The sequence below is a fragment of the Scyliorhinus canicula genome, chromosome 13, assembly GCF_902713615.1.
Source record: "Scyliorhinus canicula chromosome 13, sScyCan1.1, whole genome shotgun sequence".
In the NCBI taxonomy this organism is placed as follows: domain Eukaryota; kingdom Metazoa; phylum Chordata; class Chondrichthyes; order Carcharhiniformes; family Scyliorhinidae; genus Scyliorhinus; species Scyliorhinus canicula.
In genome coordinates, this window is record NC_052158.1 from 6,038,548 (window position 1) to 6,110,300 (window position 71,753).

The window sequence follows — 71,753 nt, forward strand, 5'->3', positions numbered from 1 at the left end:
ATCCCTCTGAGACATCACCAACCAACATGTCCCTCTCCTTTGTGACTCCCGATGCAAAATATTCATTAAGGATCTCACCTACTTCCTCTGGTTCTGCACCTAATTTCTCTCCTTTGTCCTTGAGTGGGCCAACTCTTTCTCTAGCTACCCTCTTGTTTCTAATATACGTATCTTGGGAATATCCTTAATCCTGTCTGCCAAGGACATTTCATGACCCCTTTTTGCCCTCCTAACTCCCTGCTTGAGCTCTTTTCTACTTTCCTTGTATTCCTCATGTGCTTCGTCTGATTTTAGTTGCCTGTACCTCACATGTGCATCTTTTTTCTTTTTGATAAGATTCTCAATATCCCTGGTGATCCATGGTTCCCGAATCCTGCCTTTCCTGTCCTTCCTTTTTACCAGCACTTGCCTATCCTGCACTCCCATCAGCTGCTCCTTAAAGACTCCCACATGCCAAATGTGGATTTACCCTCAAACAGCCTCTCCCAAACAACAGCCTCCAATTCCTGCCTAATCTGGTTGTAGTTAGTCTTCCCCCAATTTAGAACCTTAACCCTAGGACCCTTTCCCATGAGTATCCGGAAGCTTACGGAATTGTGGTCACGGTTCTCCAAAAATTCTCCCACTGCAACTTTGATGACCTGGCCGGGCTTGTTCCAGAGTACTAGGTCCAATATCGCTCCCTCTCTAGTCGGACTATCCGCATACTGTTCCAAAAAACCTTATTGGACACATTTAACAAATTCCTCACCATCCAGACCACTAGCCCCAGGGATTTCCAGTCAATATGAGGAAAATGAAAGTCTCCCACTATAACAATCCTATTATTTCTACATCTATCCAGAATCTGCTGACCTATTTGTTCCTCAACTTCCCGTGGGCTGTTGGGAGGCCTGTAGTACACCCCCATCATAGTGACTGCCCCCTTCCTGTTTGTGTTCTACCCATAGTGCCTTGTTACTTGATTCTTCCATGGTGTCCTCCCTCTGTACAGCTGTAGTATGTTTCCTGACCAATAATTCAATTCCCCCACCTTTTACCTTCCTCCCTGTCTCACCTAAAACACCTATATCCTGGAATATTTAGCTGCCAGTCCTGTCCCTTTTTTAACATAGTCTCTGTTACAGCAACCATATCCAAGTTCCGCGTGTGAATCGAGGCTCTAAGTTCATCTGTCGTACCTATTATACTCCGTGCATTGAAGCAGATACACTCCAGGCCCACTGAGTTTGACCCCCCCCAGCCAACCCTTTCTCTTAGCCAGCTTGGCCCTGGTCCCATGCTCATCCCCAGTTTCTACACTTGCTGGCTAACTGTCCTGATTCCCACCCACCCTGCCAAATTAGTTGAAACCCACCCGAACCATACTAGCAAACCTCCCAGCCAGGATATTGGTGCCCCTCCAGTTCAGGTGTAACCCGTCCTTCTTGTACAGGGCCCACCTTCCCTGGAAGACACCCTAATGATCCAAAACTCTGAAGCCCTCCCTCCTGCACCAGTTCTTTAGCCATGTGTCCAACTGCACTATATCCTTGTTGCTAGCACATGGCACGGGGAGTAATCCTCAGGTCCTGCTTTTTAACCTTCTACCAAGCTCCCTAAATTGCCGTTGCAAATTCACTATCACTTTAGTACCCTATAATGAGAAGTTGAGTGAATTGGACCTATACCTTCTGGAGTTTACATGGATGAGAGGTGATCGCATTGAAACCCCTAGATTCTCAAGGGTTGTTGGAGATTCTGAAGGGGATTGACAGTGTGGAGGCTCAGAGATCTTGGGCAGGATTCTGAAGGGGATTGACAACGTGGAGGCTCAGAGATATTGGGCAGGATTCTGAAGGGGATTGACAGTGTGGAGGCTCAGAGATATTGGGCAGGATTCTGAAGGGGATTGACAGTGTGGAGGCTCAGAGATCTTGGGCAGGATTCTGAAGGGGATTGACAGCGCGGGGGCTCAGAGATCTTGGGCAGGATTCTGAAGGGGATTGACAGTGTGGAGGCTCAGAGATCTTGGGCAGGATTCTGAAGGGGATTGACAGTGTGGAGGCTCAGAGATCTTGGGCAGGATTCTGAAGGGGATTGACAGCGTGGGGGCTCAGAGATCTTGGGCAGGATTCTGAAGGGGATTGACAGTGGGGGCTCAGAGATCTTGGGCAGGATTCTGAAGGGGATTGACAGCGCGGGGGCTCAGAGATCTTGGGCAGGATTCTGAAGGGGATTGACAGTGTGGAGGCTCAGAGATCTTGGGCAGGATTCTGAAGGGGATTGACAGCGTGGGGGCTCAGAGATCTTGGGCAGGATTCTGAAGGGGATTGACAGTGGGGGCTCAGAGATCTTGGGCAGGATTCTGAAGGGGATTGACAGCGCGGGGGCTCAGAGATCTTGGGCAGGATTCTGAAGGGGATTGACAGCGTGGAGGCTCAGAGATCTTGGGCAGGATTCTGAAGGGGATTGACAGCGCGGGGGCTCAGAGATCTTGGGCAGGATTCTGAAGGGGATTGACAGCGTGGGGACTCAGAGATCTTGGGCAGGATTCTTCAGAAACCGGCAGGCGGGCTGGAAGAAGTGGCGTGAGCCACTCCGGCGTTGGGCCTCCCCGGAAGGGTGTTGGTGCCATCTCCGCACCGGTCATCGCAGACCGGTACACCAGCCGGCATGGAGGAATAGAGTGCCCCCACGGCCCTGATCGCAGGACAGGCCACCATGGGTGCCAACCCCCCCCCCCCCCCCCCCTCCCCCGAGGACCCCTGCGGCCGCCTCCGGAGCCAGGTCCCGCCGGTAAGTACTTGTCATAACATAACCGGCGGGATCGTCGAAAACGGGCGGCCACTCGGCCCATCGCGGGCCGGAGAATTGCCGGGGGGGGGGGGGGGGCGTTGCCAATGGCCCCAGACTGGCGCGGTCTGATTCCCGCCCCGCCAAATTCCCAGTGCCGGAGAATTCGGCAGCCGGCGGGGGCAGGATTCACGCTGCCCCCCGGCGATTCTCCGACCTGGCACTGACCCTTCCAACGCAGTACTGGACTGCCCGGAGGCCCCATTTGCCCTCGCTGGTGGCTACGCAAGATCCCTACAGCCACGATTACAAACATTTGTCCCTGAAGCCGCATCACTGGAAACAGATTAATCTGATCCTGCACGTTACTGATATTTGTGGGATCTTGCTGTGCACAAATTGGCCATTTAAAACATTATTTCTTGGGATGAGGGCATTGCTGGCAAGACCCACATTTGCTGCCCACCCATAATTGCCCTTGCGCCATATGCTAGGTTGTGTCAGAGGGCAGTTAAGGCAGACGGCAGGTAACCACATTGCCATGGGGCCTGCAGTCACAGATAGGCCAGACCCAGTAAGGACAGCAGATTTCCTTCACAAACGGAACGGGCATGAGTGAACCAGATGGGTTTTTAATGACAATCGCCTCGACTGAGATTAGCTTTATTCTTAATAGAATATTCCAGATTTATGAAGTTAAGTGAGTCCTTTTCTTTTGCCTTCTTGCCTGACGAGAGGATTGCCACTCGTGTGAGCATTGCGAAACAACCATCATTGATCTCCCTTTGCGGCTGAACGTTTCCTGAGCTGGTAGCCTGGCCACACTTGCAGCCAGGGTGACGATGTTGGGAGACTGTTGTAATAGAACCACAAAAAATGTCACAAAGATACGTTGCCCCAAATCCCATACAGTCATCCCTTTCTCATGTCTCAACACTGCTGAGGAGCCATGACTCATTCAAAGGCAATACTTTCTCTTGTGGTTTTCATTAGCTCAGCCCTACCCCCGCACCCCTCCCCGCCACACCTTCTCAAAGGCAAATCGGGATGGCTGACCTTGCCAGTGACGGTCACACCTTTGAAATCATTTTTTCCAACGAATTTGGCAGTCAAAGGAAATCTTTACAGAAAGGCCCTCATGACCTGTTTTGGTGATAATGGCTGGCAGAGAAATACTAGCCTCGGACTTCATGATGAACTCGCTGCTCTTGCATCCGGCGGATGGAGCCTGCTCCACCATTCCATTCGATCACAGCCGATCGTCTACCTCAAGGTCACCTTCCCGCGTTAGCTCCATACCCTTTAATGTCAGTCGTCTCCGGAACTCCTTCCTGAATATTTTTTTGTTTATTGATTGAAGGGATGTGGGGGGGGGGGGGCGCTGGTGAGGCCAGCAGTTATTGCCCATCCGTAGTTGCCCTTCAGGTGGGCAATAGATGTTGGCCTCGCCGGTGATCTGCTCAATGACTGAGTTACCACAGCTCTCTGGACTGGAGAATTCCAAACATTCACCACCCTCTGAATGAAGATCTTCCTCCTCACCACAGTCTGAAACGGTCTTTCCCTTATCCTGAGATTATGTCTGCTAATTTTCAAACCACAAGCCAAGGGGGAATATTTTAGCCCATACTCATCCTGACACCTGCAAGAATTTTGGTTCATTCTCCGCTTGAATTTTTCAAATCTCTTCATTTGTTCAATTATCCATTCGATGGAATGCCACTGAGCTTTTTACACATCTAGCTGAGAAGCGAAGGGTAATCCGATTAATGACTCAATCCAAAAGACAGCTTCGTCAGTGATTGAGAACCGTACCATGAGACATGGTGGCACAGTGGTTAGCACTCATCGCGCCAGGGACCCGGGTTTGATTCCCCGCTGGGTCACCGACTGTTGCGGAGTCTGCACGTTCTCTCCATGTCTGCGTGGGTTTCTTCCAGGTACTCCGGTTTGTCGGGGAGGGCAGGAACCTAGCAGGAAGCCCACTTGTCAAATGTCATGCTCCCCCCCCCCCGCCCATCGTGCCTAAAACCCGCTGGAGGAGCGTTAAATTCCGACTTGTTCTTTCTCCCCCCCCCATTTTTCTTGGAACATTTTGTCTTTATCAGTTATGCAAATGCTGAACATGGACACGGACATGGTTAAGCATCGTCCAATTGGGAGATGAGTTTTTTCTTTGCTTTCCAAATGGCCGAGGAGGGCAGTGCGTCACAAGGGTTGGCCGATTAATGGCTGGAGTGTGCGATGGAAGATCCAGGAGCATGTTTCCTCACAGGTGGTGACGCTATAGTTCTGGCAGAGTGGGTCTCAATCAAAGATTGCTCAACCAAGCAGGAATTGCACAATAGGAAACCTTCAAAGAGGAGGTGGTTCAGATACAGAAGAAACATTCCCACGGGGAGCACGCTGAGCCTCTCACAGTCAGACCGCTCTGAATGATAAAAGTCACAGCGAGAATGAAAGTGGGAAGTGACGTTACCACAACTGGAGTACTCCCCCCGGCACCCTGACGACAGGAAAGCCATCGCTGGATTAGAAGTTTAGAGAAAGTTCGCCAGGCTGATTGCTGGAATGAAGGGTACCCGTTGGAGTTTAGGAGAATGAGAGCTGATCTTATTTAAACATAGAAGACCTTGCGGGGCCTTCACAGAATAAGTGCTCCAGGCCCAGGCGGCACAGTTTAAAATGAGTGCAGGGCAGCACGGTGGGGCAGTGCTTAGCACTGCTGCCTCACTGACCCAGGTTCGATCCCGGCTCTGGGTCACTGTCCGTGTGGAGTTTGCACATTCTCCCCGTGTCTGCGTGGGTTTCGCCCCCCACAACCCAAAAGATGCGCAGCGTTGGTGGATTGGCCATGCTAAATTGCCCCTTAATTGGAAAAAGATAATTGGGTACACTAAATTTAATAAACAATATGAGTGTCTCCCACTTACGGCTGAGATGAGGGGAATTACTTTCTCTCAGCTGATGTCTGTGGAATCGCCTTCTCTGGGGGAATATATTCAAGGCTGAGTTTGGCAGCTTTTTGACTGAGGGGGCCGGGGAGTCCAGTTGGCTGGACCAGCTGGTTTGTGATCCGGAGCGAGGCCAACAGCTGAACAGGGTTGTGCCCACACCAGCTGAGGTTAGAATAGAACCATAGACTTTCCACAGTGCATCAGGAGGACATTCGGCCCATCGATTCTGCACCTACAATCCGAAAGAGCACCCTACCTAAGCCCACGCCTCCACTCTGTAACTTAACCCATACCTCCCTGGACACTAAGAGGTAGTTGATCATGGCCAATCCACCGAACCTGCACGTCTTTGGACTGTGGGAGAAACCCGGAGCACCCGGAGGAAACCTGCGCAGAGACGGGGAGAACTTGCAAACTCCACACAGATGGTGAGCCAAGACCGGAATCGAACCCGGGTCCCTGGCGCTGTGAGACAGCAGCGCTAACCACTGTGTCACCGTGATGTCGCCTATTCATGAAAGCCCCACTTTAATGAAGGTTATTCATGAAGGCCCCGCCTTCTCAACCTCGCCCCTTGCCTGAGGTGGGGTGATCCCCAGGTTGAATCACCACCAGTCAGCTCTCCCCCTCAAAGGGGAAAGCAGCCTTTGGTCATCTGGGACTGTGGCAACTTCACAAGCAGGCCGACAGGAAAGTAGATCAAAGTATGAGAAGAGATTAGTGGCTCGGGCAAAGGAAAACATGTTTTATAGATAGTAAAAAGATAGTCAAAAGAAGGGTGGGGCCAATTAGGAATCAAGAAAGAGATTTCTTTTATGGAGGCAGCAGGAATATTGAGAAACGAGTTGTCCTTGAGAAGGTGGTGGTGATGAACTGCCTTCTCCATAAGATATTGGAGCAGAACTAGGCCATTCGGCCCATCAGGTCTGCTCCGCCATTCAATCATGGCTGATATTCTCAACCCCATTCTCCTGCCTTCTCCCCATAACCCCTGAGCCCCTTATTATGAACCTATCTATCTCTGTCTTATAGACACTCGGTGATTTGGCCTCCACAGCCTTCTGCGGCAAAGAGTTCCACAGATTCACCACCCTCTGGCTGAAGAAATACTCGACCCACTGCAGCGGTCCCCTGAGGTGTAGGTGTGAACTCGAAGTGCTATCAGGGAGGGAGTTCCTGTCTGGATCACTGTCCCTGAAAGTTTGTGAACTGTGAGACTCTCCTCAAAATAGTTGCCTTCATCTGAAATCTCTCCAGCACAGATTCAGAGTCAAAAGGCCGAGTAAAAGAGGGAGACAGTAATGGAACAGTTTCCTGCAGATTCAGTCATCGAGAGATTCTCCGACCCCACCCACCGGGCTGGAGAATCGCCGGGGGGGGGGGGGGGGGGGGGGGGGGGGTGAATCCCGCCCTGACGCCGGCTGCCGGATTTTCCGGTGCCGGTTTATCGGCAGGGGCGGGAATCGCGCCTCGCCATCCGGGGGCCGTTGGCAGCACTCCCCCCGCCCGGCGATTTTCCGCCCCACGGTGAGCCAAGTGGCTGCCCGATTTTCGGCTAATCCCGCCAGCGTGGATTAGACCAGGTCCTTACCGGCGGGACAGGCTCTGCGGGCAGCCTGCGGAGTCCTCGGGCAGGGAGGGGGGGGGGGTCTCAGGGGGTTCTCGCCCCGGGGTGGCCCCCTACGTTGGCCTGGCCCGCGATTGGGGCCCACCGATCCACGGGCGGGCCTGTGCCGTGGTGGCACACTCCCTCCACGCCGGCTGGTGTAACGGTCCGCCATGGCCAGCGCGGAGAAGAACCCCCACTGCGCATGCGCTGGGATGACGCCAGTCGAGACCAATAAATGGAATCGGAATCCATCTGTCACAGGCAAGACTTCTTTGACCAACTTGCCCAGATTCTTTACAGGGATCACGGTTATCGATGAGGGAACAGTTGTTGATATTGTGCCGTTTTTGGGCTTCAAAAAGACATTTGACAAGATACGTGGTCAATATGTCAGCAAGATTAAAGCTAATGAAACCATGGACACAGTATCAACACGGCTATAAGATTGGCGAGGGGACTGATGTAACCTGCACAGATCCTATCTGCTTACCCCATGGATCTCGGGCAATATGAGCTCCTCTGTAAGGGGACAGGGCAATCCTTAACCTTTTCTGTTGTATGAATAGAGCCGGCCAGTTAGATACCAGCGAGAGAGAGACCAGTCGCGAATTACTGGTGTTGTGTAAATATTAGTGCAAATAAAGTGAAGTTGTGTTTTACTGAGTGGAGAGTAGTTAGTATTGGTGCTTCCCCCCTGTGTTTCATGCAGGAACCACTGCTCTTTTTTAATTATTAGTGGAGCTGGGAAAAGTGAAGGGGAGTGGAATTGGCAGAATAAATCTACCAAAGTGCCAGTACGACGATGGTGGGCTGAATGGCCTCTTTCTCTGATTGTATCATTCTAGGATTGTACAATAATAGAAAGCGAGCCACAGACAATATGTTAAGATATTTTTCAAATTGCTGTGGCAAGAAATTTTGCATCAGATCGTTTTAAGTCGTGGAATTGCCAATTTTGAAATCTTAAAGTGAAGTTTGCAAGGTTGTGGGGAAGTGAAGCTTCGTCATGCCTGGTGAAAGCTGCTTAGGTTGCTATACGATATTGCAAGTCCTGACAGGCTGGAGCTACATCACCCAATAACAAACCGCTACCCCGTGACAACAGCTTTTCTGAGAGTGTGTGCATGTATATAAGGAACTGGGCAGAATCCCAGACTCAGACTCGTTTGAAAGCTCGCACAAGCAACCATAGAGAGCGAGAAAGAGAGAGGCAACAATGACTTTGAACTTGCAAAACGAGGTCTTCTGCTCTTTCATCTTCTACGCCGTCCTCTCGATCATCAAGATGTTTGCCCTCGCGGTCCTCACAGGTCAAGTCAGACTGCGCAAGAAGGTAAGGATTGTCTTTGAGTGAAGAAGAAAAGTAACCGCGGATATTTTATGGAATCCAGAACCAGAACAGAGGAGGCTGGGAAAAATCCGGCAGGTCTGGCAGCATCTGTAAGGGAGAGAGGAAACAGAGTTAATGTTTAGGGCAGCAGGGTAGCATGGTGGTTAGCATAAATGCTTCACAGCTCCAGGGTCCCAGGTTCAGTTCCCGGCTGGGTCACTGTCTGTGCGGAGTCTGCACGTCCTCCCCCTGTGTGCGTGGGTTTCCTCTGGGTGATCCGGTTTCCTCCCACAGTCCAAAGATGTGCGGGTTAGGTGGATTGGCCATGCTAAATTGCCCGTAGTGTCCTAAAAAGTAAGGTTAAGGGGGGGTTGTTGGGTTACGGGTATATGGGTGGATACGTGGGTTTGAGTAGGGTGATCATTGCTCGGCACAACATCGAGGGCCGAAGGGCCTGTTCTGTACTGTACTGTTCTATGTTTAGAGTCCGTTAGGGAAATGTGTCAGGTATTCAAGTGTCCCAGTGAGAGATTGCAAAACGAAGTAGCAAATTTGCAAATGAAAACAGATGGCCTGGTGTGAGAAAGGGAGAGGGGGATGTTTGCTTTGTGGCAATACTTGGATGGGATATATTTTTGAAAAGGGTTAAGAATTGTTCTGATTGCTCAACCTCGTGGTGAAATAAAGTGAGCGTTCTCATTATTTTATTTTAAATGCATTCCAGATTTGAAAAGGAAATCTTAACCCCTTAACCGCCTCGGCGATGGGTTTGTTTAATTTCCCCCCCCCCCCCCCCCCTCCCCGTTGGTTTTGTCACTTTTTGATCCACAGAGTGGATTGAACTCTGTCGGTAGTCAGAAAACCACACAAGGCACAGCACGTCCCACACTCTCAGGAGTAGGGAAGGAAATGTGTTCATTAACAGCACCGCCAAACAATAGTTACCATAGTTACGCTGGATGAGCTGGACTGAGAGCTGCTTCGAGCGATAAGAAGTTGGGGAGGACCCAACCATTGGAGTCAGGCCTTCAATGTGGAGGAGAATTATCCTGGAGCTTTCCACACAGTGGCAGCTTGTCAAAGCCGGTGAGAATTCACTGACCCCACTGGGTTCATCAACCAAATTTCTCCCTGAGACACTATTCTTTATTTCTAACCAGAGTAGGATAGTTCTTCTCCCCCCCCCCCCCCCCCCCCCCCCCCCCTCCCCTCCCGTGTCCTGGGCTAGTATTTGTCCCTCAGCCAGCATCACTAAACAAACTAAGATCACAAAAATATTGCTGTTTGCGGACTCTTGCTGTGCTTTAACATTTCCGGCACTTTGATAACGTACTTCCTTGGCTGGAAAGTGCTTTGGGGTGTCCTAGGCAGGTGAAAAGACACAACAGAGGGCAACACGGTGGCCTAGTGGTTAGCCCTGCAGCCTCACGGCGCTGAGGTCCCAGGTTCGATCCCGGCTCTGGGTCGCTGTCCGTGTGGAGTTTGCACATTCCCCCCGTGTCTGCGTGGGTTTCGCCCCCACAACCCAAAAATGTGCAGACTAGGTGGATTGGCCCCGCTAAATTGCCCCTTAATTGGAAAAAATAATTGGGTAATCTAAATTTTTTAAAAAAGACACGACAGAAACTCTTTCTGCTCGTTTATTAAATGACCTGAATCAGGAGTCCTCTGGTTCTCTGATCCAACAAGCCTGAAGCTGTAGGCCGTGTTTCAGGCCAGAGCGGAACTTTAGGCCTGGTGTCAAGTGATGCCAGATGGGCATCAAATAGAGACAGGACTTGTCTTTCTCTACTTCAGGACATCCAATAGCACTTCAGAATCAAGGTTCTCTTTGGAGGAAAGGTTGGATAGACTGGGTTTATATTCACTGGAGTTTAGTATCCACTGGAGTAAGAGGTAACTTGATTGAAATAGATAAGATCCTGAGGGGTATTGACAGGGTGGATGTGGAAGATTCTACAACTAGATGTCACTGTTTAAAATTAAGGGATCACTTATTTAAGACGGGGATAAGGGAACATTTTTTTCTCTCAGAGGGCGGTGAATCTCTGGAACTCTCCTCCTGAAAAGGCGGTGGAAGCAGAGTCTCTGAATATTTTCAAGGCAGAGATGGATATACTCGGGAAACAGGGCAAAGGGAGCTTTGGGACAGACAGAGTCCCATTGTGGGAGGCCTTTGCCTCTTTGTTATGACTGCACTCTCCACGCTGGTTAAGTGAATTCACGCTTCACCGGACTGTCCGTATTGTCTCCTAGGCCTTCGCCAATCCAGAAGACGCCCTGAGACATGGAGGGCTGAAATTTTGCCGAACGGACCCAGATGTTGAGCGTTGCCGAAGGTAAGGATCCCACAGCCGGTTTTTGCCGTTCTATTTCCATTCCTGATTGTGACTGGAAGAAGGTGGCAGGGATGGAGGATCAGTGGGGAAAATTCTAATCTAACCTGATCTAACTGATTGAGGGGATACTGAATGGCCACTCCATTCAAGTCAATGGCCACTGCAGTGAAAGAGGGAGTCTCGCATTTTGTTCGATCCCACAGGACATTGGGCCAATAAATTAGGTTAAGATCAGCCCTAATTTGAATCCCAATCTCATAAGAAGAACATAAGAACATCAGAGCCAGGAGCAGGAGTGGGCCATTCAGCCCCTCGATCCCGCTCCGCCATTCAATACGATCATGGCCTCAATTCCACCTTCCTGTCCGTTCTCCATAACTCTTCAACTCATTACTAATTAACTATCTGTCTAACACCTCTCCTTAAATTTACTCACTGTCCCAGCATCCACCGCACTCTGGGGATTGAATTCCACAGGTTGACAACCCTTTGGGAGAAGTAATTTCCCCTCCTCCCTGTTTTAAATCTGCTCCTCCTGATCCTAAAACTATGACCTCTCCATAGAATCCATAAAATCCTACAGTGCACAAGGAGGCCATTCGGCCCATTGAGTGTCTGCCAACCCTCTGAAAAAAGCACCCCCCCTTTCCCCCACCCCCCTTCCCTCCCACATCCCCTGCCCCCCCCTCTCCCCTCCCCCCGCCCCCTGACCCCCCTCCCACTTCCCCCGCCCCCCTCCCACATCCCCCGCCCCCCTCCCACTTCCCCCGCCCCCCCTCCCACTTCCCCCGTCCCCCCTCCCACTTCCCACACCCTGCCCTATCTCTGCAACTCCACGCATTATCATGGCCAATCCAACTAACCTACACATATTTCGACACTAAGGGGCAATTCCGCATGCTTAATCTGCCTAACCCACACGGAGCACCCGGAGGAAAACCACGCAGACACGGGGAGAATGTGCAGACTCCGTGCAGTCATCCAAGGATGGAATTGAACCCTGGACCCTGCCGCTGTGAGGCAGCAGAGCTAACCACGGTGCCACCGCGTTGCCCCACTTTCCCAATACCTTTTATCATCTTACTTATATCAAATAAAGCTCCTCTCATTCTTCCAAACTTGCGAGACTATCGGCCGAACTGCTCAATTTCTCTTCATAAAACTAATCTTTGAGGGAAGGATGGGATTGGGGGCGGGGACCTTCTCACAGAGGACAGCGATCCTGAGAATTAGCCAGACAGTGTTGCAGTCTGACATCTAACCAAACATCTTCATGAGTCAGCCTTTTCATAGAATTTACAGTGCAGAAGGAGGCCATTCGGCCCATCGAGTCTGCACCGGCTCTTGGAAAGAGCATCCTACCCAAGGTCAACCCTATCCCCATAACTCAGTAACCCCACCCAACACTAAGGGCAATTTTGGACACTAAGGGCAATTTATCATGGCCAATCCACCTAACCCGCACCTCTTTGGACTGTGGGAGGAAACCGGAGCACCCGGAGGAAACCCACGCACACACGGGGAGGACGTGCAGACTCCGCACAAACAGTGACCCAAGCCGGAATCGAACCTGGGACCCTGGAGCTGTGAAGCGATTGTGCTATCCACAATGCTACCGTGCTGCCCTGCTTTCAAAAAGGCACTGTTTCCATTGAGTTATCTACTGTCGAGAGAGTGCTAATGGGATGCTCAATCATGATAAGAAGTCTTACAACACCAGGTTAAAGTCCAACAGGTTTGTTTCAAACACGAGCTTTCGGAGCGCAGCTCCTTCCTCAGGTGAATGGTGAGATATGTTCCAGAAACATTTATATAGACAAAGTCAGAGATGCTGGACAATGCTTGGAATGCGAGCATTTGCAGGTAATCAAATCATTACAGATCCAGGGAGAGGGATAATCCCAGGTTAAAGAGGTGTGAATTGTCTCAAGCCAGAACAGTTGGTGGGATTTTGCAAGTCCAGGCCAGATGGTGGGGGGTAAATGTAATGCGACATGAACCCAAGATCCCTGTTGAGTCCGCATTCATGAGTGCGGAACTTAGCTATAAGTTTTTGCTCGGCAATTCTGCGTTGTCGTGTGTCCTGAAGACCGCCTTGGAGAACACTTACCCGGAGATCAGAGGCTGAATGCCCTTGACTGCTGAAGTGTTCCCCGACTGGAAGGGAACAGTCCTGCCTGTTGATAGTCGCACGATGCCCGTTCATTCGTTGTCGCAGTGTCTGCATGGTCTCGCCAATGTACCACGCTTCGGGACATCCTTTCCTGCAGCGTAAGAGGTAGACTACATTGGTCGAGTCGCACGAGTATGTGACGCGTACCTGGTGGGTGGTGTTATCACGTGTAATGGTGGTATCCAAGTCGATGATCTGGCATGTCTTTCAGAGATTGCTCTGGCAGGGTTGTGTGGTGTCGTGGTCGCTGTTCTGAAGGCTGGGTAATTTGCTGCAAACAATGGTTTGTTTGAAGTTGCGCGGTTGTTTGAAGGCCAGTAGTGGGGGGTGTGGGGATGACCTTGGCAAGATGTTCATCTTCATTGATGATGTGTTGAAGGCTGCGAAGAAGATGTCGTAGTTTCTCCGCCCCAGGAAAGTACTGGACGACGAAGGGTACTCTGTCAGTGGTGTCCCGTGTTTGTCTTCTGAGGAGGTCGGTGCGGTTTTTTGCTGTGGCGCGTTGGAACTGTCGATCGATGAGTCGAGCGCCATATCCTGTTCGTACGAGAGCATCTTTCAGCATCTGTAGGTGTCTGTTACGCTCATCCTCGTCTGAGCAGATCCTGTGTATACGGAGGGCTTGTCCATAGAGGATGGCTTCTTTAATGTGTTTCGGGTGAAAGCTGGAGAAGTGGAGCATCGTGAGGTTGTCTGTGGGCTTGTGGTAAAGCGAAGTGCTAAGGTGACCGTCCTTGATGGAGATGAGTGTGTCCAAGAATGCAACAGAATTTGGAGAATAGTCCATGGTGAGTCTGATGGTGGGAAGGAATTTATTGATCTCATCGTGTAGTTGTTTCAGTGATTCTTCGATGTGGGTCCAAAGGAAAAAAATGTCATCGATGTATCTGGTGTATAACATCGGTTGCAGGTCCTGTGTGGTGAGGAAGTCTTGTTCAAACTTGTGCATGAAGATGTTGGCATATTGAGGTGCAAATTTGGTCCCCATGGCTGTTCCATGCATCTGGATGAAGAATTTGTTGTCAAAGGTGAAGACGTTGTGATCTAGAATGAAGCGGATGAGTTGCAGAATTGCATCTGGAGATTGGCAGTTGTCAGTGTTGAGGACTGAGGCTGTTGCAGCAATGCCGTCGTCATGGGGGATGCTGGTGTAGAGTGCCGAGACATCCATTGTGACGAGAAATGTTCCTGGTTTAACTAGTCCATGGATGCTGAGTTTCTGTAGGAAGTCCGTCGTGTCGCGACAGAAGCTGGGTGTACCTTGTACGATGGGTTTCAAGATGCCCTCGATGTGGCCAGAGAGGTTCTCACACAGGGTCCCATTGCCTGAAACGATAGGACGGCCTGGTGTGTTGGCCTTGTGTATTTTCGGGAGGCAGTAGAGATCTCCAATGCGGGGATTACGTGGGATGTGAGCACGTAGGGTGCTCTGAAGGTCTGGATCCAAGGTCTTGATCAGTCTGTTGAGTTGGCGGATGTGTTCCTTGGTTGGATTTGCGGGTAACATAGAACATAGAACATAGAACGATACAGCGCAGTACAGGCCCTTCGGCCCTCGATGTTGCACCGACATGGAAAAAAAAACTAAAGGCCATCTAACCTACACTATGCCCTTATCATCCATATGCTTATCCAATAAACTTTTAAATGCCCTCAATGTTGGCGAGTTCACTACTGTTGCAGGTAGGGCATTCCACGGCCTCACCACTCTTTGCGTAAAAAACCCACCTCTGACCTCTGTCCTATATCTATTACCCCTCAATTTAAGGCTATGTCCCCTCGTGCTAGCCACCTCCATCCGCGGGAGAAGGCTCTCGCTGTCCACCCTATCTAACCCTCTGATCATTTTGTATGCCTCTATTAAGTCACCTCTTAACCTTCTTCTCTCTAATGAAAACAACCTCAAGTCCATCAGCCTTTCCTCATAAGATTTTCCCTCCATACCAGGCAACATCCTGGTAAATCTCCTCTGCACCCGTTCCAAGGCTTCCACGTCCTTCCTATAATGAGGCGACCAGAACTGTACGCAATACTCCAAATGCGGCCGTACTAGAGTTTTGTACAACTGCAACATGACCTCATGGCTCCGGAACTCAATCCCTCCACCAATAAAGGCCAACACACCATAGGCCTTCTTCACAACCCTATCAACCTGGGTGGCAACTTTCAGGGATCTATGTACATGGACACCGAGATCCCTCTGCTCATCCACACTACCAAGAATTTTACCATTAGCCAAATATTCCGCATTCCTGTTATTCTTTCCAAAGTGAATCACCTCACACTTCTCCACATTAAACTCCATTTGCCACCTCTCAGCCCAGCTCTGCAGCTTATCTATGTCACTCTGTAACCTGCAACATCCTTCCACACTGTCTACAACTCCACCGACTTTAGTGTCGTCTGCAAATTTACTCACCCATCCTTCTGCGCCCTCCTCTAGGTCATTTATAAAAATGACAAACAGCAACGGCCCCAGAACAGATCCTTGTGGTACGCCACTCGTAACTGAACTCCATTCTGAACATTTCCCATCAACTACCACTCTCTGTCTTCTTTCAACTAGCCAATTTCTGATCCACATCTCTAAATCACCCTCAATCCCCAGCCTCCGTATTTTCTGCAATAGCCGACCGTGGGGCACCTTATCAAACGCTTTACTGAAATCCATATACACCACATCAACTGCTCTACCCTCGTCTACCTGTTCAGTCACCTTCTCAAAGAACTCAATAAGGTTTGTGAGGCATGACCTACCCTTCACAAAACCATGCTGACTATCCCTAATCATATTATTCCTATCTAGATGATTATAAATCGTATCTTTTATAATCCTCTCCAAGACCTTACCCACCACAGACGTTAGGCTCACCGGCCTATAGTTACCGGGGTTATCTCTACTCCCCTTCTTGAACAAAGGGACCACATTTGCTATCCTCCAGTCCTCTGGCACTATTCCTGTAGCCAATGATGACCTAAAAATCAAAGCCAAAGGCTCAGCAATCTCTTCCCTGGCTTCCCAGAGAATCCTAGGATAAATCCCATCCGGCCCCGGGGACTTATCTATTTTCACCTTGTCCAGAATTGCCAACACTTCTTCCCTACGCACCTCAGTGCCATCTATTCTAATAGCCTGGGTCTCAGCATTCTCCTCCACAATATTATCTTTTTCTTGAGTGAATACTGACGAAAAGTATTCATTTAGTATCTCGCTTATCTCCTCAGCCTCCACACACAACTTCCCACCACTGTCCTTGACTGGCCCTACTCTTACCCTAGTCATTCTTTTATTCCTGACATACCTATAGAAAGCTTTTGGGTTTTCCTTGATCCTACCTGTCTGTAGTGTTCCTGGTTGTTGAGTTGTCGGTATACTTCTTTGCAGTAGTCCGTTCTATTCAGCATGACGGTGGCCCCTCCTTTGTCTGCTGGTGCCAGGAGGGGCCACCGTCATACTGAATAGAACGGACTACTGCAAAGAAGTATACCGACAACTCAACAACCAGGAATACTACAGACAGTTACCCGCAAATCCAACCAAGGAACACATCCGCCAACTCAACAGAATGATCAGGACCTTGGATCCAGACCTTCAGAGCACCCTACGTGCTCTCATCCCACGTAATCCCCGCATTGGAGATCTCTACTGCCTCCCGAAAATACACAAGGCCAACACACCAGGCCGTCCTATCGTTTCAGGCAATGGGACCCTGTGTGAGAACCTCTCTGGCCACATCGAGGGCATCTTGAAATCCATCGTACAAGGTACACCCAGCTTCTGTCGCGACACGACGGACTTCCTACAGAAACTCAGCATCCATGGACCAGTTAAACCAGGAACATTTCTCGTCACAATGGATGTCTCGGCACTCTACACCAGCATCCCCCATGACGACGGCATTGCTGCAACAGCCTCAGTCCTCAACACCGACAACTGCCAATCTCCAGACGCAATTCGGCAACTCATCTGCTTCATTCTAGATCACAACGTCTTCACCTTCGACAACAAATTCTTCATCCAGATGCATGGAACAGCCATGGGGACCAAATTTGCACCTCAATATGCCAACATCTTCATGCACAAGTTTGAACAAGACTTCCTCACCACACAGGACCTGCAACCGATGTTATACACCAGATACATCGATGACATTTTTTTCCTTTGGACCCACATCGAAGAATCACTGAAACGACTACACGATGAGATCAATAAGTTCCTTCCCACCATCAGACTCACCATGGACTATTCTCCAAATTCTGTTGCATTCTTGGACACACTCATCTCCATCAAGGACGGTCACCTTAGCACTTTGCTTTACCGCAAGCCCACGGATAACCTCACGATGCTCCACTTCTCCAGCTTTCACCCGAAACACATTAAAGAAGCCATCCCCTATGGACAAGCCCTCCGTATACACAGGATCTGCTCAGACGAGGGGGAGCGTAACAGACACCTACAGATGCTGAAAGATGCTCTCGTACGAACGGGATATGGCGCTCGACTCATCGATCGACAGTTCCAACGCGCCACAGCAAAAAACCGCACCGACCTCCTCAGAAGACAAACACGGGACACCACTGACAGAGTACCCTTCGTCGTCCAGTACTTTCCTGGGGCGGAGAAACTACGACATCTTCTTTGCAGCCTTCAACACATCATCAATGAAGATGAACATCTTGCCAAGGTCATCCCCACACCCCCACTACTGGCCTTCAAACAACCGCGCAACCTCAAACAAACCATTGTTTGCAGCAAATTACCCAGCCTTCAGAACAGCGACCACGACACCACACAACCCTGCCAGGGCAATCTCTGTAAGACATGCCAGATCATCAACATGGATACCACCATTACACGTGGTAACACCACCCACCCACCCACCACCCACCATACTCGTGCGACTCAACCAATGTAGTCTACCTCTTACGCTGCAGGAAAGGATGTCCCGAAGCGTGGTACATTGGCGAGACCATGCAGACACTGCGACAACGAATGAACGGGCATCGTGCAACAATCACCAGGCAGGAATGTTCCCTTCCAGTCGGGGAACACTTCAGCAGTCAAGGGCATTCAGCCTCTGATCTCCGGGTAAGCGTTCTCCAAGGCAGCCTTCAGGACACGCGACAACGCAGAATTGCCGAGCAGAAACTTATAGCTAAGTTCCGCACACATGAGTGCGGCCTCAACAGGGATCTTGGATTCATGTCGCATTACATCCACCCCCCACCATCAGGCCTGGACTTGCAAAATCCTACCAACTGTTCTGGTTTGAGACAATTCACACCTCTTTAACCTGTGATTATCCCTCTCCCTGGATCTGTAATGATTTGATTTCCTGCAAATGCTCGCATTCCAAGCATTGTCCAGCATCTCTGACTTTGTCTATATAAATGTTTCTGGAACATACCTTGCCATTCACCTGAGGAAGGAGCTGCGCTCCGAAAGCTCGTGTTTGAAACAAACCTGTTGGACTTTAACCTGGTGTTGTAAGACTTCTTACTGTGCTCACCCCAGTCCAACGCCGGCATCTCCACATCATGCCTTCCCAGAAGGGAAAAGAAGAATAAAAAGGGGAAATGAGGATACTGGTTTGAACTGTATTTTCTGCGTTGTGGAAGATGCACTGTGAACAGTGCAATGGGAGAGTGATTGGGTCTGACTAACCCCACTCCCCTCCCCCGCCCAGCCTCACACCTTCTTCACAACCAAGGGGCGTTGAAGCCAATTTTTCTCTCCGGCTTCTGTTCCGGGATGAGTTGGTCTACCTCAAGGGACTGAAACCTTGGGCATTAAACATTTCCCTGCCCAGCTGGGGACATGAGAAGAACAGGGCCGATCTCCGCCATGTCCCGTCCCACTATTTACCCTCAATAAAAGCATCAGTATCGGTTTATTTGCCTCAGCACTGTGCGTGACATCTTGCTGTGCACAGGTTGATGCGTAACCAACAGAAATAGTGTTGGATTGGCTTGGAAGGGAGGTCCTTTTTTTTTTTGCCCTTTGATTTTCTCTTGTCGGCGATCCCTCGAGCATTCCCGAAGTAGATTGGAACATTCGGTAGAAAGGCAGGTCAGCGACATTGCAGCCCACTTTCAGATCAGCCGTGGTCTTACTGAATGGCTGAGCAGGCTCGAGGGGCTGAATGGCCTCCTCCTGCTCCTGATTCATGTGTTCTTATGTCAGTGTCACCTTCCGTGCTCCACTGTTCCATGAGCATGGGCCACGCAGAGCACAAACACATGTTGTATTCTCTCAATGAAGTGGTTGCTATGGAGTGGGGCAGCATGGTAGCACAGGGGATAGCACTGTTGCTTCACAGTCCCAGGGTCCCAGGTTCAATTCCCAGCTCTCTCTGGACATTCCAAGTATCAAATAATCACCCAGCAGATCTTCATCAGGCAACGTGTGACAGATTTTCATGTTTACAAAGAGCCAAGGACACATGTGTCACCTTCAACTAACCATGTTTTTTTCTCTCTCTGTTTCATCATCACAGGGCTCATGGCAATGACATGGAGTGCATCTATCCTTTCCTGATCTTGGGCATGCTGTACTGCTTCCTGGATCCCACTCCGTCCATTGCAAGGATCCACTTCCGGATCTTCTTCCTGGCACGATTGCTTCACACTTTGGCCTATCTGTTCGCCCTGAAGGCCCCGACCAGGTCCCTGGCCTACACCGTGGGCCAGATCCCTTGCTTCTCCATGGCCCTCAAGATTCTGATCAACGTTGCCTCCTACTGGTGAAGGAAGAGTTTCATTGCCGTGTTTGAAGGCTCCAATCTGGTCCCGTTGGACCTTGGAAGTCTGGTTTTCTTTAAGGCCTGCGGTTGGGGCAACCTTGAGAAAGGAAAAGACTGCAGTCCTCACTGAGCGGACTGTGAACTCTGCAGCCAAACGCTCGGGAGTTGTGAGGGTGGATCCAATTTCATACCTTTCCACTCCCTACAACTCAATTGAAGTCAGTCCAAGGATCGTCAGACCAACGTTAAAATGTATGAAGTTAATAGCACTGTTATTTAAAACTTCTGTCATTCAGTCATTTCAATGTACAAAGTAATTGTGTTCTTTTTATTTATTGACACTAATATTTTAACTTAATAAACGTGAAGGGTAACAGTTGAAATCTTGGGTTGTCTTCATGATAATAATTAATCAATAATGTGGTCTGTACTCATTGGAGTTTAGAAGAATGAGAGACGACCTTATTGAGACATATCGGATTCTCAGGAGGTTTGACAGGGTCGATGCTGAGAGGATGTTTCCCTTGTGGGAGAATGTCGGACCAGAGGGCATAATCTCAGAGTAAGGGGTCACCCATTTAAGACAGAGATGAGGAGGGATGTCCTCTCTCAGCGGGTAGTGAATCTGTGGAATTCTTTACCACAGAGGGCTGTAGAGGCTGGGTCGTTGAGTATGTACAAGGCTGAGGTACAGATTTTTAGTCAGTAACGGAATCAAGGGTTATGGGGAATCAGGCGGGAAAGTGGAGTTGACGATTATCACATCAGATCAGTCATGGTATCATTGAATGGCGCAGCAGACTCGATGGGCCGAATGGCCTATTTCTGCTCCTACGTTTTATGCTCTTACGCGGTAAGAATGAGCATCATCTTCTGTACTATCCGGTGGTCAGAGGCATTGGAAATAAATTGTAAATATGAGAAGGTAAGAAATAGACCCTTTGAACCTCTCCACCATTCAATACAGTCTTGTCTGATTCTCTACCTCAACTCTCCTGACCCCACATTCCTCCGACCTACCTCGGTTCCCTGAGTAATTAAGCCATTCCTAAATTGGTGGGGGGACGATGGGTGGTCAATACCACTGACAGGAGGGCATTAATAAACTTGCAGAATGGACAAATTATTGGCAAATGGAGTTTGAGTCTGATAAATGCGAGGTAGTGGTCGGAAGATTAAGGAGGCTATTTATTACCTGGAAGGGGTGAGCCTGTGCGGGCTAGGTGAGCAGAAACAACTCAGAGACCAGGGGGGGGGGGGGGGGGGGGGGGGGGGGGTTGGTGGTGGTGCAGTGGTGTTGCCGTTGGACTAGTAATCCAGAGAACCGGAATCATGCTCCGGGCACCCAGGTTCGAATCCTGCCATGGTCGGTAGTAAAATTTGAATTCAGCAAAAAAATTTGGAGTTCAAAGTCTAAAGGCAGAAACCATTGCCCTAAAAGCCTATCAGGTTCACTAATGCCCTTTAGAGAAGGAAATCTGCCGTCCTTACCTAGTCTGGCCTACATGTGAACAACAAATTTTTAAAAAATGCACCAATCACTAAATCGTATGCTGCAGGTTAGCAAGGGTATTCTGTCAAAACAAACAAAACACTAGGCTTACATCTAAACATATGAATGGGGGCAGGAAGAGGCCATTCAGCCCCTCGAGCCTGCTCCACCATTCAATAACACCATGGCTGACCTGACTCAACCCCATCATGCTGCCGATGCCCGATGACCTTTCACCCCCTTGTAGTCAAGAATCTAACCAGCTCTGCCATCAAAATATTCAAATGTTTCTGCTTCCACTTCCTTTTGAGGAAGGGGGTTCCAGAGAATAATAATAATCATAATTTTTATTACATTAACACTGCAATGAAGTTGCTGTGAAAAGACCCTAGTCGCCACATTCCGGCGCCTGTTCGGGTACACAGAGGGAGAATTCAGAATGTCCAATTCACCTAACAGCACGTCTTTCGGGACTTGTGGGAGGAAACCGGAGCTCCCGGAGGAAACCCACGCAGACTCGGGGAGAACGTGCAAACTCCGCACAGGCAGTGACCCAAGCCGGGAATCGAATGACATCCTCTGGGGGAAACTATTCTCCTCACCTCTGTTTTGAATCAGCAGCGCCTTATTTTTAAACAGTAACCCCCTAGTTCTAGATTCTCCCACAAGAGAACATTCGAATTAGGAGCAGGGATACGCCATTCAGCCCTTCGGGCCTATAACACCGTTCAATAAGATCATGGCTGACCTGAGTGTAGACCGAGTAGTCACATGACGACGCAGCTGCTAAAGGGGTCATGTGACTGGAGTGCAGGAGTCCTCCTCGGAGCTCGGGTAGAACACAAGCTTGGAATAGCTGGGCAGCGAGGGAATGACCTATTGTTTGTTACAAGCACTTGTCGTCAGTGTTTGGGAACACTTCTCACACAGATAATAATCTTAAATCTGTATCCTGCCTACCCCTGATAACCTTTGACCCCTTGGTTTAGCAATAATCTATCCACCTCTTGGCTTAAAATTATTCAGAAATTCTTTGAAAGAGAGGTCCACTGACAATTCTCTGAGAGAAAGAAATTTCGCCTCATCTATGTCTTAAGTGGGCAACCCCTTTTTTTTGAAGAGTGACCCCTAATTCTAGATTCTCCAACAAGAGGAAGCATCCTCTCCACATCCACCCTGTCAACACCCCTCAGGATCTTATCCGCTGAAGTCAAGTCACCTCTCACGCTTCTCAACTCCAGTGGGTACAAGCCCCAGCCTGCCCAACATTTCCCTTCGCTGAACTGCTTCTGATGCTTCATCTCCAGGGGAATAGATTTGAAAAGTCAGGGGGCCAGATTCTCTGATTCCCAGTCTAAGTGCTGACGCCAAAGGAGAATCCATGGACATTCACGTCAGGAATGTTGGCACCACACCTGCACCCATTCTGCTCCCGGTGAGGGGTTGGCACCGGCGCTGCGTGGAACACCATCAAAACCCATGAAAAACGGTGCGAGAATCGTCGGGTCCGTGATGGACACTCGCAGGACTGACAAGCTGCAGGCGCGCTTAAACAATGCACCCCCCTCACACACACACACATACACATACTGATCGCGGCCGAAAAGATGGGACAGGTCGTGCTGGAGCGGCCAGATAGCTGATGGGTCAGCTGGGGCCAGAGGGGACCCAGGAGAGGTGCTCCAGGGTGATCACCTATATGACACAGGGCACCAGGTTTAAAGTGGGCTGTCAGCGGCCTGCCCAGCCGCATGGCTTACCTTGCCGGCTACGCTAATGGTGTTCCGTACCCGTCCACCCCTACCACACAGCCCACCTCCTGGCCACACCCCCTCCCTCACTACTTCCCCCAGCCCTGGCAGAAGACGCCCATCCAGCGGCACGGCTGTCGGTGAAGTATGGCGGTGCTGGACACTGCGCGTACACCCTCTCTCTCTCAGCAACCACCAGAGCACACGTGGACCGTGCCATCGGGGACTCAGCTCAGCGGAGGTGGAACATCGAGGGCGGGCTCACTAATGATATGCAAACGCTGTTTCAACTACACGCGGCGTACGTCACAGTGATGCCGTGTGCGAGGAGGTACAGCATCCCGATTGAACGTCAAAACTCCGCCTGCCGCGATTACGGCGTCGGGAGATTTTCTCCGCCCGATCACGCGCCCCTATTTCGGTATCGGCCAACAGAGAATCATGCCCAGGGAGTCATGCTAAACCCTGATTAGACTACACTCGGAGTAACGAGTAGAGTTCTGGTTACCGTACTGAAGAAAGGATAGCAAGGCACTGGAGAGCATCCAGTGAATTATAGGAATGATTCTGAGAAGCTGGGAGGAGGCTTGAATGGACCATAAAGACCATACGATATGGGAGCAGAATGAGGCCATTTGGCCCATCAAGTCTGCTCCGCTAACATGGAATTGTTGGGTTGATTGGCCTGTTTACTGTGCTGCATATCCTATTTGCAGATGTATTTAATCCCATGAACACTCTGTGTTAAACTTCAAAGCTTTCCTTCCAAGAGACTATAGGGTGGGATTCTCCTCCATCGGGATACTCCGGTGTGCCAGCGTCTGGGGGTTTCCTGACGACGTGGGGCTGCCTCACAATGGGAAACCCCATTGACCGGCTGGCGAAACGGAGCATCCCGCCAGCGGGGTGAAACAAAAATGTGGCATGGCGGGGCGGAGAATCCCGCCCCATTCCTCCAGCTGAATGGGAAGTGTCCTGGGATACCCTGAGGTTGTGAAAGACTGTGTGAAGCAAGCCTTCCTTTCCCATTCCTTTCTCATGAATCAGCACTGGCTTTGAAACTGCGTTCCAGCACTTGGATGTAGTTGTGTTGAAGGAAGACATTGTTGCCATCTGGTCTTCATTAACAGATCACAAACAGGAAACCACTTCAAATAGTCCTTCGGCAACACTCGGTCCCCCCAGCCTCTCCGGGATCCGATTCGCAAGGGGGTTAGAAAACAGGAACGCTCATTCCAGCAGGCACATCACATCAAAACCAGTCCCAAACCGGTTTCAGCATCTCCGCATAACAAAACCATCATTTAAAGAAGGGAAAAATATCACGGTTATTGGAGATCTGAAATTAAAACAGAGAGCGCTGGAGGGTGCGGGGGTGGGTGGGGGGCGGGGGGGGGGGGGGGTAATCAGCAGGTTTGACAGCATCTGTGAAGAGAGAAGCAGCGTTAACGCTTGCAGTCCAGTACGACTCCTGTTTGGAAACCGTTCCCCCAGATGTTGCTCCAGTTCCGAAGATTCGAAACACTAACTCTGGCTGGGATTTTCCACGGGGGATGTAGCAGGTCAGCCCAAAGGTCCGTTGACTGCTCGTCCACTGTTCCCCTCTCCACTTCGTTCAGTGTCGCTGGGTCCAAATCTCCCTAACAGCACGGTGGGTGTACCTACACCTCAGGGACTGCAGCGGCTTCAAGACGGCAGCTCAGCACCACCTTGTCAAGGGGCAATTAGGGATGGGCAATAAATTCTGGTGTAGTCAGTGAGGCCCCACATCCTGGAAATGATTTTTTAAAAAAGATGCTGCCAGATTTGATGTTTATTTCTGGCACCTTCTGTTTGTATTTCTCATCGTTTACTTTTATTTCTTCTGTCTCAATCTCTCTATCCAAACCTTTCAGCGGTCGCTATTGAATACTGTCTCAAACAGTTACAGATGTTGTTTTGCTCATGTTTCCCATTGTCGGTTTACCCACCACATTCAATCCAGTTATAGTCCCTTCCAACTCGTCTATCAAAACCCTTCCTCACGATGAATCCCTCTCATAAATCTCCTCAAAATTTCCCTTCAAAAAGAGGACAATCACCCGCCCAGCTGATCTTCCTCCTCTCTTGTCGCTTTCTCACAAATCCAGTTGATAAGAAGTGAAAGGTTAAAGAGTTCACTGATAGCGTAATAAGATGGGAACAGAAATGTTCCTGACTGCTCCGGAATATTCAGGAGCACGTCGACCTCCGGCTTGACGGTTCTTCAAGTGAAGTGAGGCGTGCCTTTCACAACCACGGGGCAGCCCAGAAGTGCTGTACGGCCATTGAACCCTCTTCTGGAAGATTGAAACCTGAAAGGTGAGTGGATCTTTTAGGACAGTGTTGGTCAAACTTTTGTGCCCAGGTCCCATTTTTAACTAACCGGCTATCCTTCGGGACCCAAATGGCCGACCTTCGTGCCCCACACCGACTGACCCGCCTGACCCACACTGGCCGACTTTCGCAACCCACCATTTTGACTGACCTTTAATGTGACAGGTGAGCCTGCTTGGCCCTCCTGATCTCACTTGCTTTGACATTCAATGTTACACTTCTGCTACGGACTTCAGCTGATGATTGAAGTTCTCGTTGCATCCTTCGAAGAAAATGAAGAGGTCTGTCCTCGAACCCGCCATGCTGAGTCCTCAAATGCCTTTGATGTTTTGAGGGTTTCGTTTGCCAGTACTTCCCTGCATATAACACACATGGGCTTTGCATCCTGATTTGCACTGGCACAATTAATAAAGCCATACCTTCAAAAAAAATCATCTTCATACTGCTTTGTTCCTGAATTCTGAGCTTCTTAATGGGTTGTTTATCAAAGGCCCTGGAGCTCACACCAGCATTACTGTCACCTATAAAATGGAGGAATCTCTCTCCCGTCAGTGTTCAGGGTGCATGACTTGCTCCCTGCCGGTGCTTCAGGAGAGAAGACTCCATCGATTTTCAAAAATAATCTGCTCCTGGGTCAGGGCGCTCATGTCAGGTGGAGGCAGTCTGCCTCGCTGGGCTTCGGGCCTACCCACTGCTGAGGGGACATGAATGCGTGGGATGTCCAGGCTGAAAGCCAGTCATGGCCGCCATTTCTAAATACCAAATGCGGCCGCTGGGCACTTCTTCCCATGATCAGGAATGCCGTGTCACATGGCCCCGTGACCCCTCCCCCTCGACACCCGCCCAGGACGCACCTGGGGGAGGTCGTAACCCTGAGTTTGAATATGGCGGCTTTAGGGTGGGATTTTCTTACCGTTCGCACTGCCTGGTTCTTATGGTTAACCCGCGCTGCAGATTTCAGCAGCGAGGGGTGCCTGGATGTGAAACCCCGTTGACAATGCAGAGGTCAGAAGATTTCGCCATGGAACACACAGCGGGGGAGGGGAGGGGGAGGGAAAGAGAGGGAAATCGTACCCATTTTCAGTCACATTGCTGGAGGGACACACAGTGATTCAGGGTAGCCCCTTCCTGGAAATAACGTCACAGACAGCAGATTCACAGAATCTTTACAGTATTGAGGGAGACCATTCGGCCCATCTGGGTCGCTGAAGGAGAATCCCACCCCCCACCCCATAACCTGGCACATTCTGTCCTTTCATTTGGCAATGCAGTTGCCTTTTGAATTCCTCGATTGAACGTGCCTCCACCATTCTCTCAGGACGTTCGTTTCACACTCCATCTTTTTCCCTCACGTCGCTTTTCCTCCTGTCCTCATTCTTTCGACTGCTCTTCATGCTGTCCCTGTCCATACCGCTCAGGATCTTCGATATCTCTACCAAGCCTCCTCCCAGCTCTCTCTCCTCCAGCTGGACACAACCAGTCCAATCAATCGTCGTGGCAACAGTCCTTTATCCCAGGAATCATTCTGGTGAATCTCCAAAGCCTTCACATCCTCCCTCAGGAATGGCCCCCCAAAACTGGACGCACTCCTCCGGATGGGGCTTGACCTTAGGCCGAATCTTTTGCGCCCACCCGAGATGGAGGTCAGGGCCTCAGTCTAGCGCCATGAGAGAGGCAGCACCTTCCACCATGCGGCACTCCCTCAGCACTGCACTAGCCGAGTCAGCCGAGCGGGTTTGTCCAACGCGCTGGAGCAGGACTCAAACACGTGGCCTTGTGACTCAGAGGCACGAGTGTTACCCACCGCCACTGACACCTCTGGGAACGGGAGGTGGTAGGTCAGGTGGACTGCCTAGCAGATGTCCTCCCCATCCACCATTCCTTTATTAACCTTGTCGAATGACCCGGATGCAGGAGACAGGAAGAGCTGTCTCCCCGATAAAGCCATCAGTTTTCCACACAGGTTACCCGAGCCTTACCCACTGAGTGTGTATCGGCTCGGGGAAGGGGTCCAGCTGCAGATGCGTTGCAATGAAAGATGAACAGGGGTGTACCCATGACTGTGTACAGACCATTCTGGTTCAGCTCAGTTGGCTGGACAGCTGGTGCATGATGCAGAGCGGGGCCAGCAGCGTGGGTTCAATTCCTGTCTTCTCAACCTTGCCCCTAGCCTGAGGTGTGGTGACCCTCAGGTTGAATCACCCCCAGTCAGCCCTCCCCCTCAAAGGGGAAAACAGCCCATAGTCATCTGGGACTATGGTGGCTTTATCTTTACCTTACCGAAGGCCATTCGCTTACACATGCATTGAGAGACTCGATAAAATAACTGGGCAACAGCTGGTAAAACTAAACTTAATGCTTGATATTTTTGGGCTGAAACCAATCAACCTCCTGGAGGTTACCATTGATCAGAAACTGGACTGGCCATATTAATGGCTACCAGGGCAGGTCAAAGGTTAGGAATCCTACAATGAGTATGGCGTCCCTCCCACAAACATTCCCTCCCTCCACCTCCGATGGACAGCGTCAGCCGTGTGCACCATCGACAAGATTCACTGCAGGAACTCACCGAGGTTCCTCAGGCAGCACCTTCCAAATCCACGGCCACCACCATCTAGAAGGACAAGAGCAGCAGATACCTGGGAACCCTACCACTTGGGGCTTCTGCAAGTAGTCACTCACCACCCTGGCTTGAAAATATATTGTGTTCATTCGCTGTCGCTGGGACAAAATCCTGGATCTCCCTCCCTAACAGCACAGTGGTTGTACCTACACCTCAAGGACTGCAGCGGCTTCAAGACGGCAGCTCACCATAGGGATGGGCGCCCATATTCTGTAAATGAATTTTAAAAATAATAAGATCCTGAGGGTTTTTCACAGGGTGGATGAGGAGAGGATGTTTCCTGTTGTGGAAGAATCCAGAACTAGTGGTCACTGTTTAAAAATCAGGGGTCTCCGATTGAAGACAGAAATGAGGAGAATTTGTTTCTCTCTCACAGGAGTGTGGGACTTTGGAATTATCTTCCCCAACAGGTGGTTTCGGCAGAGTAATCGGATATTTTTCGACAGAGCGAGATAGATTCCAGATTAACAAGGGGTGAAAAGTTCTAGGGGTCTGGGCGGGGATGTGACGGTGAGCTTACAACCTAATCAACCATGATCTTACTGAATGAAGGCACAGACTCGAGGGGCCAAATGGCCTCCTCCTGCTCCTAATTGGTATTTTTGAATACTGTGGGCTGACACAGAAGGCCCAGCAGTGACTGCCAAGGGAAAAGGAAGGTTAATGCTATCACACGCTACCGTGCGTCAGACCTGGAAGCAGAGTGAGTTGCTGTAACGTTCTGGCATAAGTTGCTCCATTTGTGCACATTAAACATCTTGGGCAGGATTGTCCGGTCTCCGACACCCAAATCACGTTCGGCCGGGCGTTTTGCGCCGATCTTTCGCAGCATCGAGGTTCCTCGACCCAGCAGGCGCCATTTTGGAAAGAGCGTTGAGGACATTGCCTCTGGTTCTCATTAGTCAACACCATTGGATGGAAAACTGAGGGCAAAAAAATAAAAGGCCGTTTGTCCCTCTCAGCCGCCAGCCACGTGCGTTATCTATAGCGGCTGTGCTGGGCCTTGGAATGTTCCGGAACTTGGTGCTCAACTGGGTAACGATGCGGTCGTAAAATGCCATCGTTCGCACACCAGCATCAGAACATAATCTCCAAATCGGTGAATCCAGTCCCTTGCCTCGACGTTGTGCACCATGAACAGTAAGTCAGTGAATGTCCGACTTCTCAAACTAGATCTGATCCCTGGGGGCGGGGGAAGGGGGTGTTCAATTGACCGCGTGGGAATGCTATGGGATGGGGTTGGAATACCAGGTCTATAATCCTGCCTACCATCCCTCTCATGAAATCATTGAATCGTTCAGCTAGAGCAGGAGGCCATTTGGCCCAACTCACTGATGCTGGCTGTTTGATAGAGTTAGTTTCACCCCTCCTGCCCTTCTGCACCTTCCCCCCCACCCCTCCCCCCCTCAACAAAGCTGAAAGTCGCCTCCTCTCCAAATCATCTTCTTTTGGAAGTTACCATTCATTCTGCTCCCAATGCTCTTTCAGACAATGTATTCCAGATGGTGACAACTCTCTGCAGAAAAACATTTCCCCTCCTTCCGCCCCCCCCACCCAGCTGTTTTGCCAGCTATCCAAATGTTTCTGATGGAGAGCAAATTCGGCCATGCATGTAAAACAGGCGTCGTACCCAATCCCATCAGTTTTCCAATGGCCTCAAGTTGCCCCCACCACGTCTCCAATTGTAGCCATTCTGACTCAACCTTTCACACCGTTAGATAATCAGCGACTGACAATTGACGGCAAATGATGGGACTTTTAGTCGGTTAAATTCTCCGTTCTTTGGCACGGAATGTCGGCACGAGGAATTTCCAACTCCGAACAGCAGCCTCGAGGTCCTCGACCCGGCGGGCGCCATTTTGGAAAGAGCGTTGAGGACATTGCCTCTGGTTAGTCGACACCATTGGATGGAGAACTGAAGGCAAAAAAATCAAAGGCCGTTTGTCCCTCTCAGCCGCCAGCCATGTGCGTTATCTAAAGCGGCTGTGCTGGGCCTTGGAATGTTCCGGAACTTGGTTTGCATGCTCAACCGGGTAACAATGCGGTCCCAGATCAGAGGTACGCCAATAGATTGAGAACTACAAGCTATAAGCTGCTCTATGACATTAAACAGGACTAGATTGACTTGAATTGCCTCAGGGATTTCACACAACGCCGCTACCCTCGCCTGACTTTGATTTCTTCCATCTTAGCTGGAGTTTTTTCACTCACTCAGGTGGAACAGGAAAGTAGCAACATCTTGCATTTATATAGTGCTTTTCACCTCTGGATATCTCGAGGAGCTTCACAGCTATTGGTCTAGACTCACTGAAATGTATTCAATATTGCAAACAGTCCGAGCAAGTCAGGGGCTGTTTAGCACAGGGATAAATCGCTGGCTTTGAAAGCAGACCAAGCAGGCCAGCAGCACGGTTCGATTCCCGTTACAGCCTCCCTGAACAGGCACCGGAATGTGGCGACTAGGGGCTTTTCACAGTAACTTCATTTGAAGCCGACTCGTGACAATAAGCGATTTTCATTTCATTTGCTTTTCTTCAACCATCCTTCAAGGGATGTGAGCGTCACTGGGCCGGGCTAACATTTGTTGCAATTCCCTAATTGCTCTTCAACCGAGTCGCTTGCTAGGTCATTACAGAGGGCAGTTACGAATCGTCCACATTGCTGTGGGTCCGGAGTCACATGGAGGCCAGGCCAGGTAAGGACGGCAGATTTCCTTCCCTAAAGGACATAATAATAATCTTTATTACTATCACACAGAGGCTAGCATTAACACTGTAATGACGTTACTGTGAAAAGCCCCTAGTCGCCACATTCCGGTGCCTGTTCGGGTACACAGAGGGAGACTTCAGAATGTCCAATTCACCTGACAGCACTTCTTTGGACTGTGGGAGGAAACCGGAGCACCCGGAGGAAACCCACGCAGATACGGGAAGAACGTGCAGACACCGCACAGTCAGTGACCCAAGCCGGGAATCAAACCTGGGACCCTGGCACTGTGATGCTGCAGTGCTAACCACTGTGCTACCGTGCCGCCCAAACATGAGTGAACCAGATGGGCTTTTAACAGCATCGACAATGGTTTCTTGATCACCATCATTGAAGTTAACTCCATAGTCCAGATTTATAAATTGAATCATATCCCAAGGTGGCAGAGGTTGGATTTGAACCTGTGCTTCCAGAGTATGAACCAGAGCATCGGGGTTGTGAGGCCAATGATATTACAGTACGCCGCCACCCTCCCCGCACTTCGATAATGATTAAATGATTCCCACATTGATGGTGTTGGTTGAAGAATAAGTATTGTGGCTGCAGCATTGAGAGAGTACTCCCTTGCAGTGGCAATGGGATTGTTTAAATCCACCAGAGAGGCAGAGGGGGGACAAGGGTCTCCTTGTCCAACAGTGCAGTGCTCCCTCGGTACGGCACTGGGAATGTCAGCCTGGAATTGGTGCTGGAGTTCACGGAGTGCGAGTTGGATTCAGCGTATGCAGCGTGAGGCATTCGACATTGCATTTGTGAGGGTCACACCTCTGAGGTCCAGAGGGTCTCGTCGCCATCTGCCATTATTGGCACTCTTGAAAATGAAACTTGAGGCGAAGGGAGGTAGCCATTCTCAGACGCAGTTTTAAAAAATAAATTCCTATGTTTTTCTCCTGATGGGACTGACCGGTGGAATGAACTGTGTTTAAGGGGGAACACCAGGACTGGGAGTGAAATAACTTCCTGCAGCAGCTCGGTACCTAATCCCTCCGACATCCACCAGGTCTTTAAGGGCTCCAACAAACCTGCCACGACGCGCACCCTGGGTCTAATTACATTCCCAAACTGCACGAAGACACTGAGCTGTTACATCTGGAATGTGATGATTACTGCTCGAGCTGATCGCTCCTCCCTCCCCACCCCACGGCAGGTGAACACCCAACATCCTGACAGCTTTGAAACTTAGTCATGGGAACGAGCGAGGAGGTCGGCCTCACACCTGGGCCTTTACAAAGGCAGAATCCTGAACAAGAAGGTTAGGCTGAACATCGATGGCTAGGCCTGAGCAGGAGGCGTGCATTCCATCCTGGGGCATGTAACCCGCACTTTGGGAAGGATGGGAGCGAATGCCAACGAGGGAATCAACTTATGCGGAGAGACTAGGATTTTTCGAAGCTGGGGAATGTTAGGGAGAGATTTAATTCAGCCGTTCAAATTTGTGAAGGGTTTGGATAGGCACGGTGACACAGTGGCTAGCACTACTGCATCACAGCGTCAGGGGCCCGGGTTCAATCCCGGCCTGGGGTGACTGTGCGGAGCCTGCACATTCTCCCCGTGTCTGCGTGGGTTTCCCCCGGGTGCTCCGGTTTCCTCCCACAGTCCAAAGATATGTATGTTAGGTGGATTGGCCGTGCTAAATTGCCCCTTAGTCTCCAAAGATGTGCAGGTTAGGTGGCGTTATGGAGTTACTGGGGTAGGTGGGGTTCTCTTTCAGAGGGCCGGTGCAGACCTGATGGGCCGAATGGCCTCCTTCTGCACTGCAGGAATTCTATGATTGTATTATTCTACAATAGAGAGGGAACAATTCCATTTGCAGAAGGGTCAGTAACTGAGGGACACAGATTGAAGGGAATCAGCAGAAGGAGCCCGAGGCAAACTGAGGAAATATAATTCACTCAGCGTGTGCTGTCACGAACTGGAAAGTGCTGCCGGGAAGTGTGGATTCGATGGAAACTTTCAAAAAGCGAATTGGGTACATACTTCTCCGGAATAAAAAAACACATTCTGCAATGGCCTGTGAGGAATGAGCAGAGGGGAGAGGATCCATTGAATAGCTCGACTAAAGAGCCATCACAGGCAAAATGGGCTGCGTGTCCTCTTTCTCTTCTGTAATGCTTTGAAGGGTGGTTTCCTCTGGTTGCCATGTGTTCACCTGACAACCGGCTACACCCAGCATCGGTATGGCCCTGCATGTTCGGTGTAGCACACTCGATAATGTACAGTTACGTTCTCCCGCTGGTACATCCCACTTGGCCAGCCGACTGAATCCAGCCTCCAAACCTGCCCCAGGTCTGTGTGTCTGCGACATCTCCTGTAATCTCAGAAAAACGTTTGTGTTTTTTTCAATTTACTGCTTGGGTGTCCCTTTAGGAATGAAGGACTTTCACCTCGATGGCAACTCCTACAACCACAGCACATCCCAAACCACTTTCCAGCTAATGCAGGACTTGTCTTTCAGTAAAGCGGCTGATGTAACGTCGGAGACACAGCCGCCAATTGGCCAATAAATGCAATGACGAACAGATCATTTGCCTTTTTGATTTTGATTGAGGAATAAACACGGGGCAAGTGTAAACTCCCCTGCCCCCCCTTTTGGTTTAGCTCAGCAGGCTAAATCGCTGGCTTTTAAAGCAGACCAAGCAGGCCAGCAGCACGGTTCGATTCCCATACCAGCCTCCCCGGACAGGCGCCGGAATGTGGCGACTAGGGGCTTTTCACAGTAACTTCATTGAAGCCTACTCGTGACAATAAGCGATTTTCATTTCATTTTCATTTTGAAAAAAGGCTGTGAGATTGTTTACTCGGCCGAACACCACAGCTGTATGAAACACAGCACCTCCGGCAGTGCAGCATTCCCACAAGTAAACCACTGGATTTCCAGCCTTAATTGGCCCTGGAGTGGGATTCAAACCTGGAGCCTTGTGACTCCGAGACAGGGGGCAGGACTTTCCGTTTCCCGATTTCGTAGTCGCTGATCGGGCGGAGAATCCATTTTTATGAACGAATCGGGGATTACTCAAGTTGGGGCGGCACAGTAGCACAGTGGTTAGCACTGTGGCTTCACAGCGCCAGGGTCCCAGGTTCGATTCCCGGCTTGGGTCACTGTCTGTGCGGAGTCTGCACGTTGTCCCAGTGTCTGCGTGGGTTTCCTCCGGATGCTCCGGTTTCCTCCCACAGTCCAAAGTTGTGCAGGTTAGTGGATTGGCCATGATAAATTGCCCTTAGTGACCAAAAAAAAGGTTGGGAGGGGTTATTGGGTTCCGGGGTAGGGTGGAAGTGAGGGCTTAAGTGGGTCAGTTCAGAAATGATGGGCCGAATGGCGTCCTTCTGCACTGTGTGTTCCATGTGCATGCTCCACCTCCTCCAAAATGGCTTCATCGTGGTGCGCACCGCACGCCATTGGCACGGTCTCATTATGTCACCTGAAGGCCATCGCCCGATGCACCATCCACGATGGGCCGAGTTCCCAGTTGACGTGTGGTGTCAGCAGCTCCCCCCCCCCCCCGGCCCGGACACGGCCTGGCGGCTGCGGCCTGTGTCTAACGCCGCCACAGTCGGACTGGAGCCATACTGCTGGCCAGAGGGGGGGCTTCAGCGAGGGCTGGGGGCACTGGTGGGGTAGCAAGGGGGTGTCCAGGGGGGGCACTATCTGGCAGGTCGGGTGCGCGCAAGGCCGACGCCGTGTTATAGGGCGCGCCCACTGCAGGTCGTCGCTGTGCAATGGACCCGACAATTCTCTGGCCGTTTGTTTCATGGGGGCCGGGCGTTTTACGTGGCGCGGCTGCTGGCCCCTCGGTCGGAGGATCGGTGCTGGGGCGGGGCCGATTGTCCTCACATAAAACAGATCCTACAGATAATAGCCCCAAAATCGGAGAGTCCAACCCAGGAACACTACCAACCGCACCACAGCAGGCGCAAAGAAAATGACAAAAAACACAGACAAGTTCTCTCGGGCCCCCATTATGTTTCTCCCACCCTTCCCTCAGACAGGGATTCATTGCCTGGAGATTCCTGAAGGATTGGCAACTTATTGTCCACCCCCCACTCAGCTCCCTGTGTTCATGGAATCTTCAGGGCCAGAGAGATGAAACATCGGCCCTCACTGCTTAGGCCTCAACTGAGGGGGTGGGGAAGGGGGGGCGACACACTTCAGAAAAGGTGCAGAGACATTAGAAAGGGAGGAGAGGAGGGTTTGTTCAGCAGCGAATTCATCATGAGAAGAGTTTGGATAAGTTAAGTCTGTCCTTCCCCCGGGGTGGCGTGGTTTGAGGTAGTCACAACAAACAATAGGGAATTCTGGTTGCGAGGTGGGGGTGGGGGGTGTGGAGGAACCAGTGAGGGAGGGGGGGGGGGGGGTAAGAGGTGGCGTGTGAACAGAACGTACACATAAAGACAACATAATGAATTTTCTTTTGCTCCGGGTCTGTTTGACTTCCATCTTTACTCATTCGGCCTGCCGTCGCCATGGAAACGCCGACAATATTTCCAACGAGCTGCCTGTTCAGGCCCCCCGAGGGCTGAGGAAGGCTGCGTTCGTGTATAAACATTGAGCAATGCAGAGGAGGCGAATAGGGTGGACCCAGCGGCAATTTATTGGGTGGGGTGGGGTGGGGCGAGTGTGGATTGAGGAGGGGTGGCGGGAAGGGGGGGGGAGAGGAGAGAGCTGGAGGCCTCAGATGTCAGCTGTACTGCCCAGCACATAACTTAGTTATACATAACCCCGATTTAACCCTGTTCGATGGTTGGCACGTGGTTCAGGTTAATGCTGACCATTGAGCTGAGCCTGGGACCTGCCTCTTCACCCTGGCCCTGTGAGAGAGGCAGGATAGCCACTGCCAACAGCGATGCCAAACAAAACAGCCTCTGATGAACCATCAGCGGGGAACGAGCTCAGGAGCTGCCTTCAGGCAGAACATTTCTGGATGAATGAACGCCACGAGGCTGGGTAGATAACACATAGCTGAGGAATGGGCAGGGGTAAAGCAGCTCGGTTTGTTATCCAGTAAATTCAATGTGATCAAATCTGAGCAAATTTTACAGCGGCTGGAATATCTGCCTCACGCTCAGCTCCAGCCAACCACCTCGGCAGCGAGGGTACATTTCGCCTCCCAAGTGTTTAGCAATTGACAGTGAGGCAGAAGGAGAGCGGTGAGTCCCCCTCCAGTTAAATAGCCATTCGTTAGTTAGGATCTGGAATGCACTGTCTGACAGCGTGGTGGAGGCTGGTTCACACAGCGAGTGGTTAGGGCTGGAATGCACTGTCTGACAGTGTGGTGGAGGCAGGTTCACACAGCGAGTGGTTAGGATCTGGAATGCACTGTCTGACAGTGTGGTGGAGGCAGGTTCACACAGCGAGTGGTTAGGGCTGGAATGTACTGTCTGACAGTGTGGTGGAGGCTGCTTCACACAGCGAGTGGTTAGGATCTGGAATGCACTGTCTGACAGCGCGGTGGAGGCAGGTTCACACAGCGAGTGGTTAGGGTCTGGAATGCACTGTCTGACAGTGTGGTGGAGGCAGGTTCACACAGCGAGTGGTTAGGATCTGGAATGCACTGTCTGACAGTGTGGTGGAGGCAGGTTCACACAGCGAGTGGTTAGGATCTGGAATACACTGTCTGACAGTGTGGTGGAGGCAGGTTCACACAGCGAGTGGTTAGGGACAGGAATGCACTGTCTGACAGTGTGGTGGAGGCAGGTTCACACAGCGAGTGGTTAGGGACAGGAATACACTGTCTGACAGTGTGGTGGAGGCAGGTTCACACAGCGAGTGGTTAGGATCTGGAATGCACTGTCTGACAGTGTGGTGGAGGCAGGTTCACACAGCGAGTGGTTAGGGTCTGGAATGCACTGTCTGACAGTGTGGTGGAGGCAGGGTCACACAGCGAGTGGTTAGGGTCTGGAATGCACTGTCTGACAGTGTGGTGGAGGCAGGTTCACACAGTGAGTGGTTAGGGTCTGGAATGCACTGTCTGACAGTGTGGTGGAGGCAGGTTCACACAGCGAGTGGTTAGGGCTGGAATGCACTGTCTGACAGTGTGGTGGAGGCAGGTTCACACAGTGAGTGGTTAGGGTCTGGAATGCACTGTCTGACAGTGTGGTGGAGGCAGGTTCACACAGTGAGTGGTTAGGGTCTGGAATGCACTGTCTGACAGTGTGGTGGAGGCAGGTTCACACAGCGAGTGGTTAGGGCTGGAATGCACTGTCTGACAGTGTGGTGGAGGCAGGTTCACACAGCGAGTGGTTAGGGCTGGAATGCACTGTCTGACAGTGTGGTGGAGGCAGGTTCACACAGTGAGTGGTTAGGGTCTGGAATGCACTGTCTGACAGTGTGGTGGAGGCAGGTTCACACAGCGAGTGGTTAGGGCTGGAATGCACTGTCTGACAGTGTGGTGGAGGCAGGTTCACACAGCGAGTGGTTAGGGTCTGGAATTGACTGTCTGACAGTGTGGTTGGGTCAGGCGGAATGTATTTTCACTGGACTAGTAATCCGGAGACCCAGAGTAATGCGCTGGTGACGTGGGTTCAAATCCCGTCCTGGCAGATGGTGGATTACTAGTCCAATGAAAATACATTACGCCACTGCCCCCCTACAGGAGAATCACGCAGACGCAAAACGTTTCCTCTCTGCCACAGATGCTGCCAGTGCTGAGACTTTCCATCTTAATGCAGCAACATGCTGTTAGGGAGGTTGTCCCAGCATCATTGAGGGGTAGAAGCACAGACAAAGGCCATTTGGCCCATCATGTGCGGCATGGAAGCACAGTGGTTAACACTGTTGCTTCACAGCGCCTGGGTCCCAGGTTTGAGTCCAGCTTGGGTCACTGTCTGGAAGGAGTCTGCTTTCAGAGGATCACGATCCGCCATTTCCACCAGCTCCACCACGATGCTCCCACAAAACACAACTTCCCCTCACTCCCCCTGTCAGCATCCCGCAGGGACCATTCCCTCTGAGATAAACTGGACCACTCCTCCATCACTCCCAACTCCTCACCCGCCTTCCATGGCACCTTCCCACGCAATCCCAGAAAGTGCAACTCCCGCTGTCCCTTTTCCTCCTCCCGCCTCACGATCCAAGGCCCCAAATGCTCCTTTCAGTGTTTCACTTGCACCTCCTTCAGTTTAGTCCACTGTACTTGCTGCTCCCAATGTCTCCACTACACTGGGGAGATTAAACACAGACTTGGCGAGCTGTTTGCAAAACACCTTTGGTCAGATTGCAAGCAAGTCCCTAACCTTCCTGTCACTTGCCATTGTAACTCAGCACCTTGCTCTCATGTCTCCATGTCCATCCTTTGCCTGCTGCATTACTCCAGCGCAATGCAAACTGGAAGAGCCACACTCATCTTTCCAATTAGGCACGTCACAGGCCTCAGAACTGAGTTCAACAACTTTAGATTGTGACCTTTCTCTTTCATCTTGACCCCTTTGTTGCTTTTTTGTTTGTCCCAATGCAACACGGGCAGCGCGGTAGCACAGTGGTTAGCACAATTGCTTCACAGCTCCAGGATCCCAGGTTCGATTCCCGGCTTGGGTCACTGTCTGTGTGGAGTCTGCACATCCTCCCCCTGTGTGCGTGGGTTTCCTCCGGGTGCTCCGGTTTCCTCCCACAGTCCAAAGATGTGCAGGTTAGGTGGATTGGCCATGCTAAATTGCCCTTAGTGACCAAAATTGCCCTTAGTGTTGGTTGGGGTTACTGGGATATGGGGATAAGGTGGAGGTGTTGACCTTGGGTAGGGTGCTCTTTCCAAGAGTCAGTGCAGACTCGATGGGCCGAATGGCTTCCTGCACTGTAAATTCTATGATTATGATTAACACCCCCCTGCCCCCCAACTGGGCCATCTGTCACTTGTTCTTCCATTCTGTTCACGTAGCACTGGCCCTCATTCTCCTAGTAACACATTCTCTGACCTTACCTTTCTTCCACTATCAGCACCTTCTTCAGGCCTGAATTCTGTTTGTCCCCCGAGTCTCTTATTTACCCTTCTTTTGTTTTTGCTGTTGCAATTTGATGCCTGGATGTTCAATGGACCTGTGACTTTAAGGCAGAGCTGCCTGCACGAAGCAGCCTTTAATTCAAACAGCAGATTCCAGGAGGCTGTGCTGTTTTAGACTGGTGATTGGGGATTGGCTGACCTCGGTGATGACTCGTATTGATTGATGCCGCTGGTGGCCAACGAAGTGGCCTAAAAGGCGGCGCCCTGCCCGACAACAGGTGGTGATTGGTTCTGTTCCCAATGAAATGGTTCGGAGAGTTCAAGAGGTTTCAGTTTCGCTTTTGGAAGCTCAGGGAGAAAAGCTCTCTCTCCCAATCCTGTTTTCTCTATAAATCGCCTGCAAATTCTCACCAAATGAGATCACTGCAGGCTGTAGACCAGAGACTTTAAACCAGGTACTACTGTGGAGAGGGTGCACGGAAGAACCCATCATCTTGAGCAACGACCCTTATCTTTGCATCTCAATCCTTACTATTTTCACCCTTTTCCTTCCTCTGTGTTTGTCTGCCTTTTGTGTGTTGGTAGAAGGTGGGCCAGTTAAAAGGGGGAGTAGGTGAGCTTGCTTGTTATCCAACCTTAATTACTGCATATTTCATCTTCATTCCTGCTATAAATAAAAAGTAATTGTGTTTACACTTACAACTACTTTTGTGTTCAGCACGGTGGGTGTACCTACACCTCAGGGACTGCAGCCGCTTGAAGACGGCAGCTCAGCACCACCTTGTCAAGGGGCAATTAGGGATGGACAATCAATGCTGGTCTAGCCAGCGGCGCCAACAACACCTGAGAATTAAAAAAAAAAACTTTCCTCGCCACAAATTGAAGTTACAGTAAGCGAGGAAGAAAGTGAAAGTGGGTTACCCAGGCAACCGCACTTGTGCCTTTTTTCAATCGAAGGTTGTGGTGAATGAGCCAATATCGTTTTCCTGGGAATTGTGGATGTAGCCTTGGCTTGTTGCCACTGGAGACGGACAGACGGCTGTGGAAAGGAGATGAGACAGTCTGCATGCCACTTGTGCTTCGAAACGGTGATCCGCTTTGGTGGGGTTCCAGTACGTTCCGTCGTCCCTGGGTTTCCCACAGGATTGGCGTCCATTTGTTTCCGAGCGGGGTTTCGATCACACTGGAGGACTTGGGAGCACGGGTCTTCCTCTGCTCCAATCTGCAAGCATGATCCCCCCACCCTCTAACTTTCCTGTGTGTGAATGACCCTTGTCCTCCCCCCTCCCCCCATCTCCAAACCCCCCCTCCCCCACCGAACGATACACAAGCAGACTTTGACCGTCAGATTAGCTGCAGCGATGAGGGTCTCCACTCGCGTACCTGGAGCAGTCCAGTGGGTTGCTTCGAACCAATGATGTGTCGATCCCAAAGTTCTCTTTCCGCTCGCGTTGTTTCCCCGACTCGCGCTCTCACTGTGACATCAACATTTCCTTTGTCATGGGAAATACGCAGCACGGAATCAGGCTTATTTACCTGAGCGTCAGAGCTAAAAGATTTTGGAGACTATCCCAACCGAGGTTCCTCTCAGCGATTGAGTGGAGAGGAGGGTGTGGCCTGGGCTCACTGACCCACATCGTATTGGCTTGTATTCACCCAAACTGACCCAAAACACTACACTCATCAACAAAGCCACAACCTCCAGGCATCACGTGTGTCTATGTATATGAATGTGTGTGCATGTTTTGTGTATCAATGTAACTGTGTGTGTGCGTGTGTATGTTTGTTTTTGTGTGTATGTTTGTTTGTGTTTCATAGATCCAGACTATTCGTGCAGAAGGAGACCATTTGCCCATTGCGTTTGCACCAATTTGCTGAAAGAGCACCCCACCCAGGCCCACTCCCTCGTCCTCACCCCATAACCCCACACATTGATCATGGCCAAGCCACCTAACCTGCACATGGTTGGACTGTGGGAGCCGGAGCACCCGGAGGAAACCCACGCAGGCACAGGGAGAACGTGCAAACTCCACACAGACAGTGACCCAAGGCCGGAATGGAACCCGGGTCCCTGGCGCTGTGAGGCAGCACTCTGCCACCGTGTCATAAATGTATGTATGTCTGTGCGTATGTGTCTGTGTGTATATTTGTGTACATATGTGTGTGTATGAATATGTGTATCTCCACATAGGGGAGGGGCTGGTTTACCACAGGGCTAAAGAGCTGGCTTTTAAAGCAGACCAAGGCAGGCCAGCAGCGTGGGTTCAATTCCCATACCAGCCTCTCCGAACAGGCGCCGGAATGTGGCGACTAGGGGCTTTTCACAGTAACTTCATTTGAAGCCAACTTGTGACAATAAGCGATTTTTCATTTCATTCATCTGTCTGTGTCCACGTATGTATATGTGAGAGCCTGTGTATACGTATCTGCGTGTATGTGAGTGTATGTGTCTGTGTACATATACATATGTCTGTGTGTATGTGTTTGTGTACGTATGTCTGTGTATGTGAGTGTACATGAATGTGTGTCTGTGTACGTATGTATGTGAGCACGTGTGACAGTATCACCATAGGGCAGTTGACCAATAATGCAGTCCACCTTACCTTCTCCACTTGGAGCAGCTGAGCCGAGATGGGGAACACGCCATTTGTTCACGGAGGCCTGTTCACATCCCAAAGCTGCCGTCCTAACCTGGTCCAGCCTCGACGTGACCCCATTCCCACAATTCCAATCTGGTCGGTTCTGAGCGGCTGAGAAAGCCACTCCCCAGCTCGAATTCCCACCTTGTCAGCAATTCCCACATTCTCCCCCCCCCCCCCCAGTACATACCTCAATAAAACACCCATTTGTTACGGCTCGCGTGTTGTTGGTGCACTGATGTGGCAGTTCAGGTTTCTGTCAGATCGATTCTTTTACATTTTTATTTTGTGTTTTCAATCGACAAGGACATTAGTGCAGACATCGAACTGTAAACACATCTCTGGTCAGCTTCATACTCTTTCTACCTCTGTGCCAATTCGGATTTATAAACATGACTCCAAAAAAGAACTGGCCTCGGTGGGAATTCTGAAACCTTTAGGCCCCATGCTAACTCGGGTATTGAGGGTATCGGGCGGCAGGGTGGGTTTTAAACCCCAGGAAGGGGTGGGATATCAGGCCGTGACCAAGGACCATTCCCAGCCTAGAGTGAGTCGTTGGAGAGTTTCTGAGGGCATAGGGCGGGGGGGGGGGGGGGGACCATTGCAATTAGGGCTAGGGGAAGCCCAAGGTTTCCTCATGCCTGCCTCATCACGGACAGTGGCTATATTGACTGCCGTTGCCATGACGATGAGGTTCAAGATATTCATGCGACCCTCAGCCTAGGCCTGTCAGCTTCCCCCATCCCTGGCGGAACTTCCCCCCCCCCCTCCAAGGGTTAAGACAGCAGCAACAGATGAGAACATGGAGGGTAAAGGAGCAGAAGGTGCCGACCACCATTTGAACCTTCAATCCCATCCCGAATCCACAGGGAGGGAAGAGTTAAAACCCTGCCCTTCGATTTCAGATTGGAAGGTGTTGGGACTGAATTGAGTTGAGATTGGGAACGGGATTGGGAACGTCCATGGTATTGGAACGCCAAATGGGGCTGAGATTGAGACGGTGAATGGCGTTGGAATGTGGGATTGGGAAATGGATCGGGAATGTAAACGATTTTGGAAATCTGAATGTGGATGGGATCGGAACTGGTATTTGGGGATTGTCAATGTACTCGGGAATTGGGACTATGTACGACATTGGGAGTGTGAGAGGATTGGGAAATGGTAGAGATTGTCAGTATGAATGGATGGGAAATGGGAAGATTGGGAAGGGAACAGGGATTCAGAATTTCAGTGAATGGGGGGTTGGGGAATGTGGCCATTCCTTAGCTTCTATGGATCCAGTTCGCTCAACTCCTAATGTTAGTGCCAAACATGCCCCCACCTCATCCCCTGCCCTCCCACTCTGGCAGTGCCACTCCCAGTCTGCTGACAACACAAGAGAGACTCCAATTCTACTGAAGCTCCCTTTGGCTGCAAGCTACAAGAGGCGGAGCCTGGGGAGGGGCAGAGCTTTGCAGTGTGGGGTGAAGGGTGAAACTATGCCTGAAGGCGGGTCCGAACCAACCTGCCTTCAATGTGACAACAGGCAATGGAGCGTCCAGATGGGAATTTTCCTGTTGGAATGACCCTGTTCCTGCTCCTTGGCCAATAGGAGGCACCCCTTTGGCTAAGTCCGGGTTACCACCATCAGAGGGCCCCAGGTGTCGAAAGTCGATCAATCAGACCCTTCAACATGAGGGCAAGATTGTGGACTATGCAAACATTGGCTGTCGAGTGTTTCCTGTCCGTAGCCATAGTGATGGATTCACCTTGGATGGGTTGTTCCGATGCTGGTGACATTCAGGAAGAACCCTCCTTCAAACATTTAAAAAAAAAAATTTAGACTGCCCAATTAATTTTTTCCAATTAAGGGGCAATTTAGCATGGCCAATCCACCTACCCTGGACATCTTTGGGTCGTGGCGGGCGAAACCCACGCAAACACGGGGAGAATGTGCAAACTCCACACGGACAGTGACTCACACGAACCTGGGACCTCGGCGCCGGTGAGGTAGCAGTGCTAACCATTGTGCCACCGTGCTGCCCCTCCCCCCTCCTTCAAACATAGCTGGGAAGCATCACCCTTGTCCCCTTCCCCTCCCCCCCCACGCACCCCCTTCGGGCACCTGGCTGAACCCCCAGCCGAGCGGAATAGAATGATGGCTTAGTGTTTGGGGGCAGCGACAAACGGTGAGGGTTCCGGGTGCCTGTCGGGTTCACCGCTAGAACACTCTGAGGTAGCGGCCTGTGTGTGAGGGAGGAATAAATGAACCGGCTATCCATCTCGTGCCACCCCTCCACCCTACCTGCCCCAATTACCCTTTGGAATGGGGGGGGGGGGGTGAACTATCAGGAGATGTCAATGCAGTAGGGGGGAGTGATGGGGGGGGGGGGTGAGTAAAAGGGGCTGGAGGTTTTCCTGTGACACCTCCAGCAGTTGAGCAGCCTCGACCGCGCTTTCCCATTTTGCAACACGTACCGAGCCTCCCCTGTGCTCCTGGCACGAGGTGTGGCAAGGTGGGGGAGGGGGAGGAGGGGAGGGGGGGGGGGGGGGGAGGGGGGGGGGGGGAGGGGGGGGGGCGGAGGGGTCAGAAAGACTTGCAGTTCGTAACTGGAGCAGAGGTTGGAGAGGGCACAAAAGAGATGCTGGCTTGTCAGAACGCAATAAATAAAATGCAACAAAACACGAGAGAACTTAAAGTGTACGCAGTGAAACAGCCTCAGTCTCAGTCGGAAAGAGTGGTACAGTCAATCCTGCAAATGCAATAGGGCCCTCACTGAGAACCAGATGGAAATCCACCAACATTTTCCCCCCCCCACCCCCCCCCCCCCCCCGCCGACCCCACTCTCGATCCGAACTGAATGAATGAAAGGTTTTGACCTTTCTCAAAGTACTTCCTGCCCACAGAGGCAGGGGAACAATAAATAAATGAATGTTCAGTACAGCCAGGCATCAAATGTCCCTGGCTTGAACTCCTCCGGCTGTCAGCCATCTCGGATAGTCGGAGTAAATAGACATGCATGGTGCGATAAGGTCACCGATCAAACGGTGGCAACGAGAAAAGGAAAAGTGTGCGATCGCCTTGACCGTGGTCCTGTCTGCGAGCAGCCGTCACCGATAGTCATTCCCGGCCAGGAACGTTTCCGTCAATTCTTCTCATGAATCGGGCAACACGTTGAAGAGGACATGCCTGAGGTTCTATCCCGAAAGGAACCAGGTGAAGTTGCCGGGATAGTGGGGGGGGGTCTGGGGTCATGCAAACTGGGACGAGCGGAGCAAGACGGGCATTTGGAGTCTCCCCTCCCACCTGGCCGACCCCCTACGCCACTCCGTTCATCTGCTTTCGGGTCGACAAGTCCATGTAGAACTCCGAGCGGAGGAATCGAGGGTAGGAGTCCTTCTCCATTAGGCCGAAGATCCGCTTCTGGGCCAGGTCAAAGGTCGAACGGTTGGGGCTCAGAATGTTATTGGTGGTCACTTCCCTTGTGTGCGAATCTAAGTTGACCTGGGGGGAGACGGGAGAAGAGAAAGAGAGAGTGAGTGAAGGGAGAGACAGATTTGCATCTTATGGAAACTCTATCAGCTGATCCACGTGGGCCTTCTTTCAGAAGTTTGAAGCAGATTGGATGGGCCAAATGGCCTCCTTCTACGCAGTAGGGATCCTATGATTCTGATTGTTGTAAAAACCCATCTGGGAGACGAATGTCCTTCAGGGAAGGAAATCTGCCATCCTTACCCGGTCTGGCCTACATGTGACTCCAGTCCTACAGCAATGTGGTTGACTCTGAAATGCCCCATGAAACGGCCAGCAAGGGGAAATTAGAGAAGGGGTAATAAATGCAAACCCAGCCAGCGACGCTCACTATCGACGAATACATTTTTAAGAAGTAAGACAGTTTGGGACTGATTTCAAGGAGCGAGAGATTGGCGATATTTATGGTCAAGATACATTCCCATCTCTGCGTTTCCGGATTGTACAATTGGGTGTCCAGTAATCATTGCGTCTCGGAATATCGCTAGAAACATGCACAGTGGGATCCCGGTCTTACCTCCCGCGGGGCATGGGTATCAATGAACTCCTCAAAGATCTTCTTGGCCTTGGATGTGAGTTTGGAGTTGGATTTGGTCTTCCTGTAGTCCTCGCACGCCAGCCAAAACTCAATGTTCTCATCACTGAATTCTGTGCGTAAGAAGCCCTTGAAGGCGATCAGGCCACCTGTTGATGGAATCAAAGCAGATAAAGTGGAACGTGTGTCTGTGCAATCTTCCAGCAAACCAGGGAGGAGGTGCTGCTTTCACCTTCAACATTAGGGGCAGCAGGGTAGCATGGTGGTTAGCATAAATGCTTCACAGCTCCAGGGTCCCAGGTTCGATTCCCGGCTGGGTCACTGTCTGTGTGGAGTCTGCACGTCCTCCCCCTGTGTGCGTGGGTTTCCTCCGGGTGCTTCGGTTTCCTCCCACAGTCCAAAGATGTGCGGGTTAGGTGGATTGGCCATGCTAAATTGCCCGTAGTGTCCTAATAAAAGTAAGGTTAAGGGGGGGTTGTTGGGTTATGGGTATAGGGTGGATACGTGGGTTTGAGTAGGGTGATCATGGCTCGGCACAACATTGAGGGCTGAAGGGCCTGTTCTGTGCTGTACTGTTCTATGTTCTATGCAGCGCTGGTCAAAGACTCACTGTGGAACCCACTCAATGTTCTAGAAGGACAAGAGCAGCAGATACCTGGGATCACCCCCACCTGGAGGTTCCCCTCCAAGTCACTCCCCATCCTGACTGGGAAATATATCGGCCGTTCCTTCAGTGTCGCCGGGTCCAAATCCTGGAGCTCCCTCCCTAACAGCACGGTGGGTGTACCTACACCTCAGGGACTGCAGCGGCTTCAAGACGGCAGCTCAGCGCCACCTTGTCAAGGGGCAATTAGGGATGGACAATAAATGCTGGTCTCGTCAATGAAAGAATTTTAAAAAAAAATTTAGAATACCCAAATTAAGGGGCAATTTAGTGTGGCCAATCTACCTACTCTGCACATTTTTGGGTTGTGGGGGCGAGACCCACGCAGACACGGGGAGAATGTGCAAACTCCACACGGACAGTGACCCAGAGCCGGGATCGAACCTGGGACCTCAGCGCCGTGAGGCGGTTGTGCTAACCACTAGGCCACCGTGCTGCCCTCAATGAAAGAATTTTAACAATTCAGATCCAGAGATAGAGTGATGTAGAGGTAATGTCACTGGACTTGCAACTCAAGAGGTTTAGGTTACTGCTCTGGGAACATGGCTTCAAATCCCACCACAGCCATTGGGGAAATTTAAATTCCTGACAAAAATCTGGAATATAAATTATAATAATGCTCACGAGACCCACGGCAACGCATCAATACATCTCCCCGTGGGATTCACGAGCCCCCCCAATTAGTGGGCCGAGGCCTGCCCAGCTGTGACTTCACTAATGTCCTTTAGGGAAGGAAATCTGCTGTCCTCACCCTGTCTGGCCTACACGTGACTTCAGACTCACGGCAGCCCACTGAAATGGCCTAGCAAGCCAGCTCCAGGGCAATTAGGGATGGGTAATGAACTCTGACCCAATCCCACATCACCTGAAAGAATAGATTTTTAAAAAGAATTGGGGGGGGGGGGGGGGGGGAATAAAGAAAAACGAGTGAGTTCTATCGATGAGCAAAGCCCGCTCTTCACCTGAGTGGGTGAAGGGTGAAACCGTCACTCCCCTTCCTCCCCCCAAACCATGGGAACATAAATGGTGGATACAGAGTCAGGACGTTGTATCTGAGAAGTTAGCAGAACGTGAAATGTATCGCACAGAAACAACCTGGTGACTATATTCACCTTGTGTGCTCCACGTGGACTCCCCCCCACTCTTCATAGAATCTCACCAACATTTCCTCCAACTCCTTTCTCCCCCCCTCTCCCCGCACCCCCCCCCCCCCACACCGTGTTTATTTAGCTTCCTCTTCAGTGTATCTGTACTATTCACCTCAATAACTCCCCGGGGGTAGCGAGTTCCACAGTCCCATAACTCTCAGGGTTGTCCTGAATTCCTCAATGTATTTATGACAAATCGTACTCACCCTATCTCCTCAACCTATCAACCCAATTATGTTAAAGACCTCTGCCAGATCATCCACATTCTTCTTTAGAAGGCGGTAAACTCGCTTCCTTGCCCTCTGTTATAACATTATAGTGGTGATATGCATATGCATAATAATGTATATAGTCAGATATATGACGTCTGGCCAGCAGGTGGCGGCAGGGATCCACCATGTGACTCCAGAGATTGGGCAGTTGTATTAAGAGGATTGTCACATCAGATGGAACTCCAGGAGAATTCCCTTATCCGTCCCGTTTGTATTATAGTTCGTCAGTTATCTTTCCATTTTGTTAATAAACTATCTCACTAGTCAAAGAACTAGATGTGGTGTGTGCATCTTTACCACGGCCACATCACAGAACATTAGAGTCACGTTATTTGAATAGAGTGAGGAACTAATTGTTCTGTCCACATACATATGTCAGGATACCACATTCACTATCACACTCAATCATGTGCCAATCAACAATGTATGTACCAGTCTGAAATGTAGCCACCCTCCCAGATGATCATAGACGGCTGTCCCCTCAGTGAGAGAGAACTGACCGGTGGTGATTTGAAATGAGGGCCTCCGCACTTCAGGTGAGGGACGAGGTTGACTATCCTCTGCCGGTTCCGGGAATTGAACCCGCACTGATTGGTGCTGCACCCCGTCGCAAATCAGCTGCCTGGCCAACTGAGCTAACCAGGATTAGGCATTTTTCTGAGGAAAGGTTAGAGAGGTGAGGCATGTAACCACTGGAGTTGGGAAAAGTATGAGGTGACTTGATCGAAACATAGAAGATCCTGAGGGGGCATTGACAGGGTGGATGTGGAGAGGATGTTTCCTCCTGCGGTAGAATCTAGCACGAGGGGGGTCACGGTTTAAAAATAAGGGGGTCATCATTGACGATGAAGAGAATTTTTTCCCTCAGAGGGCGGAGAATCTCTGGGACTCTCTCCCTGAAAAGGCGGTGGAAGCAGAGTCTCTGAATATTTTTAACGCAGAGCGAGATAGATTCTTGATTGACAAGGAGGGGTGAAAGGTTACCCGGGGTAGGCTCCAATCAGATCAGCCATTATCTTATTGAATAGTGAAGCATGTTCAACAGGCCGAATGGCCTCCTCCTGATACTAATCCATCTCAAGTTATGTCTTGCCTTGCCTGGTTGCCTGAAACAAATCCACTTCACCAAAGATGCTCCGTTAAGCGCAATGGACATTTGCAAAGTGCAGGCGAGGTGTCACATGACCAGGGTGTCATGTGATCGACTGACACATGGGTAGACACTCCAGCAACATGTCCCACCAGAGCTGGCAGCCCTGTTGGCAGTGAGGTGATAAGTCATCTCCCCCCCCCCCCCCCCCCCCCACCTTTACCCCTCCTGTTATTTTAATTAATCGGCCAGTACCACCTCACAGTCCAAAGAGGGTGACGCCGCGGTGGGGAGGCTGAGCTGTGCGGCAGCACCACCTGCTGACACTAACTGGTACTACAGGATTACCTCACTTCCTTTCCCCCCACCTCCCCCTCCACATCTCACATGGCAGGAATATCGGAAACACATTTATCCGCATGAATACTAAATACAAACAAATGAAGCTTTCCAGAAATCTGATTCTTCCTGGAGATGCTGCAGGGCTAAACCACAAATGGGAACGATGCAGAGAGACTGCATATGGATTTGCCAATTAATTAATCTATACGTCTCTCCATCGTGATATCAATCTTTCCATTCATCCATCTTTCCATCTATTGATCAATCTCACCATTTATTTAGCTCTCCACTGATCCATCTCTGTCCTTCAACTAATATCCATCCATCCAGCCATCGCTCGCGCGAGCTGTCCATCCTTTCATCTTTCCCCATCTGTCTGTCTCCATCAATCGATTTCTCCATTTTTCCACCACGACACCCATCTCAAAGGCAAACATCATAGCTTCCAGAGAATCAACAATGCAAAAGGAGGCCATTCAGCCCATCGAGTCTGCACCGGCCCTTGGAAAGAGCACCCTGCTTAAGCCCAGACCTCCAGCCTATCCCCGTGACCCATTAATCCCTCCTAACCTTTTGCACACTAAGGGAAAATTGATCGTGGCCAATCCACCCAACCTGCACGCCTTTCGACTGTGGGAGGAAACCGGAGCACCCGGAGGAAACCCACGCAGACACGGGGAGAACGTGCTGACTCCACACAGACAATCACATGAGGCAGAAATTGAACCCGGGTACCCCCCCCCCCCGCCCCCCCTCCCCCCCCGAGTCACAGAGACTACATCCCCCACACAACAGAGATCTGTGCGCATGGCTTCACATGTACACCTGTGAGGTCAATGTACTCACATCGATGAGCGAGTAACTTGTCTAGTGATTCTCCCCACTGCTCGGCTTCCTCTGCTGTCGGCCTGTATCCAAAACAGAACAGAAAAACCCATCAGACGCTCAGGCCACGGGAAGGTAGCAAACTCACCACATCACCCAGTCCCAGAGGGGGAAAGGACAGTGTCTGACCCACTGTCCCACCCAGAGGGGGAAAGGACAGTGTCTGACCCACTGTCCCACCCAGAGGGGGAAAGGACAGTGTCTGATCCACTGTCCCACCCAGTCCCAGAGGGGGAAAGGACAGTGTCTGACCCACTGTCCCACCCAGTCCCAGAGGGGGAAAGGACAGTGTCTGACCCACTGTCCCACCCAGTCCCAGAGGGGGAAAGGACAGTGTCTGACCCACTGTCCCACCCAGTCCCAGAGGGGGAAAGGACAGTGTCTGACCCACTGTCCCACACAGTCCCAGAGGGGGAAAGGACAGTGTCTGACCCACTGTCCTACCCAGTCCCAGAGGGGGAAAGGACAGTGTCTGACCCACTGTCCCACCCAGAGGGGGAAAGGACAGTGTCTGACCCACTGTCCCACCCAGTCCCAGAGGGGGAAAGGACAGTGTCTGACCCACTGTCCTACCCAGTCCCAGAGGGGGAAAGGTCAGTGTCTGACCCACTGTCCCACCCAGAGGGGGAAAGGACAGTGTCTGACCCACTGTCCCACACAGTCCCAGAGGGGGAAAGGACAGTGTCTGACCCACTGTCCCACCCAGAGGGGGAAAGGACAGTGTCTGACCCACTGTCCCACCCAGTCGCAGAGGGGGAAAGGACAGTGTCTGACCCACTGTCCCACCCAGTCCCAGAGGGGGAAAGGACAGTGACCCACTGTCCCACCCAGTCCCAGAGGGGGAAAGGACAGTGTCTGACCCACTGTCCCACCCAGTCCCAGAGGGGGAAAGGACAGTGTCTGACCCACTGTCCCACCCAGTCCCAGAGGGGGAAAGGACAGTGTATGACCCACTGTCCCACCCAGTCCCAGAGGGGGAAAGGACAGTGTCTGACCCACTGTCCCACCCAGTCCCAGAGGGGGAAAGGACAGGGTCTGACCTACTGTCCCACCCAGTCCCAGAGGGGGAAAGGACAGTGTCTGACCCACTGTCCCACCCAGTCCCAGAGGGGAAAAGGACAGTGTCTGACCCATTGTCCCACTCAGTCCCAGAGGGGGAAAGGACAGTGTCTGACCCACTGTCCCACCCAGAGGGGGAAAGGACAGTGTCTGACCCACTGTCCCACCCAGTCCCAGAGGGGGAAAGGACAGTGTCTGACCCACTGTCCCACCCAGAGGGGGAAAGGACAGTGTCTGACCCACTGTCCCACCCAGTCCCAGAGGGGGAAAGGACAGTGTCTGACCCCCACCCAGTCCCAGAGGGGGAAAGGACAGTGTCTGACCCACTGTCCCACCCAGTCCCAGAGGGGGGAAAGGACAGTGTCTGACCCACTGTCCCACCCAGTCCCAGAGGGGGAAAGGACAGTGTCTGACCCACTGTCCCACCCAGTCCCAGAGGGGGAAAGGACAGTGTCTGACCCACTGTCCCACCCAGTGTCTGACCCACTGTCCCACCCAGTCCCAGAGGGGGAAAGGACAGTGTCTGACCCACTGTCCCACCCAGAGGGGGAAAGGACAGGGTCTGACCCACTGTCCCACCCAGTCCCAGAGGGGGAAAGGACAGTGTCTCACCCACTGTCCCAGCCAGTCCCAGAGGGGGAAAGGACAGTGTCTGACCCACTGTCCCATCCAGTCCCAGAGGGGGAAAGGACAGGGTCTGGCCCCCACCCAGTCCCAGAGGGGGAAAGGACAGCGTCAGAACCACTGTCCCACCCAGTCCCAGAGGGGGAAAGGACAGTGTCTGACCCACTGTCCCACCCAGTCCCAGAGGGGGAAAGGACAGTGTCTGACACCCTCCCCCACCCAGTCCCAGAGGGGGAAAGGACAGTGTCTGACCCACTGTCCCACCCAGTCCCAGAGGGGGAAAGGACAGTGTCTGACCCACTGTCCCACCCAGTCCCAGAGAGGGAAAGGACAGTGTCTGACCCACTGTCCCACCCAGTCCCAGAGGGGGAAAGGACAGTGTCTGACCCACTGTCCCACCCAGTCCCAGAGGGGGAAAGGACAGTGTCTGACCCACTGTCCCATCCAGTCCCAGAGGGGGAAAGGACAGTGTCTGACCCACTGTCCCACCCAGTCCCAGAGGGGGAAAGGACAGTGTCTGACCCACTGTCCCACCCAGTCCCAGAGGGGAAAAGGACAGTGTCTGACCCACTGTCCCACCCAGTCCCAGAGGGGGAACGGACAGTGTCTGACCCACTGTCCCAGCCAGTCCCAGAGGGGGAAAGGACAGTGTCTGACCCACTGTCCCACCCAGTCCCAGAGGGGGAAAGGACAGTGTCTGACCCACTGTCCCATCCAGTCCCAGAGGGGGAAAGGACAGTGTCTGACCCACTGTCTCCACCCAGTCCCTGAGGGGGAAAGGACAGTGTCTGACCCACTGTCCCACCCAGTCCCAGAGGGGGAAAGGACAGTGTCTGACCCACTGTCCCAGCCAGTCCCAGAGGGGGAAAGGACAGTGTCTGACCCACTGTCCCACCCAGTCCCAGAGGGGGAAAGGACAGTGTCTGACCCACTGTCCCACCCAGTCCCAGAGGGGGAAAGGACAGTGTCTGACCCACTGTCCCACCCAGTCCCAGAGGGGGGAAAGGACAGTGTCTGACCCACTGTCCCACCCAGTCCCTGAGGGGGAAAGGACAGTGTCTGACCCACTGTCCCACCCAGAGGGGGAAAGGACAGTGTCTGACCCACTGTCCCACCCAGTCCCAGAGGGGGAAAGGACAGTGTCTGACCCACTGTCCCACCCAGTCCCAGAGGGGGAAAGGACAGTGTCTGACCCACTGTCCCAGCCAGTCCCAGAGGGGGAAAGGACAGTGTCTGACCCACTGTCCCAGCCAGTCCCAGAGGGGGAAAGGACAGTGTCTGACCCACTGTCCCACCCAGAGGGGGAAAGGACAGCGTCTGACCCACTGTCCCACCCAGTCCCAGAGGGGGAAAGGACAGTGTCTGACCCACACCCAGTCCCAGAGGGGGAAAGGACAGTGTCTGACCCACTGTCCCACCCAGAGGGGGAAAGGACAGTGTCTGACCCACTGTCCCACCCAGTCCCAGAGGGGGAAAGGACAGTGTCTGACCCACTGTCGCACCCAGAGGGGGAACGGACAGTGTCTGACCCACTGTCCCACCCAGTCCCAGAGGGGGAAGGGACAGTGTCTGAACCACTGTCCCACCCAGTCCCAGAGGGGAAAAGGACAGTGTCTGACCCACTGTCCCACCCAGAGGGGGAAAGGACAGTGTCTGACCCACTGTCCCACCCAGAGAGGGAAAGGACAGTGTCTGACCCACTGTCCCACCCAGTCCCAGAGGGGGAAAGGACAGTGTCTGACCCACTGTCCCACCCAGTCCCTGAGGGGAAAGGACAGTGTCTGACCCACTGTCCCACCCAGTCCCAGAGGGGAAAGGACAGTGTCTGACCCACTGTCCCACCCAGTCCCAGAGGGGGAAAGGACAGTGTCTGACCCACTGTCCCACCCAGAGGGGGAAAGGACAGTGTCTGACCCACTGTCCCACCCAGTCCCAGAGGGGGAAAGGACAGTGTCTGAACCCCTCCCCACCCAGTCCCAAGGTCAGCGGACAGGAGGGAAGCTGAAGAATGAGAAAAGAGATGAGCAGAGGATGGTGCAGGAAGAGCGGTGGTGGGGAGAGATGGAGGGAGGAGCAGAGAGGGGAGGGGGTGAAAAATAGGGGCGAGGTGGAACACGAGGGGAGGGGAAGGAACGTTAAAGAATTCTGGAGCCTGTGAGTGATTGAAGAGGTCTCACCTCAGGGAGTGCATGTCATTCCTCCCACAGGGATCGTTCCACCTTCGCAGGAAGCCCAGGCGATGGCCCCTGTTTGGGGAGAGGAAAACACAGAATAAGCTGGCTTGAATAACCGGATGGGGAAAACACAGAATAAGCTGGCTTGAATAACCGGATGGGGAAAAGAGTGTGGATTGGCCAGTTGCCGGGGCCAATGATATTGTTGTGCACGGCTGGCTGCAACTTTGATGCACGACATGGTTCCCCCTCCCCCCAGTCATGACCAGGTTACCCATGGTGATGTGCGGTGAAAGCTGGCACCATGAGAAACTGTTCGGCAGGTGGGTGGGTGGTGGGCGGGACAGACGAGAAACCCCCTGATTTCCTACCTCACCTCACTCCGCCCCTCCCTCCCCTCACAGAAGCCGGTACAGTTGACCGAGTGACCTCCATTCCTGGCCTGCCATTGGGAATTCTGGGAAGGCGGGAGTGCAGCGGAGTAGTATTCCACAGACCCAGGGTACTGCTCTGGAATTCCGGGTTCAAACCCACCAGGGCAGATCGTGGAATCTGAATTCAATAAAAATCTGGAATTAAAAGTCTAAAGATGACCATGAAACCATCGATTGTTGTTAAAACCCATTGAGTTCACGAGTCCTTTAGGGAAGGAAATCTGCCGTCCTTACCCGGTCTGTCCTACACGTGACTCCAGACCCACACAGCGATGCAGTTGACTGTGAAATGCCCTCTGAAGAAGGGGCAATTGGGGATGGGCAATAAATGCTGGCCTACCCAGCGACGCCCACATCCCGTCAATGAATAAGCTCCCATGGTACAAAGCTCTTGAATTCCCTCCTCAAGCCTCCCTGACTCTCCATTCTCCTCGAAGATGTTTGTTAATACCTGCGCCTTCGCTGTCTGTTTGGATATTTTCTTCTAGGGTTTTGCGTCACAGTTGCTTTGATAATGTCCCTGTTCTGTGGAGGGCCTGGGGTTGTTTAATGATATCACAGGGTCGATATCACTGTAAATCCCTGGTGTTTGCGCTTTGAGTGGCACCATGGAATTATCAGATCTATCTCACCAGGCAACGGGGCCTCCCTGGGATCGAAATCCAGTCCAATCACATCTCAGTCGAGATTGATTCGCTCTGTGACCTTTCATACTTTTATCCTCTTACTGTGAGAGCAAGGCCAAACCATGGGCAAAGACCTACAGCCTGGCATATTCACAGGATGTGGGCAACACTGGCAAAGCCAACATCTGTTGCCCATCCCTTGATACCAGTGGCTTTCTAGGGCCATTTCAGAGTTAACCACACGGCTGAGGGGTAAGGAGTGAGTTGTAGCCCAGACCAACAAGGACGGAAGCTTTCCTTACCCTGAAGGACAGGTGGAGTTTTACAAGAATCAATGATAATTTAATTCTTTATATTAGCTTTATAATTCACTGAATTTAAATTTTGCCAGCTGCTGTGGTGGGATTTGAACCCATGTCCCCAGCGAATTAGCCTGGGCCTCTGGAGTACAATGTTATTCCCACTAATAGGAGTGACAAGGCATGGGGATACATAACGAACGGTAGGAAACTCAGAACACAGAACATACAGAGCAGAAGGAGGCCATTTGAAATTAGAATTGCTTATTGTCACGAGTAGGCTTCAAATGAAGTTACTGTGAAAAGCCCCTAGTCGCCACATTCTGGCGCCTGTTCGGGGAGGCTGGTAGGGGAATTGAACCGTGCTGCTGGCCTGCTTGGTCTGCTTTCAAAGCCAGCGATTTAGCCCAGTGCTAAACCAGCCCCCTAATCGAGTCCATCGAATCCCTAATTGGCCCATCGAGTCTGCACCGACCCACTTAAGTCCTCACTTCCACCCTATCCCAATAACCCAGTAACCCAATAACTACTGCACCCCAGGCTCGATTACCGGCATGGGGATTGCTGGCATTGCTCCTGCCAGCTGGCACTGCTGCCTGGCCACATTGGCAGTGCCAGACTGGAAGTGCCAAGGTGACACCAGCATTGGCCCAAAGGGGCCTCCAATCCCCTGGGAAACCCACACCAGCGCCATTCCATTTGGTCCCCTTTAGTAGAGACCAGCACTGAATGGTGGCCGCCCAAAGCCCCCAAGGGGAAGGGGATAGATGCCAACACCTCGGTTACCTCAGGGAACTGCATATTACAGTGAGACTAACTGCCTTCCGCTAATATGCAGATCTGTCAAAAAGTGATCCTGCCGACAATGGGCGGGCTTCACATCGCGACGCCTCGCGAGAGCCCGTTCGATCCTGGGAGCGGGCTCCCCCGTCATTTACCAGCCATGTTGCGCCATGGCGCGTTGCTTTTCGGGTGCAGTGTGGCTGGTAGACCATGCCCAATGACTCTACGACTACGCCACCCTCTCCCTGGCTTTGATCACCTCGTTTCTGTGTAATGTGGTGACAAGATCCCAGGGTCCCAGGTTCGATTCCCGGCTGGGTCACTGTCTGTGTGGAGTCTGCACGTCCTCCCTGTGTGTGCGTGGGTTTCCTCCGGGTGCTCCGGTTTCCTCCCACAGTCCAAAGATGTGCGGGTTAGGTGGATTGGCCATGCTAAATTGCCCGTAGTGTCCTAAAAAGTAATGTTAAGGGGGGGGGTTGTTGGGTTACGGGTATAGGGTGGATACGTGGGTTTGAGTAGGGTGATCATTGCACGGCACAACATCGAGGGCCGAAGGGCCTGTTCTGTGCTGTACTGTTCTATGTTCTATGAAGACTTCAGCAGGATTGATAAACCTCCCTCCCCATACATTCCACATCAGCTACTAAAGGGAATTATCCCAGAAGCCTTCACCAGGGCAGTGACCACAGGGCAGTCAATGTTGGCCCTGACGGGGACGCTAACATTCCAGGAACAAATTCAAATAATTGATCTAAAATTGTCTTGCCATATTCACGGATCGTCCTTTGTCTTCATTCATCTACGGATGTTGGCACGCAGCATGTATTACCCATTCCTAATTGCCTTTGTGGACATTGTAAGGATTCTTCCTGTTTATTCCCTATTTATCCCCCCATTCTTTTATTTTACCGTGATTATTTTTGATCCATGGATGATTAATGGACATGTCTCTTTAAGGCAAACAGGCTGTGCCTTTAATTCAAACAAAAGAATGCAGGAGTTTCCGGAGAGATCGCTCTGCTACTCTGCGCTGGTTTTGCTGCAGACCTGTCAGCACCAGAGAGAGAGAGAGATGAGTTGGGGCTGGGTTTGATTGACTGGCTGGTGGCCAATGAATTGGACCAAAAGGCTGTACTCTGCCGGGTAACAGGTGATGATTGGATCCTATCCCATCGGAATGCTGTTCGGAGTTTTGAGCTGCCTCTCTCACAAGAAGAGCAGCTGTCAGCATTGTCTGTCTGAACCTGCAGAGAAACCTTTACAGGCTGCGCAAAACAATGACTTGAATCTGCTATCATGCTCCAGAAATGCTATGAATACTGCGTCTTTGAAACTCCAGAGAACCTGAATTAATGGATCTACAGAGAGGACCAGCGGAGGCTGCAAACAGAGATAGAACCTGCAAGATTGCTGTGAAGCAAGGTGGGCTAAAAAAAAATCATCTGGAAAAAAATACTTCAACTTATGATTTTACCCCTTTCCACCCCATCTGTGTTTGTCTGTCTTGTGTGTGTGTCGAGGATGGGGACAAGTTAAAGTGGGGAATTAGGAATGAAATAATAGTTAACCTGTTGTATTTGCTGCATTTTTCATTATAGTTCTTGTTTTCAGTAAACTGTCATCGTATTTACATTTACAAACCTGCCGATTGTAATTATTGGGCCTAAGATTTTAGGTTTTTAATAAGAATTATCGGTTAATTCACTTGTGTTGTGACTCTGGGGCACGTGGGGCTGGAATTGACCTGCACAGTAGCCCAGTGTGTCGGAACAACATTCACCCCAAGACCCCTCTGCTCCTCAGAATCCTCACACTCAATGGGCTTCCCTTTATCTTGTTTGTCCTCTCCAACATACTTTACCTCACAATTTCCTGGATTGATTGGCCATTTGCCACTTTTCTGCCCACCCGACCGACCAATTCATTGATACCTTGCTGCAGGGGGAGAAGGGGTGGGGGGTAAGTAGGGTGTGAGGGGGCTGGGGAGGGGGCAGCAGCACCGGGAGGTTGGGGAATGGTAAAACACAATAAACACCTTTGTGCACAACCATATGACGCCTGTCACTTTATTCTGCAAATGCGGCCTGACCCCCAAACACTTGGCCCATCTCTCCAGGCATCCTTTCCCCTGGCACTCACCCACCCTCCGGCCATGGGCATGTCCCCAGAGCTGTCACCCATCCCCTGGGTGGTCAGATTCTGGCTGTTGCATGTGTGGTCTTGCTTCCCGCAGTGTTCAAGCGGTGAAACTCCTTGAAAATCCCCGCCATAAGTTAACTTGAAACCTTTCCGGAGGACCATGCCCAAAGTCTCTGACCCCGCTGCCTTCGCAGGAAGAGGGGTCCAGACGGTTGGATGTAAAATACCCCGAGGCACCATTTCAAAGCAGATCAGGGAAGTTCTCCCTCATGTTCTGATCAATACTTATCACCGTGTCAACATCACGCAAAACAGACAATCTGATCATTATCGTGCTGCTGTGTCTAGGAGTTTGCTGGATGTGGTGATTGTATGATCTAGATTACAATAGTGACTACATTTCATCATGGGAGTTTCCCTTTAAGAAAAGTTATTGTCTTATCCACATGGCTTCAGTGATGTCATTGTGTGGGGGGAGCTGGGCTGTGGCTCTGAATTTTACTTTCGCTTTGACGTTTGGACTGGGTTTGAACTGCACAGGTTGAAAGAAGTGTTTCTCTCTATCTTCATTTTAAAAACTGTTTCCAGGCAGCTTGGTAACTTAAAAGGGATAATTACTTTCTGGCAGGAAACCAAAGCTGCTGTTTGAGACGGAGAACAAGAGTATCACCAAGTCTTATACCAGTAAGAGTGCCGTGTGCTGGGCTCCACCTTTGTCAAGGTGTTTCTGGTTTGACTTGGATTTTGTTATTGAATTGGAACAGTTAAGGGGAAATTCATTAAGGGATATGCATAGATTACTGTAGCTATGTGGGGTCTTTATGTTTGTAGTTGATAAAACATCTTACTGTGTGTGTTTATATAAATATTAACTAAATTTGTAGAAAAAAAGCTTGTTTTTTTATTAAAAGCGTCGAAGAACTCTTGATTAACACCTGAAAGGCAGACTCTTGTGCTCATTATAACCAAATTCAATAAACAGTTCGAGGTCAGGTTAACTCCATAATATACCTCGGAGTTTTCTAAACCCTGGCCCATAACAATTTCAAAAATGCCCTGTTGGTTGTATCGGAATGCAAGCCTTTTCTTCTGTTCTCGAAGAGGAGCTTCTGGGTCTCCCCCCACCACCCCTGGGTCTCCCCCCCCCACTCCCCCGGGCCTCCCCCCACCCCCCAGGCTTCACCCCCCCCCCCGGTCCCCCCACCCCCCCTCCCGGGCCTCGCCCCCCCGGGCATCCCCCTCCCCCCACCCCCCCATCCCCCCCAGCAATAGGCCTCATTAAGGTGACGATTGTTCCCCATTCCCTCCACCTTCCTTCATCCCTTCCATCCCTTCCATCGCACCTGGAACTAGATTGGGAGAAATCTTCAAGCGTTCGCACATTTATGATTCCCACCGGAAGGTTCCTGCAGCCGGATGTTAGGTGGGGAGCGGATCAGACTCAAGTGTGCTGACCTGCTATTCGCTCACCACGTGCGCACACTGAAATGCACAAATGAATGCACATACCCAAATACATGCACACAGAATGAGCATAACATACATGTAAAAAGACACGCACACAGACACTCACATACAGACACTCACAAAAAGATCATCTAAGACAAACACACACATATATATACAAACATTCACACACCTTATATGTCCGGCAACTTGTGAGCTCAAATTGTTTACACATTCCCACCCTCACAGACACAGATACTTACAGGTGTCTCTTCTGTCTGTGCCGGCCGCCATTCTCTGCGTTATCTAACCCAAGGTCTGACTCCACACTGGATACCAGGTGCTGAAAGACAGGGAGGACACCACAAAGAGGTCAAAAATCTGTCTAAACTTACACTGACAACTTGCATTTATGTCGCACCCTGAATGCAATACAACACCCCAAAGCAAGTCACAGCAGCATGGTCAAACAAAACATCAGATTAGCTTCATGAGGAGATTCAGGTTCAGCTGGCTAACAGCTTAATCACCTCCAACAGTGCAGCACTCACTCAGTGCTGACCCCCTGACAGTGCGGCACTCCCTCAGTACTGACCCTCTGACAGTGCAGCACTCCCTCAGTACTGACCCTCTGACAGTGCAGCATTCCCTCAGCACTGACCCTCTGACAGTGCAGCATTCCCTCAGTACTGACCCTCTGACAGTGCGGCACTCCCTCAGTACTGACCCTCTGACAGTGCGGCACTCCCTCAGTACTGACCCTCTGACAGTGCAGCACTCACTCAGTGCTGACCCCCTGACAGTGCGGCACTCCCTCAGTACTGACCCTCTGACAGTGCAGCACTCCCTCAGTACTGACCCTCCGACAGTGCGGCACTCCCTCAGTACTGACCCTCTGTCAGTGCGGCACTCCCTCAGTACTGACCCTCTGACAGTGCAGCACTCCCTCAGTACTGACCCTCTGACAGTGCAGCACTCCCTCAGTACTGACCCTCTTACAGTGCAGCACTCCCTCAGTACTGACCCTCTGACAGTGCAGCATTCCCTCAGTACTAACCTTCTGACAGTGCAGCACTCCCTCAGTACTGACCCTCTGACAGTGCAGCACTCCCTCAGCACTGACCCTCTGACAGTGCAGCACTCCCTCAGTGCTGACCCTCTGACAGTGCGGCACTCCCTCAGTACTGACCCTCTGACAGTGCAGCACTCCCTCAGTACTGACCCACTGACAGTGCAGAATTCCCTCAGTACTGACCCTCTGACAGTGCGGCACTCCCTCAGTACTGACCCTCTGACAGTGCAGCACTCCCTCAGTACTGACCCACTGACAGTGCAGCACTCCCTCAGCACCGACCGTCTGACAGTGCAGCACTCCCTCAGTACTGACCCTCTGACAGTGCAGCACTCCCTGAGTACTGACCCTCTGACAGTGCAGCACTCCCTCAGTACTGACCCTCCGACAGTGCGGCACTCCCTCAGTACTGACCCTCTGTCAGTGCGGCACTCCCTCAGTACTGACCCTCTGACAGTGCAGCACTCCCTCAGTACTGACCCTCTGACAGTGCAGCACTCCCTCAGTACTGACCCTCTTACAGTGCAGCACTCCCTCAGTACTGACCCTCTGACAGTGCAGCATTCCCTCAGTACTAACCCTCTGACAGTGCAGCACTCCCTCAGTACTGACCCTCTGACAGTGCAGAACTCCCTCAGCACTGACCTTCTGACAGTGCAGCACTCCCTCAGTACTGACCCTCTGACAGTGCAGCACTCCCTCAGCACTGACCCTCTGACAGTGCAGCACTCCCTCAGTGCTGACCCTCTGACAGTGCGGCACTCCCTCAGTACTGACCCTCTGACAGTGCAGCACTCCCTCAGTACTGACCCACTGACAGTGCAGAATTCCCTCAGTACTGACCCTCTGACAGTGCGGCACTCCCTCAGTACTGACCCTCTGACAGTGCAGCACTCCCTCAGTACTGACCCACTGACAGTGCAGCACTCCCTCAGTACTGACCCTCTGACTGTGCAGCACTCCCTCAGTACTGATCCACTGACAGTGCAGCACTCCCTCAGCACCGACCTTCTGACAGTGCAGCACTCCCTCAGTACTGACCCTCTGACAGTGCAGCACTCCCTGAGTACTGACCTTCTGACAGTGCGGCGCTCCCTCAGTACTGACCCTCTGACAGTGCAGCACTCCCTCAGTACTGACCCTCTTACAGTGTGGCACTCCCTCAGTACTGACCATCTGACAGTGCAGCACTACCTCAGTACTGACCCTCTGACAGTGCAGCACTCCCTCAGCACTGACCCTCTGACAGTGCAGCACTCCCTCAGTACTGACCCTCTGACAGTGCAGCACTCCCTCAGTACTGACCTTCTGACAGTGCGGCGCTCCCTCAGTACTGACCCTCTGACAGTGCAGCACTCCCTCAGTACTGACCCTCTGACAGTGTGGCACTCCCTCAGAACTGACCATCTGACAGTGCAGCACTCCCTCGGTACTGACCCTCTGACAGTGCAGCACTCCCTCAGTACTGACCCTCTGACAGTGCAGCACTCCCTCAGTACTGACCCTCTGACAGTGCAGCACTCCCTCAGTACTGACCCTCTGACAGTGCGGCACTCCCTCAGTACTGACCCTCTGACAGTGCAGCACTCGCTCAGTACTGACCCTCTGACAGTGCAGCACTCCCTCAGTACTGACCCTCTGACAGTGCGGCACTCCCTCAGTACTGACCCTCTGACAGTGCAGCACTCGCTCAGTATTGACCCTTTGACAGTGCAGCACTTCCTCAGTACTGACCCCCTGACAGTGCAGCACTCCCTCAGTACCGACCCTCTGACAGTGCAGCGCTCCCTCAGTACTGACCCTCTGACAGTGCAGCACGCCCTCAGTACTGACCCTCTGACAGTGCAGCGCTCCCTCAGTACTGACCCTCTGACAGTGCGGCACGCCCTCAGTACTGACTCTCTGACAGTGGAGCACGACCTCAGTACTGACCCTCTGACAGTGCAGCACTCCCTCAGTACTGACCCTCTGACAGTGCAGCACTCCCTCAGTACTGACCCTCTGACAGTGCAGCACTCCCTCAGCACTGACCCTCTGACAGTGCAGCACTCCCTCAGTGCTGACCCTCTGACAGTGCGGCACTCCCTCAGTACTGACCCTCTGACAGTGCAGCACTCCCTCAGTACTGACCCACTGACAGTGCAGCACTCCCTCAGTACTGACCCTCTGACAGTGCAGCACTCCCTCAGTACTGACCCTCTGACAGTGCAGCACTCCCTCAGTACCGACCCTGACAGTGCGGCACTCCCTCAGTACTGACCCTCTGACTGTGCAGCACTCTCTCAGTACTGACCCACTGACAGTGCAGCACTCCCTCAGCACCGACCCTCTGACAGTGCAGCACTCCCTCAGTACTGACCCTCTGACAGTGCAGCACTCCCTCAGTACTGACCATCGGACAGTGCAGCACTCCCTCAGTACTGACCCTCTGACAGTACAGCACTCCCTCAGCACCGACCTTCTGACAGTGCAGCACTCCCTCAGTACTGACCCTCTGACAGTGCCGAACTCCCTCAGTACTGACCTTCTGACAGTGCTGCGCTCCCTCAGTACTGACCCTCTGACAGTGCAGCACTCCCTCGGTACTGACCCTCTGACAGTGCAGCATTCCCTCAGTACTGACCCTCTGGCAGTGCAGCACTCCCTCAGTACTGACCCTCTGACAGTGCGGCACTCCCTCAGTACTGACCCTTTGACAGTGCGGCACTCCCTCAGTACTGACCCTCTGACAGTGCGGCACTCCCTCAGTACCGACCCTCTGACAGTGTGGCACTGCCTCAGTACTGACCCTCTGACAGTGCAGCACTCCCTCAGTACTGACCCTCTGACAGTGCGGCACTCCCTCAGTACTGACCCTCTGACAGTGCAGAGACTCCCTCAGTACTGACCCTCTGACAGTGCAGCACTCCCTCAGTACTGACCCTCTGGCAGTGCTGCACTCCCTCAGTACTGACCCTCTGACAGTGCAGCACTCCCTCAGTACTGACCCTCTGACAGTGCAGAGACTCCCTCAGTACTGACCCTCTGACAGTGCGGCACTCCCTCAGTACTGACCCTCTGACAGTGCAGCTCTCCCTCAGTACTGACCCTCTGACAGTGCAGAGACTCCCTCAGTACTGACCCTCTGACAGTGCGGCACTCCCTCAGTACTGACCCTCTGACAGTGCAGCACTCCCTCAGTACTGACCATCTGAAAGTGCAGCACTCCATCAGTACTGACCCTCTGACAGTGCAGCACTCCCTCAGTACTGACCCTCTGACAGTGCAGCACTCCCTCAGTACTGACCCTCTGACAGTGCAGCACTCCCTCAGTATTGACCCTCTGACAGTGCAGCACTCCCTCAGTACTGACCCTCTGACAGTGCAGCACTCCCTCAGTACTGACCCTCTGACAGTGCGGCACTCCCTCAGCACTGACCCTCTGACAGTGCAGCACTCCCTCAGTACTGACCCTCTGACAGTGCGACACTCCCTCAATACTGACCCTCTGACAGTGCAGCACTCCCTCAGTACTGACCCTCTGACAATGCGGCACTCCCTCAGTACTGACCCTCTGACAGTGCAGCACTCCCTCAGTACTGACCCTCTGACAGTGCAGCACTCCCTCAGCACTGACCCTCTGTCAGAGCGACACTCCCTCAATACTGACCCTCTGACAGTGCAGCACTCCCTCAGTACTGACCCTCTGACAGTGCAGCACTCCCTCAGTACTGACCCTCTTGCAGTGCAGCACTCCCTCAGTATTGACCATCTGACAGTGCAGCACTCCCTCAGCACCGACCTTCTGACAGTGCAGCACTCCCTCAGTACTGACCCTCTGACAGTGCAGCACTCCCTGAGTACTGACCTTCTGACGGTGCGGCGCTCCCTCAGTACTGACCCTCTGACAGTGCAGCACTCCCTCAGTACTGACCCCCTGACAGTGCAGCACTCCCTCAGTACTGACCCTCTGACAGTGCGACACTCCCTCAATACTGACCCTCTGACAGTGCAGCACTCCCTCAGTACTGACCCTCTGACAATGCGGCATTCCCTCAGCACTGACCCTCTGTCAGAGCGACACTCCCTCAATACTGACCCTCTGACAGTGCAGCACTCCCTCAGTACTGACCCCCTGACAGTGCAGCACTCCCTCAGTACTGACCCTCTGACAGTGCGACACTCCCTCAATACTGACCCTCTGACAGTGCAGCACTCCCTCAGTACTGACCCCCTGACAGTGCAGCACTCCCTCAGTACTGACCCTCTGACAGTGCGGCACTCCCTCAGTACTGACCCTCTGACAGTGTGGCACTCCCTCAGTACTGACCATCTGACAGTGCAGCACTCCCTCAGTACTGACCGTCTGACAGTGCAGCACTCCCTCAGCACTGACCCTCTGACAGTGCAGCCCTCCCTCAGTACTGACCCTCTGACAGTGCAGCACTCCCTCAGTACTGACCCTCTGACAGTGCAGCACTCCCTCAGTACTGACCATCTGACCGTGCAGCACTCCCTCAGCACCGACCTTCTGACAGTGCAGCACTCGCTCAGTACTGACCCTCTGACAGTGCAGCACTCCCTCAGTACTGACCCTCTGACAGTGCGGCACTCCCTCAGTACTGACCCTCTGACAGTGCGGCACTCCCTCCGTACTGACCCTCTGACTGTGCAGCACTCCCTCAGTACTGACCTCCTGACAGTGCAGCACTCCCTCAGTACCGACCCTCTGACAGTGCAGCGCTCCCTCAGTACTGACCCTCTGACAGTGCGGCACACCCTCAGTACTGACCCTCTGATAGTGCAGCGCTCCCTCAGTACTGACCCTCTGACAGTGCGGCACGCCCTCAGTACTGACCCTCTGACAGTGGAGCACTCCCTCAGTACTGACCCTCTGACAGTGGAGCACTCCCTCAGTACTGACCCTCTGACAGTGCTGCACTCCCTCAGTACTGACCCTCTGACAGTGCAGCACTCCCTCAGTACTGACCCTCTGACAGTGCAGCACTCCCTCAATACTGACCCTCTGACAGTGCAGCACTCCCTCAGTACTGACCCTCTGACAGTGCGGCACTCCCTCAGTACTGACCCTCTGACAGTGCAGCACCCTCAGTACTGACCCTCTGATAGTGCAGCACTCCCACAGTACTGACCCTCTGACAGTGCGGCACTCCCTCAATACTGACCCTCTGACAGTGCAGCGCTCCCTCAGTACTGAACCTCTGACAGTGCGGCACACCCTCAGTACTGACCCTCTGATAGTGCAGCGCTCCCTCAGTACTGACCCTCTGACAGTGCGGCACGCCCTCAGTACTGACCCTCTGACAGTGGAGCACTCCCTCAGTACTGACCCTCTGACAGTGGAGCACCCCCTCAGTACTGACCCTCTGACAGTGCTGCACTCCCTCAGTACTGACCCTCTGACAGTGCAGCACTCCCTCAATACTGACCCTCTGACAGTGCAGCACTCCCTCAGTACTGACCCTCTGACAGTGCGGCACTCCCTCAGTACTGACCCTCTGACAGTGCAGCACCCTCAGTACTGACCCTCTGATAGTGCAGCACTCCCACAGTACTGACCCTCTGACAGTGCGGCACTCCCTCAATACTGACCCTCTGACAGTGCAGCACTCCCTCAGTACTGACCCTCTGACAGTGCAGCATTCCCTCAGTACTGACCCTCTGTCAGTGCTGCACTCCCTCAGTACTGACCCTCTGACAGTGCAGCACTCGCTCAGTACTGACCCTCTGACAGTGCAGCACTCCCTCAGTACTGACCCTCTGACAGTGCGGCACTCCCTCAGTACTGACCCTCTGACAGTGCAGCACTCGCTCAGTATTGACCCTTTGACAGTGCAGCACTTCCTCAGTACTGACCCCCTGACAGTGCAGCACTCCCTCAGTACCGACCCTCTGACAGTGCAGCGCTCCCTCAGTACTGACCCTCTGACAGTGCAGCACGCCCTCAGTACTGACCCTCTGACAGTGCAGCGCTCCCTCAGTACTGACCCTCTGACAGTGCGGCACGCCCTCAGTACTGACTCTCTGACAGTGGAGCACGACCTCAGTACTGACCCTCTGACAGTGCAGCACTCCCTCAGTACTGACCCTCTGACAGTGCAGCACTCCCTCAGTACTGACCCTCTGACAGTGCAGCACTCCCTCAGCACTGACCCTCTGACAGTGCAGCACTCCCTCAGTGCTGACCCTCTGACAGTGCGGCACTCCCTCAGTACTGACCCTCTGACAGTGCAGCACTCCCTCAGTACTGACCCACTGACAGTGCAGCACTCCCTCAGTACTGACCCTCTGACAGTGCGGCACTCCCTCAGTACTGACCCTCTGACAGTGCAGCACTCCCTCAGTACTGACCCACTGACAGTGCAGCACTCCCTCAGTACCGACCCTGACAGTGCGGCACTCCCTCAGTACTGACCCTCTGACTGTGCAGCACTCTCTCAGTACTGACCCACTGACAGTGCAGCACTCCCTCAGCACCGACCCTCTGACAGTGCAGCACTCCCTCAGTACTGACCCTCTGACAGTGCAGCACTCCCTCAGTACTGACCATCGGACAGTGCAGCACTCCCTCAGTACTGACCCTCTGACAGTACAGCACTCCCTCAGCACCGACCTTCTGACAGTGCAGCACTCCCTCAGTACTGACCCTCTGACAGTGCAGAACTCCCTCAGTACTGACCTTCTGACAGTGCTGCGCTCCCTCAGTACTGACCCTCTGACAGTGCAGCACTCCCTCGGTACTGACCCTCTGACAGTGCAGCATTCCCTCAGTACTGACCCTCTGACAGTGCAGCACTCCCTCAGTACTGACCCTCTGACAGTGCGGCACTCCCTCAGTACTGACCCTTTGACAGTGCGGCACTCCCTCAGTACTGACCCTCTGACAGTGCGGCACTCCCTCAGTACCGACCCTCTGACAGTGTGGCACTGCCTCAGTACTGACCCTCTGACAGTGCAGCACTCCCTCAGTACTGACCCTCTGACAGTGCGGCACTCCCTCAGTACTGACCCTCTGACAGTGCAGAGACTCCCTCAGTACTGACCCTCTGACAGTGCAGCACTCCCTCAGTACTGACCCTCTGGCAGTGCTGCACTCCCTCAGTACTGACCCTCTGACAGTGCAGCACTCCCTCAGTACTGACCCTCTGACAGTGCAGAGACTCCCTCAGTACTGACCCTCTGACAGTGCGGCACTCCCTCAGTACTGACCCTCTGACAGTGCAGCTCTCCCTCAGTACTGACCCTCTGACAGTGCAGAGACTCCCTCAGTACTGACCCTCTGACAGTGCGGCACTCCCTCAGTACTGACCCTCTGACAGTGCAGCACTCCCTCAGTACTGACCATCTGAAAGTGCAGCACTCCATCAGTACTGACCCTCTGACAGTGCAGCACTCCCTCAGTACTGACCCTCTGACAGTGCAGCACTCCCTCAGTACTGACCCTCTGACAGTGCAGCACTCCCTCAGTATTGACCCTCTGACAGTGCAGCACTCCCTCAGTACTGACCCTCTGACAGTGCAGCACTCCCTCAGTACTGACCCTCTGACAGTGCGGCACTCCCTCAGCACTGACCCTCTGACAGTGCAGCACTCCCTCAGTACTGACCCTCTGACAGTGCGACACTCCCTCAATACTGACCCTCTGACAGTGCAGCACTCCCTCAGTACTGACCCTCTGACAATGCGGCATTCCCTCAGCACTGACCCTCTGTCAGAGCGACACTCCCTCAATACTGACCCTCTGACAGTGCAGCACTCCCTCAGTACTGACCCTCTGACAGTGCAGCACTCCCTCAGTACTGACCCTCTTGCAGTGCAGCACTCCCTCAGTATTGACCATCTGACAGTGCAGCACTCCCTCAGCACCGACCTTCTGACAGTGCAGCACTCCCTCAGTACTGACCCTCTGACAGTGCAGCACTCCCTGAGTACTGACCTTCTGACGGTGCGGCGCTCCCTCAGTACTGACCCTCTGACAGTGCAGCACTCCCTCAGTACTGACCCCCTGACAGTGCAGCACTCCCTCAGTACTGACCCTCTGACAGTGCGACACTCCCTCAATACTGACCCTCTGACAGTGCAGCACTCCCTCAGTACTGACCCTCTGACAATGCGGCATTCCCTCAGCACTGACCCTCTGTCAGAGCGACACTCCCTCAATACTGACCCTCTGACAGTGCAGCACTCCCTCAGTACTGACCCCCTGACAGTGCAGCACTCCCTCAGTACTGACCCTCTGACAGTGCGACACTCCCTCAATACTGACCCTCTGACAGTGCAGCACTCCCTCAGTACTGACCCTCTGACAGTGCAGCACTCCCTCAGTACTGACCCTCTGACAGTGCGGCACTCCCTCAGTACTGACCCTCTGACAGTGTGGCACTCCCTCAGTACTGACCATCTGACAGTGCAGCACTCCCTCAGTACTGACCGTCTGACAGTGCAGCACTCCCTCAGCACTGACCCTCTGACAGTGCAGCCCTCCCTCAGTACTGACCCTCTGACAGTGCAGCACTCCCTCAGTACTGACCCTCTGACAGTGCAGCACTCCCTCAGTACTGACCATCTGACCGTGCAGCACTCCCTCAGCACCGACCTTCTGACAGTGCAGCACTCGCTCAGTACTGACCCTCTGACAGTGCAGCACTCCCTCAGTACTGACCCTCTGACAGTGCGGCACTCCCTCAGTACTGACCCTCTGACAGTGCGGCACTCCCTCCGTACTGACCCTCTGACTGTGCAGCACTCCCTCAGTACTGACCTCCTGACAGTGCAGCACTCCCTCAGTACCGACCCTCTGACAGTGCAGCGCTCCCTCAGTACTGACCCTCTGACAGTGCGGCACACCCTCAGTACTGACCCTCTGATAGTGCAGCGCTCCCTCAGTACTGACCCTCTGACAGTGCGGCACGCCCTCAGTACTGACCCTCTGACAGTGGAGCACTCCCTCAGTACTGACCCTCTGACAGTGGAGCACTCCCTCAGTACTGACCCTCTGACAGTGCTGCACTCCCTCAGTACTGACCCTCTGACAGTGCAGCACTCCCTCAGTACTGACCCTCTGACAGTGCAGCACTCCCTCAATACTGACCCTCTGACAGTGCAGCACTCCCTCAGTACTGACCCTCTGACAGTGCGGCACTCCCTCAGTACTGACCCTCTGACAGTGCAGCACCCTCAGTACTGACCCTCTGATAGTGCAGCACTCCCACAGTACTGACCCTCTGACAGTGCGGCACTCCCTCAATACTGACCCTCTGACAGTGCAGCGCTCCCTCAGTACTGAACCTCTGACAGTGCGGCACACCCTCAGTACTGACCCTCTGATAGTGCAGCGCTCCCTCAGTACTGACCCTCTGACAGTGCGGCACGCCCTCAGTACTGACCCTCTGACAGTGGAGCACTCCCTCAGTACTGACCCTCTGACAGTGGAGCACCCCCTCAGTACTGACCCTCTGACAGTGCTGCACTCCCTCAGTACTGACCCTCTGACAGTGCAGCACTCCCTCAATACTGACCCTCTGACAGTGCAGCACTCCCTCAGTACTGACCCTCTGACAGTGCGGCACTCCCTCAGTACTGACCCTCTGACAGTGCAGCACCCTCAGTACTGACCCTCTGATAGTGCAGCACTCCCACAGTACTGACCCTCTGACAGTGCGGCACTCCCTCAATACTGACCCTCTGACAGTGCAGCACTCCCTCAGTACTGACCCTCTGACAGTGCAGCATTCCCTCAGTACTGACCCTCTGTCAGTGCTGCACTCCCTCAGTACTGACCCTCTGACGGTGCAGCACTCCCTCAGTACTGACCCTCTGACAGTGCAGCACTCCCTCAGTACTGACCCTCTGTCAGTGCAGCATTGCGATGATAGACTGGCTTTCTAAGTGTGTCCAATTATCCGTTCCAGTTTACTGTCCCCCATCGAGGGTGTGTGGACCCAGGAATTTCTATTCTTTCCTGACATGCAGCTGTCGCTGATTTGACAGATATTCCTTGTCCAAGCTTAATTACCCTTGAACTGAGTGGCCTGCTGGGCAGTTTGAGAGGGCAATTAAAGGTCTTGCACAGTGAAGACCTTGCTCCTCTCCTGAAGTGAACTAGGTGTTTAAAAAAAAATGATAATCGAGACTGGTTTCCAGGCCATCGTTAAACCTTTAATTGTGAGTTTCTATTGAACTCGCGTATCACCATCTGCCCTGGCGGGATTTGAACCCCATTCCACAGAGCGTTACACGCCTAGCCCGATTACAACATTGTCCCTACCCCCCACCCCCCACCCCCACCCCACCCCCACCCCACCCCCAAAATGCGAGGAAGACAAATTGTGGGCAGGTGATCATAGAATCATAGAATTTACAGTGCAGAAGGAGGCCATTCAGCCCATTGAGTCTGCACCGGCCCTCAGAAAGGGCACCCCACTTAAGCCCACACCTCCACCCTGTCCCCGGAACCCAGTAACCCCACCCAACCTTTTTGGACACTAAGAGCAATTTAGCACGGCCAATCCACCTAACCTGCACATCTTTGTACTGTGGGAGGAAACCGGAGCGCCCGGAGGAAACCCACGCACACAGGGGGAGGATGTGCAGACTCCGCACAGACAGTGACCCAAGCCAGGAATCGAAACTGGGACCCTGGAGCTGTGAAGCAATCGTGCTAACCACTATGCTAGGTGATGGTGAGGCTGAATCAATATAAGGAGTGGCTGGCTGATGGATGACAATGCTGATATCTGCAGGAAGCGGAGTTCAATTGGGAGATGGTGTTGCTGGTGTTGGAGTTATTGACGGGAACCCACTGTTGAAGGTGAATCTGTGAACAGCAGTGACTGATAGAAGCTCCTCGGCACATTGACAGTCCACTTAAAAGGATGCTCGCTTCCCAGAAACTGTGCTTTTCTGTGAATTAGAAGATTAAATTTTAATTGCATTAGTCCAGCTCCCTGCCCCCCTCCTCCCCCCACCTCGCTGGTGTTTTTATCGTGCGAAGATGAGAGTTATTTGATTGCAGTTATCAGTCATGCTTTGTCGAGCTGTCCAGACTTATCGCACTGCAGTAACAGCAGCGTACAAAGTCAAAAGAAAGACCTTCGTTACCACGGCGCCGCTCCCCAGCTCAGCACATCCCTGACACACTCTCCAGCCAAGGAAAGTGTTGTCATCGTTC

General features: G+C 52.3%; 2 protein-coding genes across 3 annotated transcripts in view; one reads left to right on the forward strand and one right to left on the reverse strand.

Moving 5' to 3' along the window:
- The first annotated feature begins 8,483 nt into the window (after positions 1-8,483).
- Positions 8,484-20,309, forward strand: LOC119976103 (prostaglandin E synthase-like). Its single transcript, XM_038816272.1, has 3 exons — positions 8,484-8,674; positions 10,928-11,010; positions 19,681-20,309. Exons 1-3 carry the CDS (start codon positions 8,558-8,560, stop codon positions 19,928-19,930), a joined length of 450 nt encoding a protein of 149 aa, XP_038672200.1. The 5' UTR covers positions 8,484-8,557; the 3' UTR covers positions 19,931-20,309.
- A 23,991-nt stretch (positions 20,310-44,300) lies between these two features.
- The window catches only part of LOC119976287 (regulator of G-protein signaling 3-like), a 139,309-nt gene continuing 111,856 nt past the window's right edge, over positions 44,301-71,753 (reverse strand). For both annotated transcript variants that reach the window (XM_038816706.1, XM_038816705.1), the window contains exons 3-7: positions 59,775-59,854; positions 53,788-53,856; positions 49,889-49,950; positions 45,509-45,675; positions 44,301-44,964 (exon numbers count right to left, since the gene is read on the reverse strand). In XM_038816706.1, coding sequence (XP_038672634.1) covers positions 44,779-44,964; positions 45,509-45,675; positions 49,889-49,950; positions 53,788-53,856; positions 59,775-59,854 — 564 coding nt within the window. In that variant the 3' untranslated portion in view covers positions 44,301-44,778. The remainder of the gene's footprint in view (positions 44,965-45,508; positions 45,676-49,888; positions 49,951-53,787; positions 53,857-59,774; positions 59,855-71,753) is intronic.

Bases quoted from the DNA above. Each gene is read 5' to 3' on its own strand.
- LOC119976103 (XM_038816272.1), top strand. From the start codon at position 8,558: ATGACTTTGAACTTGCAAAACGAGGTCTTCTGCTCTTTCATCTTCTAC. The intron at 8,675-10,927 runs GTAAGGATTGTC...ATTGTCTCCTAG, and splicing joins AAGTCAGACTGCGCAAGAAG to GCCTTCGCCAATCCAGAAGA. The intron at 11,011-19,680 runs GTAAGGATCCCA...TCATCATCACAG, and splicing joins GATGTTGAGCGTTGCCGAAG to GGCTCATGGCAATGACATGG.